This window comes from Gorilla gorilla, chromosome 4 (genome assembly GCF_029281585.2).
Source record: "Gorilla gorilla gorilla isolate KB3781 chromosome 4, NHGRI_mGorGor1-v2.1_pri, whole genome shotgun sequence".
NCBI classification, from domain to species: Eukaryota; Metazoa; Chordata; class Mammalia; order Primates; family Hominidae; genus Gorilla; species Gorilla gorilla.
Window position 1 is genome coordinate 32,449,409 of NC_073228.2, and position 63,860 is coordinate 32,513,268.

At 41.7% G+C, this 63,860-nt stretch overlaps 1 protein-coding gene across 2 annotated transcripts; it reads right to left on the bottom strand.

Annotated features, from left to right (window-relative positions):
• Positions 1–3,385: 3,385 nt before the first annotated feature.
• Positions 3,386–48,718, bottom strand: DHX40 (DEAH-box helicase 40). Of its 2 annotated transcripts, XM_031011603.3 has the most exons (18): positions 48,507–48,718; positions 47,496–47,663; positions 44,250–44,395; positions 41,688–41,807; positions 40,957–41,184; positions 40,670–40,736; positions 39,454–39,585; positions 37,561–37,660; positions 35,380–35,466; positions 35,059–35,241; positions 28,699–28,779; positions 26,871–27,028; positions 12,886–13,000; positions 12,256–12,364; positions 9,121–9,215; positions 6,548–6,617; positions 6,062–6,290; positions 3,386–4,721 (listed from the first exon to the last, which is right to left on the bottom strand). In XM_031011603.3, the coding sequence occupies exons 1-18, from the start codon at positions 48,616–48,618 to the stop codon at positions 4,582–4,584; spliced, it is 2,340 nt and encodes a 779-aa protein (XP_030867463.1). In that variant the 5' UTR covers positions 48,619–48,718; the 3' UTR covers positions 3,386–4,581. The 2 variants fall into 2 exon arrangements, with proteins under 2 accessions (XP_030867463.1, XP_055242702.1); XM_055386727.2 differs by lacking the exon at positions 28,699–28,779 and having other exon boundaries at positions 48,507–48,709.
• Positions 48,719–63,860: the final 15,142 nt, after the last annotated feature.

Genomic DNA, 63,860 nt, shown 5'->3' on the forward strand with positions numbered 1-63,860 from the left:
GGGGGCTGACTGTATTTGCTGACATGTGAAATTTGAATTTCATTCTCCATAGTTTTATTGGAACATAGTGATATTCATTCATGTACTGTCTGTTGTTGCTTTCATACTACAACATCAGAGTAGCTGCAACAGAAATTACATGTCCAGAAAGCCTAAAATATTTACTATCTGGCTTATCAAATTCAAATCAGATAATTTTATTATTCCCTACAGTTTGAACATATGGAAAAAGCATTAAATATCTAAATATGTAAATTAAGATAATGAGGCACCTTTTTGTCAATAATTAGAAGACTGAGGAACTATGAGGTGTAGTAAGACTGGCATTTTCACATATTGCTGGTTGGAATATGAACTGGTTCATCTGTTCTGCTAAATAGGAGTACACATCAGGAATCTCAGAAATCATTTTCACTGCTGTAGGATTCAACAGTAAGAACATATCACAATTTATTAAACCTTTTCCCTACTGATATAGCTATATATATATGTGCTGTTTTCAGATTTCTATTAGCAACAATGGTGTATTTCACATTGTAATGAATGCTGTATTTAACATTTTTAATGTATTTATCATCAGCAATTAACGCTAAATCTATAGGAGTCCAATTTTATGAGGCACAGAATATTGTATATAGTCTGAGAGTTCCTAGTCTAGAGAAACCCCTAAGTCTAAATGTGGACTTACTGGGTCCACCCTAAGTAAACAAAACTAGTATCACCAATAAGCGGCAAATGCCATGTACCTCCAGATGTGATACGCTAGTCAAAGACCACCTATGTCTAGAGGTGGACTTACTAGGTATCAGGTTGTACACAGCTTCAACTTTACTAGATATTGCCAAAATGTTCTCTAAAATAAGAGCTGGCCTGGGCATGGTGGCTCACGTCTGTAATCCCAGGATTTTGGTAGGCCAAGGCAAGAGGATCATTTGAGCCCAGGAGTTCGAGACCCAGCCTAAGCAACATAGTGACACCCCATATATACAAAAAATGAATTTTAAAACAATCAGTCGGGTGTGTTGGCACACACCTGTACTCTCAGCTATTCAGGAGACTAAGGTGGGAGGACTGCTTGAGCCTAGATCAAAGAAGTAGTGAGCCATGATCATGCTGTACTCCAGCCTGGGCAACAGAACTGTATGAAAAATTAATTAATTAAATAAGAGCAATTTATTCTTCACCACCAACACTTTTCAGGAGTATTAATTATTGCTAATCTGATGGAAATGAATGCCGTCTCCCTAATTACAAGTTAGGTTCATTGTCTTTTATTTATTGACCCTTCCTCCTGTTTCCCCTTTTATAAAAGGACCGACCATGTCCTTTGCCCATTTTTCTATTATAACATTTGTCGGCTGGACGCAGTGGCTCATGTCTGTAATCCCAACACTTTGGGAGGCCGAGGTGGGCAGATCACGAGGTCAGGAGTTCAAGAACAGCTTGGTGAAACCCCGTCTCTACTAAAAACACAAAAAAATTAGCCAGGCGTGATGGCACGCACCTGTAATCCCAGCTACTCGGGAGGCTGAGGCAGGAGAACTGCTTGAACCCGGCAGGCCGAGGTTGTGGTGAGCCGAGATCGCGCCATTGCACTCCAGCCTGGGCAACAAGAGCGAAACTCCGTCTCAAAAAAAAATTTGTTTTTGATTCTGTTTTGTTTCATTTAGTAACTTGAAGGTGTATTCCCATTCTTCTAAGAACAAACTCCTCCATAAAACCCACCTTCCCTCCAAGCCTGCTTCCATGTTCTTGCCTTAACTAGATCCAGCATTCCCTTGATACTACTGCTCTCACAGTCCTCTCAATGCAAACTGAGATACAGAAATTCTTTATCATTAACACTGTCACAATTATCCCAAAACTGTAATGATGTCCTTCCCTTCTAACAAATCCATAAAATAATTCCAAATTCCATAGGTTGGTTTTCAAAGCTTTCTGTGATCTGACCTTAACAGTTTGAGCCACCTACTCTCCTATATATATTCTATGCACCAAGTAAACTCAACTGTTTGCCACCATCTCAAACACCCCCTGGGCTTTCTATAAATACTTCTCTGTCTTGATCCATGCTCTTCTTAGCACCCACCCGTTTATCAGACATTCATCCTTCAAGGAAAACTCTTCCTTACAATATAATACCAACAAATATAGAAAAGAATTAGAAAAAAAAATCACCATTTTGCAGCCATAAGAATAAAATGGATTCAGGCAAGAATCATCAATTGATGGTAAATACAAAATGTCATGTTTTATGAGGAACGAGATATTTTATATAAGGTCAAAGTATCTCTCCCTCAAGTTATTTATGAATTATAAGGATAACCAGGTTGATATAATTTAAAAAGCACCCTAATAAGTAATTAACATTAATAACACCAGTAAGGGGAAAATGCCATGTACCTCCAGATGTGATACCATGACACTATTACTTATGCAGTATTCCAGTTAAAAATGCATAACCATGAAGAAACATTGGAGAAACCCAAATTGAGAACATTCTATAAAATAACTAGCTTATATTATTTTAAAATGTTAATGTTGTGAAAGACAAGGACTGAGGACTTTTTCCAGATTAAGAGACTAAATACAATACATGATCCTAGACTAAATCTTGAACTAGAGAAAAATGCCATAAAGGACATTACTGAAACAACAGATATAATTTGAGTGTGAGGTGTAGATTCAGAATATATGCTTAATATTTACTAAACTAGAAGAGCTCTCATTCCAAGAATCCACACACACTCCCACCACATCTGAGGATATGCACTTATACAATACACCTGAGAAGAGAAACTGACAGAACTAAATGATTAATATGTGCTAATAACAGTGTCTAGAGCACTAAAGATAAAAATGAACAAATTAGGCTGGGCGCAGTGACTCACGCCTGTAATCCCAGCGCAGAGGCAGGCGCATCATGAGGTCAGGAGATCAAGACCATCCTGGCTAACACGGTGAAACCCCGTCTCTACTAAAAAATACAAAAAATTAGCCGGGCGTAGTGGTGGACGCCTGTAGTCCCAGCTACTCGGGAGGCTGAGGCAGGAGAATGGCGTGAACCTGGGAGGCGGAGCTTGCAGTGAGCCAAGATCATGCCACCGTACTCCAGCCTGGGCGACAAAGTGAGACTCCGTCTCAAAAAAAAAAAAAAAAATTAACAAATTAAAACACTGGAAAGGTTTGGAGAAACCATCATCACTCACCTTACTTTAGGGACAAATACATGAATTTGGGTCCTTGTGATTTTTGATAAAGATTTCAAGTTTCTCTTATTGAACATAAAACTAGATTCCAAAGGAAATAACTAGAAGAGTTACCGATAAAAAATTTAGATTCTTAATTTTTACACAAAATATCTAAAAACACACATTATACTGTCTTTTGAATTTTAATGACACTAATAGCTTTATTTAACAAACATTGAGTGACTACTATGTGCAAAGCACTATGCTAGGTGCATGAAAGATACAAAGATGAAAAAAGACACAGTCCCTGCCCACGAGGAGCGTATAATCTAGTGAGGGAGACAAATACACAAATAACTAGAATACAAGGCAGTAAACAAGAGTGGGCAAGTGCTGAGTGTGGCCTGAGTGTGATACTAACTAGCCTCAAGGTTCCAATTTGAAACACGATGAAATAGTGTTGTCTGCTTCGAAAATCCCATCCCAAGTTTGGCATAATGGAAGTTAAATGGCCCTACCCAAACAGGTGGAAATAACAGAGTAGGCCAGGTGGAGGCGCTGTTTGAAAGTACTATCACACCTACATACATGGTGCTGATATAAGTACGTAGGTACAGCTAAAAAAGAACTTATATATATATATATATTATATATATCATATATATGATATATATATTATATATATCATCTGTCCTTTGGTTAATGGCTATAGCTACTGTTTTAAACAATATACTTTTATATAAAAAGGAATTTGTATAATCCCAGAAAAATCAATTTAAGGATTAATATTAATTCAAGAAAGAATCCTGCCATATGCAATTTTATTTACTAATTGATTAAGTCTTTTCTCTAAATATCTATAAAGCTCTGTAGCAATTAAACAGTTAGACGTCTAAGTATTGCTGAGTAGAAACCTCTTATGTTCAGCCTTCTGAAAGAAATGGTCACATACCTGATATATAGCACTATTCTAACAGCAACAAGAAGGCCTTAAAGAGATTTTAAGAAAAATAATTTTTAATGCTTCAATGCAAATGGAGTACACGCTGATTAAATACAACTCAATGTTCTTTGAAAACATCTCAATGACAGCGTTTGATACCAGTTAAGGCCAGCAAAATTGTACTGAGGAAAATATTATTACATGTATTGTCTTTCATTGGTTTCATGTATCATTGCTTATGACTATGGCAACCCAATCTTTTCTTTGACAATTGCATTTATGGGAACTGATGAGCTTTGATTAATGAGCTTTGATTTGCTTTTAGTTCATAGGCCAATAACAAGTGCTGACCACTTCCTCTTGGTAGTGCTGTCTGAAATAACTGGCAAAGTAGAAGCACATTTCCTGGCTCCTTTTCCCACTTCCTGAATTGGAGGGTTCACCACCTTAGCCTGTTTCCTTTCGTGTGTCACTGTGGTCCTGGGTCCTCTGCTGCTTTCTCTCAAGGAAACGAGCCCGTGCATCAGATATGGATTTGTCATCATTTCTTCTTTGCATTTTCTTTAAGACGTCTTTCGATATTCCATCTGAAAACATTACAAATTAATCCAATAAAACTTAGCTTTGAGATTCAGTACTAGAAATGTTAAGAGAAAGAGAAGCCCTGATTTTTCAATGTTAACAAAGTAAAAACAATAAAGAGAAAAATTAAATTTTGCCCTTTCAAAAGCAATGTAGTCTATGGTTACAAAATTAAGAGCACCAAGGCCAATGAGTCAGAAAAACTGACCCTAATTCAAGCATGTGGCAGTGTTATTACACTGTAATAGAACACCTAGTGGCTAAGATTTCTTTTTTTTTTTTTTTTTTTTGAGACGGAGTCTCACTCTGTCGCCCAGGCTGGAGTGCAGTGGCGCAATCTCGGCTCACTGCAAGCTCTGCCTCCTGGGTTCACGCCATTCTCCTGCCTCAGCCTCCCGAGTAGCTGGGACTACAGGTGCCCGCCACCACACCCGGCTAGTTTTTTGTATATTTAGTAGAGACAGGTTTCACCATGTTAGCCAGGATGGTCTCGATCTCCTGACCTCGTGATCCGCCCGCCTCGGTCTCCCAAAGTGCTGGGATTACAGGCGTGAGCCACCGCGCCTGGCCTCCCTAGTGGCTAACATTTCTAAAGATTGTTCTATGATTTATTCGGCAAAACTCTTCACCATTCTATTTTGCAGTGATGTCAAATAAAGAAAATACAATATGCTTCATCATTCAGCCTCAAAAAGCTTTACTAAGAAGTTTTCTGTGTATGTGAGCTGAAAAACTTTCTGTCCTATTTCAGTACCACAACTATTTATGCCTCCCAACCAGGGTCATAATTATTTGATAGAAAAAGCCCCTTGGATATACAAAATTAGCCAGGCGTGGTGGTGCATGCCTGTAATCCAGCTATTCGGGAGGCTGAGGCAGGAGAATAGCTTGAACCAGGAGGCAGAGGCTGCAGTGAGCCAAAATCACACCATTACACTACAGCCTGGGCAATAAGAGCGAAACTCCGTCTCAAAGAAGAAAGAAAGAAAAAGCCCCTTGGAAACAAAGGGGATTCTGAGTTAATAACGCATAAATCATCACTTTTTTTTTTTAGAGATAGTGTCTCACTCTGTCACCCCCAGGCTGGAGTGCACTGGTGAAATCACAGTTCACTGCAGCCTCAAACTCCTGGGTTCAAGCGATCCTCCTGCTTCAGCCTCCCAAGTCACTGGGACCACAGGTGCACACCAACATGCCTGGCTAATTTTTATTTTTATTTTGGTAGAGATGGGATCTCACCACATTGCCCAGGTGGGTCACAACATTTTTATAAACAAAAATAGTGAAGTACTACTGGGAAGCAGTATGGCATAGTGGTTAAGAGTAGAACAAATGATTTACTCACCCTTTAGCTGCTTTACATTTTCCTTATTTGTCCATCTCCTTCTTGCATCTTCTCTCACTTCACGTCGGGCCACACTGCTCAAATCATGTGCATTAAATTCATGCAACTTGGGTAACAAGTCTCTTACCCATTCGTAACGGATTGGGCATACAATTCTTGCGTAGACTTTGGTGGTAACCAATACCTCATGAAAAATGATCCATTCAAGTTTGGTTTCCTGTTCATGAAGCTATACAAAACATTTCTTTTAATGATGATAACTCAATAACCTGCCCTATTCCACATTAGACCAACCAAATAGTCCAAATCCTTCTCAATTAATTCCTATCTTCTTCAAACAGGAGGCACGGGCCAACCAATACCCTTATAGATCTATGTAATATAGATATATGTAAATTTAACCCCAAAGTGAAAAGTAGAAGACATTTGTATATTATTTCTACAACTTTACAAATTTCTTCCCTTTATTAAAAATGAAGTACTTACTGCTGAGGAAGGATGAATGTGAACTGGGCTTCCACGACCATCCATTGTGCAAAACGTTCTCCCAACAGATCTATAAACAGAAAAACAAAATGATAAAGACTACAACAGTAAAGCAATGAAGTAAATGGAGCATTACATTCAGCAATGAAGAATTACAGTATGTTCTACTACAAACAGCATTATAAGCAGAGGTTTACATTTATTCAACTGTCACTACAAGCTCTCTACCAATTCATCTTAAATTAATTATACAGGTTAAACAGTCACTACAATTAGGTATAAGTCACTACAATTAGGTATAAGGAATCAGTACAAATATTAACAATAATCTGTGAGCTTTGAGAGCCAGGAACTTTATTAAAAAGTCAAAACTAAAATTCAAATAAATTAGCTAGACTTCTCAAGATCACCAGCGCTAACGCATGGTAAAACCAAGTCCTAAACAGTTCTTCTGACTTAGATATGGTTTCTTTATGTTATACTATGCTGCATCTCTTTTTAAAGGGATGATTTTTTCACTACTCTAAAACTTGACAATTAATCTATCATTTTTCCGATTCATGCCCATATTTTCTTCTACATTACCCTACCTAAATGTCATTCCAAAAAACTTGTCAAAAAAATAAACCTAGTTCATTTGTCATAATTTATTTCCTATAGTACTTTGTATATATTCATAGTATAACCCAGATCAGACTGCACTGTAATTATTCACTTACATATCTGTACCCTCCATTAGACTCAGTTATCATCAAGAATGATGTAAGGACTCATGTTACTCTACCTTTCTATTTTTAGTACCTGCCCAGTGTTTGGCATACAGAGAGGGTAACCAAGATATACCATATTTTTAAAAGTGTGAAACAATCTAAATTGACAGAAAAGTTGAGAGTAAAAAAATTTTTTTTTACCTGAATCATTTGACAGCAAACTGCCAACCTAATACCCCATCATCCTCAAATACTCGACTGTGCACTTCCTACAATCAACAATCAAGAACATTCTCCGACATGACTATAACCATCAAAACCAGGAAATTAACACTGATACATTACTAACAATTAATCCTCAGACCCCACTGACATTTCACCAAATGTCTTAATAATATCCTTTATAGCAAAAGGATGTAATTCAGAATCATACACTGCCTTTATTTTTCATTTCCCTTTGGTCTCCTTCATTCTGGAATACTTCCTCAGTCTTTGACTTTCATGATCTTGGCACCTTTAAAGATGTCAAGGCTAGTTACTGTGTGGTATGTCCCTCAGTTTGAGTTTGTCTGTTTCAGGATGATTAGATTCAGGTTATGCATCTTTAGCACGAATATCACAGACATAATGCTGTGTTTTTCTCATTGTATCCTATCGGGAAGAACATGATTTTTATTTATTTCATTATGTTCACTTTGATTGCTTGATTTAGGTCGCATATGCCAGGATTCTCCACTGTAAAGTTACTTTTTGCTTTTGTAATTAACAAAAATTTTATGGAGAGGTGCTTGTAAACAATTCCATTTCTCAATAAACTTTTACTCATTTATTTATACCACGATAGACACGATTTCACATTTTATTAAGTGCATAATAATCCGCTACTATCATTACTTATTTTGATGCTTAAAGTGTCTCATATTTGATCACTTGGGGCCTCTTCATGCTGGCTCCTATGTTCTTCTGACATGGCCTCAACCTTTGTTAATCACTTCTTTACTTGCTGGCAAAATAAGATGCTCTGGGCTCATCTTGCATTTTCCCAGCCCCATTTCTCCAAAGACCCCTGACTCCTTTAAGTGGCAGATGGATGTCCCAAGTCAAGATCTGGGCACTATGTCTATTCATTGTTATTATCTCAGAGCTAGGGCATATATACATATAAATATTTACATACATACAAATACATTCTATATACACACACTAACATCTATTTTTATTCCAGTGTCCATCCATGCATCCATCTATAATGAAACCCATAACTTCATCATGATACACTGAAATTTCAATCCAACAGCACAGAGATCATTCCTATTTTCTCACTTTCGCTATTTCTAACTCCCTTCACCATTATCACTCATAGAGTTATGTGTTCAATTCCTCTGTATTTAATGAATCTCCATCACCATCACTGTTACCCCTTTCTCTATAAAGATGCCTTCCTCACTACACTCCGACTGATGCCCCAAACCAAATAACCCCTCCCCACCTTGCTCAAGCCCTAGCACTCCATGCCAAGCTACCCTTCCTCAGGGATGTTACGCTCAACCTACTTGGCTTTCACACTATACACAGGGCCACCTCTCTGGAAGAAAACTCTTGTTACTTGCCTTAAGTGAAGATAACCCATGCTGGACAGCCGCCCTACAAACATACCCCTCCTACCCTACTTGAGCTCTAATACCACATTCTGAGCCACTGCAGCTCTCCCTCGTCACTGTAGCTCTCCCTCGTCACTGTAATTCATGTCATAATCATCACAGAGCTTAAATCAAATCTTCAATGTTTAATATTAAATAGTCCAATATTATAGTCAAATACAGTATTATATCTTGATCCATCTCTCAAGTCTTTATTGCTTACCTTCGAGCTACATTTTTGAAATAGCCCGCACAAAGACATCTTCGTAGTACTTCATGTTTAGGGCCTTCAAAGGTCTCTTTTGGGAAATCACTTTGCTATAAAAAGAATATATAGAGAGTGGTAAATCTCATAGTACAATTTGAAACAATCTTTTATTTTGAAAAATCCACATTTCTAAAGACCTCTGTTTCTGGCCAACATAGATTAAGAGAGACCAGATTTACCCTTCCACCTGAAACCAAAAAAATGGAAAAAATACATGAAATAATGATTTCCAAAACACTGTAATATCAGGCAATAAAGGACAGAGACAGGAAATAAATGCAGTATGCCCAACAACTGCCCCAACTTCAGCCTTGATAAAGACTGCAGACCAAGGTACAGGGAAGTAAAGCCCAAATGGAACTCAGAGACCTCCCTGGGTTAGGGAGAGAAAGCTGGGAGTCCAGGAAGACCAAGGTGGCTAGAATTCACAGGACAAGAGTTCAGGAGAGAAGAGAAGTGCATAAAGACACAACTCCAGAGAGATGCAGAAGGTCCTCCTCAAGTGTGGAGCTGAGTAGTGATTAGCACATGAATGTGAGGAAACTACCAGACCAAGAAAAGAACCTCTTAAAAGGATAAGTAAGGGCATGGTGTTTTCACAGGGCTAGTAATGGCGCCTGTTCCTATAAGCCACATGAGAATACTACACTACAGTAATTCATGTGATGTTAGGAAGAGTACTCAGATGGGCCTTGCCTCAGTAGAGGGGAATAACTAGCCCTGCACTGAGCACTGCTCTGATCCCACCTAACAAATCATGCAAGCAAGACCCAACAAGAAAGACCAAAGACCATTTCCAAGTAACTAGAACACAAAAATATCCAGCACCCAACAAGGTGAAATTCACAATGTTTGGCATCTGCTGAAAAATGATCAGGTATGATGTAAAGAAGCAAAAAAACACAATCCATAATGAGGACATCTATCAAAATCAACCTAGAACTGACACAGATTTAATTATATTTTATTATAATTTTCTGTATAGCTGGATTACGTATGTTCAGAAAGTAGAGACCTGAAAAATAAAATGTAAAAATTTAAAGACTGAAATGCAACATCTAGAGATGAAAATACAACACCTGAGATGACAAATATACTAGATGGGATTAATGGCAGATTAGACTAGACACTGCAGGAGAAAAGATTAATGAACTTTAAGATAAGGCAAACAGAAAACATTCATAACGAAACAGAGAAATTGTAACAGTGGTTTCCAGAGGCTGGAGAAAGAAGATAATCGGTAGGTTTTTTTGTTTTTGTTTCGAGTCAGGGTCTTACTCTGTCATCCAGGCTGCAGTGAAGTTGTGTGATCACAGCTCACTGTAGCCTGGATCTCCTAGGCTCAAGCAATCCTCTACCTCACCCTACTGAGTAACTGAGACTACAGGTGTGTGCCACAACGCCTGGCTAATTTTTTTTTTTTTTTTTTTTTTTAGTAGAGACAAGGTCTCACTGTGTTGCCCAGGCTGGTCTCAAACTTGCTGGGCTCAAGTGATCCCCACACCACGGCTTCCCAAAGTGCTAGGATTATAGGCGTGAGCTACCATGCACTGTCAGGAATGGGGAGTTATTGTTGAATGGTTATGGAGTTTTATTATAGTATGGGATGATAAAAAAAAGTTCTGGAGCTGGAGAAGTGGTAAGGGCTGAACAACACTGTAAATGTTTTAAGTGTGCAGTGACCTGTATGCATAAAAACAGTAAACAAAAAAAAAAAAAAAAATTTTTTTTGAGACAGGGTGCTGCTCTGTTGCCCAGGCTAGAGTGTAGTGGCATCATACTTCACTGCAACCTCAAACTCCTGGACCCAAGTAATCCTTCTGCCTCAGCCTCCTGAGTAGCTAGCACTACAGGTGTGTGCCAACACAACAAGCTAATTATTTTAATTTTTTTGTAGAGACAGGGTCTCACTGTTTCTCAGGCTGGTCTTGAACTCCTGGCCTCAAGTGGTCCTCCCACTTCGTCCTCCCAAAGCATTGGGATTACAGGGGTTAATCATCAATGCCCAGTAGAGGTAAATTTTATATTAATTATTTTACCAAAATAAGATATATAAATTGAAAAACTAATAATCATGAGGAGTAAAAGATGCCAGACCAAAAAAAAAAAGAGCATATACTGTTTGATTCTATTTATGTAAAATGCTAGGAAATGCAAACTTATATACAGTAAGTCTTCAATGTCAATGATAAGTTCTTAAAAACTGCAAAGTTAAGCAAAATTTTTAAGATTTTTTTTTTTCTCTCATCAGTGTTAAAACAATGGTGAATAAAACAATATTTTTCTAGGGCCTGCTGTATATCATTTTGCTTAAAGTCACAGTTTCCAAGAACCTACTGATGACATTAAGTGAGGACTTACTGTATCATGACAGAAAGCAGATTAGTGGTTACCTGGGTTGGTGGGGCAGGAGGGCCTGGTAGGTGAGACAATGGATTATGAAAGGGAATGAGGACAGGTGCAGTGGCTCATGCCTGTAATTCCAGCACTTTGGGAGGCCAAGGCAGGTGGATCACTTGAGGTCAGGAGTTTGAGACCAGCCTGGCCAACACGGCAAAACCCCATCTCTACTAAAACTACAAAAATTAGCCGGGTGTGGTGACGCAAGCCTGTAATCCCAGCTACTTGGGAGGCTGAGGCAGAAGAATTGTTTAAACCTGGGAGGTGGAGATTGCAGTGAGCCGAGGTCACGCCACTGCACTTCAGCCTGGGTGACAGAGTGAGACTCCATCTCAAAAAAAAAAGGGAGGGGGGAGGATGAGAAAACTGGGAGATGATGGATATGTACCATTATCTTGATAGTTGTTTTACGCAAATGTCAAAACTCATCAAAGTGTATACATTAAATATGTGTAGGTTATCACACGTCAATTATATATCAGGAAAGCAATTTTTAAATATCTTCATTTCTGTGAAGACAATTCTTTTATCACTACTAGGAATCTTTCATGGGGTCAAGGAGGTCATAGAAACAAACAGAATGGAAGGGTGGTAGAATAGAAAGGGTGCTAATGTACATCAATGAAACTTCAATATGAAAATATATAGGTCCAAAATGCTACTCAAGAAAAAAAACATTATGGCAATCACCTGTTTAAGCTTCCTGATTAGTTCTCGAAGTTGAGCTTCCACACGAAATGCAGAAAATAAGCACCTCCAATGAATCCAGTGTTTTTGGCACCATGAAGCTGGAGCTCCACTGCAAAACAAAAAACTGGTATCTTTAAAATATCTTCTCTAAGTAAAAGACAATCTAAAATTCTCATTTCTATTACAAAAGTGGAAACCCATAAACAACTGTCAGTTCCTTCAGGAGACCTGTCCAGGTACTAAAAAAGAATTTTAGGAAACTTGAAAAAAACATTTAAATTAATGAATGTGCCCCTGACTAAATTAAAAAATAATTTGTAAATGGATTTCTTTACTTATATATGCAATAACAAATATCCAATCATTTTTTAATCTAGGCTACCTATATAGAAGCAAAATTCTACAAGGTCATTTTCAGTAAAGGTTTGAGGAGAAAAGGAGAATCAATGTTATATAATAAATGCCTACTAAGCAACAGTCATCTGACATAGATAATTTCACTGAAATTCAAAATACCTTGAAGTCAATATCATCTTCACTGAACGTTAGTGTCACAAGCCACATCATAAGTACGTATTGGAACTATACATCAAATTGACATTTTTCAGGACAAAAGACTACCTTACATACCTTGATTTGCATTGTTCAAAGATGACAGCTAAAGTTGCAAAGTCATTAAATCCTCCAGCTTTAGCTGCCAATTCTCGATGTCTCTGTTCTGCTTCCTTCTGGTACTCCGGATCAACTAAAAGAATTGGAGAGGCAATTCAGTTATACTTTGCATTAAGTGCCTACAATCACTTTGCTTTCAGAAACTCATTAAAATCTGCCTCATCCTCTGGGGTGAAGTAAGGTAGAACTATATTAACTCTTCTTAACTTCTCTTAGGAAGCTCTATTTCTCCCACAATTCCTTTTTTTCTTTTCATATCACTTTGGAGATTTTACCTGAATAGCAACATTACTTCTCCCAATTGATTTGCCTTTTTAAAATAGTATTTGTAATTTGCTTTTTAAATTAGTTTTGCTATAAGAGTAATCCATGCTTACAGAAAAAAAAAATGTAATGGTATAAAAGAATATCATGTAAAAGTTCAATGTTCCCCAGTCACACTACCCATAAACCAATCCTCAAGGCAAAGTACTGTTCATTATTTAGTGTGTGTCCTTCCAGGTAATTTCTATGTATATATAAGCATATGTACATAGTGTTTCATTTTTCTATAAATGGAATATATAATCTGAAAATTTGTTTATTTAATAACAACTCCATATCAGTACATATAGAATTATTCTTTCTCAAAAATAGCAATATAGGGCCAGGTGTGGTAGCTCACACCTGTAATCCCAGCAATTTCAAAGGCCAAGGCAAGTGGATCAATTGAGCCCAGGAGGTCAAGACAAGCCTAGGCAACAAAGCAAGATCCTGTCTCTACAAAAAATACAAAAATTAGCCAGGCATGGTGATGCATGTCTGTAGTCCCAGCTACTCAGGAGGCTGAGGTGGGAAGATCGCTTGAGCCCAGGAGGTTTTTTTCTTTTTTTTTTTGAGACGGAGTCTCGCTCCATCGTCCAGACTGGAGTGTAGTGGCGCAATCTCAGCTCACTGCAAGCTCCGCCTCCTGGGTTCACACCATTCTCCTGCCTCAGCCTCCCGAGTAACTGGGACTACAGGCGCCCGCCACCGCGCCCAGCTAATTTTTTGTATTTTTAGTAGAGACGGGGTTTCACATGTGAGCCAGGATGGTCTCGATCTCCTGACCTTGTGATCTGCCCGTCTCGGCCTCCCAGAATGCTGGGATTACAGGCATAAGCCACCGCACCCAGCCCAAGCCCAGGAGGCTGAGGCTACAGTGAGCCGTGATCGCATCACTGCACTTTGGCCTGGGCAACAGAGTGAAACCTTGTCTAAAGAAAAAAACAATGATACGGTATTCCCCAAGAGTATGGGGGACATAACACAATTTAACCAGTTCTTATTTATCCAATTCCCAATTATGGGCAATTAGACATGATCTCCATATATGCAGAACTGACCTACTACGAACATTTTCTTTTTTAATGTAATATTGAAGTATAATATGCATACAGAAAATTACACAGGACGTAAGTGTGTAGCTCATATAATATTCACAAACACAACATACCAATGTACCCAGATCAACAAACAGTATCACCAGCATCTCAACAGCCCCCTTTTATGCCCTCCTTCGAGTAACTACCCATTCCCTTCCACAAGAGTAACTATATCCTGACTTCTAATCCTACAGATGGGTTTTGCCCATTTTTAACCTTTGTATAAATGAATCGTATAGTATGTACTTGATGTGTCTGTTTTCTCTTGCTCAACATTACGTTTTTGAGATTTATCTGTTAATTACTTCGATACCACTTCCCCTGATCCCATTCAGGACTCATGTGCTCTCTGATTGCCCAAATTCCCCATACAGCACTTTATCCAGGGCTAATCTTTCAGAGTGCCATTTTTTCAAAACTGCATAGGGATCCTTTCCTTCAATCTAACACATCACATCACAATTCCTATTCCCTATACCTATCACAGCTAGATTTAGCAGAGGCACAATGTTGCCTGAATCCAGGGAGCAGCATTTACTATAGAATACGATGTGAATCTGCAAAGCAGCAGTTCCTGTTACTAGGAGGAAAGTAATTTGATTAAAGAAAACACTGATGCAGGTATAAAGTCTTCTATCCCATGCTTTAAGTAGCTTCCAACTATGTTACCTAGGTAGCAACTGAATGAAGCAGCTAGAGACAAAAAAAAAAAAAATATATGATTTATCTCAGACCATACAAATGACCCTGGTAAGGAAAAGATATAAATGATTATTAATCTCCATTTCTTGAACTGCTCCGGGAGACTAATTTTGTTTTTTGTTTTGTTTTTTGAGACAGTCTCGCTCTGCTGCCCAGGCTGGAGTGCAGTGGTGCAATCTTGGCTCACTGCAACATCCACCTCCCAAGTTCAAGTGACTCTCCTGTCTCAGCCTTCCAAGTAGCTGGGACTACAGGCACACACCACCACACCCAAATAATTTTTACATTTTTTAGAAGAGATGGGGTTTCACGATGTTGGCCAGGTTGGCCTTGAACTCCTGACTTCAGGTGATCCGCCCACCCTGGCCTCCCAGAGTGCTGGGATTACAGGCTTGAGCCAACACGCCAGCCAGGGATACTAATTTTTAACCCAAAATATTTCATTTCAAGCACCTAACTGCCATCCCCCAGAAGATATCATGCCAAAAGTCAAATTGCCCTAGACTCCAGCATCGACCCCATCCTGGCTCTCAATACCAGGAGAAAAGCCTACCTGTGAGTCAGTGCCTCCTGGAATCCCTAGAATCATGGCACCATGCAGTCTGTGTTTGCATGCATTTTTGATAAATTTTAACTTTTTATAATAGATTTGTGTATATTTTATGGTAGTAAATTATAAAACAGACTAGTACTGGAACAGGAATTAAAAGAAATTAAAGACTGTATAAGCAAAAACTCAGTTGTATGTAAGAAAATCCAATTCCCCGAGGAAGAGAAAGAGCTGGAGTCCTTTAAAATTAACTGCCTGTTTTTCTCTCTGTGGCTAGTGAGCCTTATCTCACCCCTTCCCAGGCATTGTGAAGACTCTCGAGCTGTGCAGCTTCAAGGTCACTAGACAGATAATCTCAAGTCGTAAAACATGTTGTTCCTTGAAAAGTAAGAAATAATGTAATGCACGTCTTAATTAAATAACTGTCTTTGTTTCTCACTTCTGTAATATGCTTCCCCCCGCACAGATCTCCCCCTGCCCCACGAAATGCTTAAAAGGTAGCTTGACTCTTTGTTCGGGGCTCAGTCCTTTGGATGTTAATCCAACTGGGTTGGTGCACCTAAATAATTAAATAACTCCTCCTCAACCCCTCGGTGTCTCTGATTCCTTCATTATCCTGCAGCATTTCCTACACATAGTTTATGTTTTCATGACATACTTTTTCTTAATTTTTCTGGTATTTCCAGGCTACGGAGTTCATCTGTGAGTTTTTTCAAAGTGTCACAAATCTCCGAAAACTTTTCCAATATATTTATTGAAAAAATTGGCCGAGTGCATGGCTCACGCCTGTAATCCCAGCATGTTGGGAGGCCGAGGCAGGAGGATCACCTGAGGTTGGGAGTTTGAGACCAGCCTGACCAACATGGAGAAACCCCATCTCTACTAAAAATACAAAATTAGCTGGGCATGGTGGCACATGCCTGTAATCTCAGCTACTCGGGAGGCTGAGGCAGGAGAATTGCTTGAACCTGGGAGGCAGAGGTTGCAGTGAGTTGAGATTGTGCCACTGCACTCCAACCTGGGCAACAAGAGCGAAATTCTGTCTCAAAAAAAAAAAGAAAAAAGAAAAAATCTACAAATAAGTAGACCTGCACAGTTCAAACCTGTGTGTTCAAGGGTCAACTGTATTGGGAATGGTGATGTGAGGAGTTAGGTAAAACTTCTTTTCTAGAGAGACATCTATTAAACTAGTCAAAATTACCAAAGACAATCATTCAAAGTCTCTGGAGATTGATTAAAATGCTTAAGACAAGCCTAATCTATGGAATTCGGTAAGGACAGTAGGAAGAATGCCCCACCCTCCACAGCTGTGTGTGTGGAAGGGCTATGCGAGAGCCTTCAAGGCAGCCTGAAAGCGGCACCCTTTCCCTGACTCCTAAATGCTACTCGGTAGGGAAGATCAAAGCATAACAGCTAATGACAGCCTAGCAGTCCTCTATTCCCCACAGCTGTGTTGCAGAAGAGTTGTTCCAATGGGTTCAGTAGCTCAGTGGTAGTTCCCACTACTCCCAGTTTCCTAGAGCTATTCCAGGTTTGTATGTTTGCAACTAGTGAACATCCAGAGATTGCATCTCAAAAGGCTTTGTGCTGAGGAAGATGCAAAGTGAGCCACAGTATCAGCTCCTAACTCCCCAACCCCAAGCTTCTGCTATTTAGGGAGGACCCAGATAGGAGAGCCACTGAAGAACAGGCCCCCATTACCACCACCACCCTCTCCAACTCCTGCTCCATAGCACAGAGATTGTTCCAGGAAAGGATGGGGAAAGGATTATCAAAGACGGGCAATACCTTGCCCCTGCCGAGGTGCCCAACTTTATTTGGATCAAGACTATGGAGCAATTTATGCTCTTGGGCACTGTCAAAAACAACAGAGCCAGCAGCTAGCAATCAGTGGAGACTAACAGCTTGCTGTGACACCAATAGAGACAGACCAGCCAAAAATTCAATGGAGAAATCAATGAAGGAAACAGAGACCTGCTAAGAGCATAGTCTTCCTGGTGTTCTAGAAGATTGTTCTCATGCCCAAAGCTGTGCCTTCTGAGAAGTAAATAGAGAGGGAACGTCTGAGCCTCTCCTCCTTGGCTGAACACAGTACAAATTCATCAACTCCCTCAACCATGAAAGTAGTCTCCTAACCACAAACACAGATTCAACAGTAAAAGGTGAAAACATCACTGGCTTAAATTAAAAGGCTTAGCTAGGTACAACCTCCGACCAATCACTGACTGACCACTGGAGTTGACAAGGACAAGAAACAAAATGGAAACTGCCATAGAGGGGCTCAACAGTAGATTTGCGCTAGCAGAAGAAAGAATCCACGAATTAAAGTTTTTTTGTTTTTTTTTTTTAATTTAAGACAAGGGGCAAGGCATGGTGGCTCACTCCTGTAATCCCAGCACTTTGGGAGGCCAAGGTGGGCGGATCACCTGAGGTCAGGAGTTTGAGACCAGCCTCCAACATGGCAAAACCTCGTCTCTACTAAAATTACAAAAATTAGCCAGGTATGGTGATGCAAGCCTGTAATCCTAGCTACTTGTGAGGCTGAGGAAGGAGAATTGCTTGAATCCAGGAGGTGGAGGTTGCAGTGAGTCAAAATCATGCCACTGCACTCCAGCCTGGGTGACAGAACAAGACTCCGTCTCAAAAATAAAAAGACATGGGCAAAATATTTTAAAAGACATCACAAAGGAAGACAGAAAAATGGCCAATAAGCACATGAAGAAGTGCTCAACATTATTAGTTATCAGGAAAATGCAAATTAAAACCACAAAGAGGTACATAATAGAATGTGTAAAATAAAATGATTGGCAATACCAAATGTTGAGAGGGGTGTTTAGTGCAAGCTGTACTCTCAAACATTGCTGATGTGATTTTTAAATGGTACAACTGTTCAGGGAAAAGGTTTGGCAGTTTCTTAAAGATTCAAATATACCTACTCGATGGCACAGCAAATTTCTTTCTTAGGCATTTACCTTATCTAAGAAAAATGAAAATAAACACCTTCAAATTTTTGTGCAAGAATGTTCAAAACAACTTTACTCAAAAATAGAACAAGAAGCAATTCAAATGTCCATCAACAGGATAATGCACAACTGTATGTTCATAAAGTGGAATACTAGTCAACAATAAAAAGAATAAAGTATTCATACATACAACAATATGAATAAACCTAACATACATTAGGTTGACTGAAAGAAGCCAGACACAAGAAAGGGGGGTGTATCATTCTATTTATATGAAGTTTTGGGCTGGGCACAATGGCTCACACCTGTAATCCCAGCACTTTGGAAGGCTGAGGCCGACGCTGATGGATCACCTGAGGTTATGGGTTCGAGACCAGCCTGGCCAACATGGCAAAACCCCGTCTCTACTGAAAATACAAAAATTAGCTAGGCATGGTGTCGGGCACCTGTAATCCCAGCTACTCCAGAGGCTGAGGAAGGACAACTGCTTGAACCCAGGAAGTGAAGGTTGCAGTGAGCTGAGATTGTGCCACTGCACTCCACCCTGGATGACAGAGCAAGACTCTGTCTCAAAAGAAAAAAAAAAAATTCTATTTATATGACGTTTCAGAAGAGGCAAACTAATCAGAAAAAAATAAGAAAAGTGTTTAACCAAAGGTAGGTAGAGTGATATCTGACTAAGAAGTGGCACTGAGGGAACTTGCTAGTGATAAAAATGTTCTATATATTGACAGGGCTTGGGTTACATGGGTATAAGCATTTTACAGAATTCACTGAATTATACACCTAAAATTTATGCATTTCACTATATGTAAATTTTACCTAAAATTAACTATAAACAAATATCAAACTGTAGTTATATAGGGTTGTTTTTCACAGTACTATAGCTTACCAATTCTCAAACTACTTTCTGTAGATTCTAGGGAAAATGGACAATTTCAATATGGATTCTGGATTAGATAGTAATATTGTATCAAAGTTAAATTTCCAAACTTTAGGCCGGGCATAGTGGCTTACACCTGTAAACCCAGCATTTTGGGAGACCAAAGCAGGAGGATTGCTTGAGCCTAGGAGTTTGAGACTAACCTGGGCAACATGGGGAGACCTCATCTCTACAAAAAATTTTTAAAAATTAGTCGGGCATGGTAGCATATGCATGTGGTCCCAGCTACTAAGGAGGCTGAGGTGGGAGAATTGCTTGAGCCTGGGAGGTCAAGGCTGCAGTGAGCCATGATCCCACCACTGCACTACTGCCTGGGCAACAGAGTGAGACTCTCTCTCAAACAAAACAAAACAATTTCCTAATTTTGATTAATGTACTATGGTTAAATGAGAGATTGCCCTTGTTCTTGCCTAATACAGATGTAAATATTTTGTGGTAAGGGAGCACGATGCTTCCAATTTATTCTTAAATGATTCAGAAAAAGAAAAAAATCCATTTATATATACATATATAGAGGGAGACAGAGTAATAAAGCAAAGGGGGTAAAATGTTAAAAATTGCTGAAACTGCCTAGAAGGTATAAAGGAATTCCTTTGCTATTCTTATTTGAAATTATGTAAGAATAAATGTCACCCAAAAAAGGCTAACACCACACTGATTTTATCTATTTAAATATTCCAACATGGAAAAAACATTTTTCTTTTTCTAGCCTTAAAAGACTATTAGAGTTGGTCACCTTAATCCAACTTCTTGGTTTTACAAATGAAAAATGAAATCTAGAAAAGCGAGGGCCATGGTCAGATAATTAGGTAGTAGTGGAGCTGGACAGAACCCTGCACTCTTAACTCCTACTTCAATACTCTGTAATAGGTTTTGAAATATTTTAGCTTGTTTCTTTCTTTCTTTCTTTTCTCTTTTTGGGGATGGAGTCTCACTCTGTCACCCAGGCTGGAGTGCAGTGGCACGATCTCAGCTCACTGCAACCTCCGCCTCCTGGATTCAAGCAATTCTCCTGCCTCAGCCTCCCCAGTAGCTGGCAACACAGGTGCACGCCACGCCTGGCTACTTTTTATATTTTTAGTAGAGACAGGGTTTCCACCATGTCGGCCAGGCTGGTCTCAAACTCCTGACCTCAGGTGACCCACCTGCCTCAGCCTCCCAAAGTGCTGGGATTACAAGTGTGAGCTACCACACCTGGCCTATTTTTTAATTTCTTATCAGAGATGGGGTCTTGCTATGTTGCCCAGGCTGGCCCTGATCTCGTGGGCTCAAGCAATCATCCCACCTCAGTCTCCCAAGGAGCTGGGATACCACTGTGCCCACTGGTATTTTTAGCTCTGATACTGCGTCATGAAAACCAGTTAACATTACTTATTTTTATACAGCATTTTATCAGAACAAAAAATTGCAATTAGGGGTATTACTAGAATTAAAATTCTGACACTTCAGACTGCAACTGCTGGGTGCAATGGCTCAGGCCTGTAATCCCAGCATTTTAAGAGGCCAAGGATGGTGGGTCACTTGAGCTCAGGAGTTCAAGACCAGCCTGGGCAACAGAGTGAAACCCCATCTCTATAAAAATACAAAAAATTAGCCAGGCATAGTAGCAAGCATCTGTGGTCCCAGCTGCTGGGGAGGCTGAGGTATGGGAGGATCACTTGAGCCTGGGAGGCAGAGGTTGCAATGAGCCAAGATCACGCCACTGCACTCCAGCCTGGGCAACACAGTGAGACCTTGTCTCAATAAAATTTAAAAATTTTTTAAATTAAAAAAAAAAAGACTGCAAACTATTTGAAACAGTATATTGATTAGAGTATTTTTATAGAAAAATGTAACCTCCATTATAATCATGGCAATAATAAATTAATCTGGACCCAACACTTCCAGCCTACAAAGGTATAAAGCCAGTGAGCTAACCCATTCTATTGTCTGGCTGCAAACAAGGTATACTGTTCACTTAGGAGCTCCTTGAAAGAAAAAATTACTCCACTGCATGAAAACAAATCTAACATATGTCAAAGTAAATTGTGTCCTATACTGACACACCAAGAAAAGAACGAAGCAGAAGTTTAAAGACCTGGAAACTTCAAAAGAATTCTCTAAGGATGCAAGGGCTAAACTACCTTTTCTTTTGATCCTACAAAAAAAAAAATTAGTAAATTACTAATGTACTATAAAAGCACTATCTTCCTTTACTAATGAAAGGAAATTAACGCCGGGCTGGGTGTGCTGGCTCATGCCTGCAATCCCAAGGCTGAGGTAGGCAGATCACCTGAGGTCAGGAGTTCCAGACCAGCCTGACCAACATGGTGAAACCCCATCTCTACTAAAAATACAAAAATTAGCCAGGCATGGTGGCCCATGCCTGTAATCCCAGCTACCTGGGAGGCTGAGGCAGAAGAATCGCTTGAACCTGGGAGGAGGAGGTTGCAGTGAGTCCAGATCACACCATTGCACTCCAGCCTGGGCAACAAGAGTGAAACTCCATCTCAAAAACAACAACAACAAAACTTGTTTATCCTTAGTTTTCTGTCCTAGGGCTAAGGCATGGTAAACCCTCAGTAAATGCTCAATGAATTACTGGCAATCTAAATAAATGAAGAGATATTCCATGTACATGGATAGGAAGACAATACTGTCAAGATGTCATTTCTTCGCAAGTTAATCTATCTTAATTAAAACATAATCCCAATTAAAATCCCAGCAAGGGCCGGGCGCAGTGGCTCACACCTGTAATCCCAGCACTTTGGGAGGCTGAGGCGGGTGGATCACAAGGTCAGGAGATTGAGACCATCCTGGCTAACACAGTGAAACCCTGTCTCTACTAAAAATACAAAAAATTAGCCGGGCGTTGTGGCAGGCGCCTGTAGTCCCAGCTACTCGGGAGGCTGAGGCGAGAGAACGGCACGAATCTGGGAGGCAGAGCTTGTAGTGAGCCGAGATCAGGCCACTGCACTCCAGCCTGGGTGACAGAGCATGACTCCAGCTCAAAAAAAAAAAAAAAAAAACCCAAGCAAGTTCAGCAAGTTATTTTGTGGATTTCAACAGACTGGTTCTAAAGTTTATATGAAAAAGACCCAGAATGGCCTAAACAATTTTGAAGAGGAAGAACAAAACTTCAAGAGTTACTATAAAGCTCCAATAACCAGGACAGTGTGGTATTGGTGGAAGAACAGACAATCAGATAAATGGAACAAGATACAGAGCCCAGAAACAGACCCATATAAGAATAGTCAGCTGATATTTAACAAAGAAGCGAAGGCATTTCAACAGAAAAAGGACAGTGTTTTGAACAAATGGTACCGCAACAACTGTACGTCCAAATACTAAAAAGACAATAGAAGAGAAAATCTAGATGACTTTGGGTACGACAATGACTTTTTTAGATACAACAATAAAGACACAATCTATGAAAGAAATAATTGATAAGGTAGACTTCGTCAAAAATAAAAACTTCTGCTCTGCAAAAGTCAATGTCAAAACAATTAGAAGATAAACCACAGACTGGGAGAAAATATTTACAAAAGATATATCTGTTAAATAACTATTTAAAATATGCAAAGACCTCTTAACAATAAGAAAACAACCTGGCTGGGCGTGCTGGCTCACGCCTGTAATCCCAGCACTTTGGGAGGCCAAGGCGGGCAGATGACCTGAGGTCAGAAGTTCGAGACCAGCCTGGCCAACATGGAGAAACCGCACCTCTACTAAAAATACAGAATTAGCCAGGCATGGTGGCACATGCCTATAATCCCAGCTAAAACCATATAACACAAAGAGTGATCCCTTTAGTTAATAATAATGTGTCAATATCGGCTCACCAATTGCAACTTATATGTCATACAAATCAAAGATGTTAATAGGAGAAATTGCTGTGGGAGGTTGAGGGGATGAATGTCAACCCTCTGTACTTTCTACTCAATTTTTCTGTAAACTTAAAAATGCTCTAGCTCTCCCTCTCCCTCTCCCTCTCCCTCTCCCTCTCCCTCTCCCTCTCCCTCTCCCTCTCCCTCTCCCTCTCCCCTCTTTCCACGGTCTCCCTCTGATGCCGAGCAGAAGCTGGACGGTACTGCTGCCATCTCAGTTCACTGCAACCTCCCTGCCTGATTCTCCTGCCTCAGCCTGCCGAGTGCCTGCGATTGCAGGCGCGCGCTGCCCCGCCTGACTGGTTTTCGTATTTTTTTGGTGGAGATGGGGTTTCGCTGTGTTGGCTGGGCTGGTCTCCAGCTCCTAACCGCGAGTGATCTGCCAGCCTCGGCCTCCCGAGGTGCCGGGATTGCAGACAGAGTCTGGTTAACTCAGTGCTCAATGGTGCCCAGGCTGGAGTGCAGTGGCGTGATGTCGGCCCGCTACAACCACCTCCCAGCCGCCTGCCTTGGCCTCCCAAAGTGCCGAGATTGCAGCCTCTGCCCGGCTGCCGCCCCGTCTGGGAAGTGAGGAGCGTCTCCGCCTGGCCGCCCATCGTCCGGGATGTGAGGAGCCCCTCTGCCTGGCTGCCCAGTCTGGAAAGTGAGGAGCCCCTCTGCCTGGCTGCCCAGTCTGGAAAGTGAGGAGCCTCTCTGCCCGGCCGCCATCCCATCTAGGAAACAAGGAGCGCCTCTTCCCGGCCGCCATCACATCTGGGAAGTGAGGAGCGGCTCTGCCCGGCCACCCATCATCTGAGATGTGGGGAGCACCTCTGCCCTGCCGCCCCGTCCAGGATGTGAGGAGCGTCTCTGCCCGGCCGCCCCGTCTGAGAAGTGAGGAGACCCTCTGCCTGGCAACCGCCCCGCCCGAGAAGTGAGGAGCCCCTCCGCCCGGCAGCTGCCCCACCTGAGAAGTGAGGAGCCCCTCCGCCCGGCAGCCACCCCGTCTGGGAAGTGAGGAGCATCTCCGCCCGGCAGCCACCTCGTCCGGGAGGGAGGTGGGGGGGTCAGCCCCCCGCCCGGCCAGCCGCCCCGTCCGGGAGGGAGGTGGGGGGGCCAGCCCGCCGCCCGGCCAGCCGCCCCGTCCGGGAGGGAGGTGGGGGGGCCAGCCCCCCGCCCGGCAAGCCGCCCCGTCCGGCCAGCCGCCCCGTCCGGGAGGGAGGTGGGGGGGTTAGCCCAACGCCCAGCCTGCCGCCCTGTCCAGGAGGGAGGTGGGGGTTCGGACCCCCGCCTGGCCAGCCACCCGGTCCGAGAGGTGAGGGGCGCTTCTGCCCGGCCGCCCCTACTGGGAAGTGAGGAGCCCCTCTGATCGGCCAGCCGCTCCGTCCGGGAGGGAGGTGGGGGGGTCAGCCCCCCGCCCGGCCAGCCACCCCGTCCGGAAGGGAGGTGGGGGGGTCAACCCCCCACCCCGCCAGCCGCCCCGTCCGGGAGGGAGGTGGGGGGGTTAGCCCCCCACCTGGCCAGCCGCCCCGTCCGGGAGGTGAGGGGCACCTCTGCCCGGCCGCCCCTACTGGGAAGTGAGGAGCCCCCTCGCCCGGCCAGCCGCCCCGTCCGGGAGGGAGGTGGGGGGTTAGCCCCCCACCTGGCCAGCCGCCCCGTCTGGGAGGTGAGGGGCGCCTCTGCCCGGCAGCCCCTACTGGGAAGTGAGGAGCCCCTCTGCCCGGCCAGCCGCTCCGTCCGGGAGGGAGGTGGGGGGGTCAGCCCCCCGCCCGGCCAGCCGCCCCGTCCGGGAGGGAGGTGGGGGGGTCAGCCCCCCGCCCGGCCAGCCGCCCCGTCCAGGAGGGAGGTGGGGGGGTTAGCCCACCGCCCAGCCTGCCGCCCTGTCCAGGAGGGAGGTGGGGGTTCGGCCCCCCGCCTGGCCGGCCACCCGGTCCGAGAGGTGAGGGGCGCCTCTGCCCGGCCGCCCCTACTGGGAAGCGAGGAGCCCCTCTGATCGGCCAGCCGCTCCGTCCGGGAGGGAGGTGGGGGGGTCAACCCCCCGCCCGGCCAGCCGCCCCGTCCGGGAGGGAGGTGGGGGGGTTAGCCCCCCACCTGGCCAGCCGCCCCGTCCGGGAGGTGAGGGGCACCTCTGCCCGGCCGCCCCTACTGGGAAGTGAGGAGCCCCTCTGCCCGGCCAGCCGCTCCGTCCGGGAGGGAGGTGGGGGGGTCAGCCCCCCGCCCGGCCAGCCGCCCTGTCCGGGAGGGAGGTGGGGGGGTCAGCCCCCCGCCCGGCCAGCCGCCCCGTCCGGGAGATGAGGGGCGCCTCTGCCCGGCCGCCCCTACTGGGAAGTGAGGAGCCCCTCAGCCCGGCCAGCCGCCCCGTCCGGGAGGGAGGTGGGGGGGTCAGCCCACCGCCCAGCTTGCCGCCCTGTCCGGGAGGGAGGTGGGGGGTCAGCCCCCCGCCTGGCCAGCCACCCCGTCCGGGAGGGAGGTGGGGGGGTCAGCCCACCGCCCAGCCTGCCGCCCTGTCCGGGAGGGTGGTGGGGGTTCGGCCCCCCGCCTGGCCAGCCGCCCCATCCGGGAGGTGAGGGGCGCCTCTGCCCGGCCGCCCCTACTGGGAAGTGAGGAGCCCCTCTGCCTGCCCAGCCGCCCCGTCCAGGAGGGAGGTGGGGGTGGTCAGCCCCCTGCCCGGCCAGCCGCCCCGTCCGGGAGGTGAGGGGCACCTCTGCCCGGCCGCCCCTACTGGGAAGTGAGGAGCCCCTCTGCCCGGCCACCACCCCGTCTTGGAGGTGTACCCAACAGCTCATTGAGAACGGGTCATGATGACAATGGCGGTTTTGTGGAATGGAAAGGGGGGAAAGGTGGGGAAAAGATTGAGAAATTGGATGGTTGCCGTGTCTGTGTGGAAAGAGGTAGACATGGGAGACTTTTCATTTTGTTCTGTACTAAGAAAAAATTCTTCTGCCTTGGGATCCTGTTGATCTGTGACCCTACCCCCAACCCTGTGCTCTCTGAAACATGTGCTGTATCCACTCAGGGTTGAATGGATTAAGGGCGGTGCAAGATGTGCTTTGTTAAACAGATGCTTGAAGGCAGCATGCTCGTTAAGAGCCATCACCACTCCCTAATCTCAAGTACCCAGGGACACAAACACTGCGGAAGGCCGCAGGGTCCTCTGCCTAGGAAAACCAGAGAGCTTTGTTCACTTGCTTATCTGCCGACCTTCCCTCCACTATTGTCCTGTAACCCTGCCAAATCCCCCTCTGCGAGAAACACCCAAGAATGATCAATAAAAAAAAAAAAATTGTGAAAAAAAAAAAAAAAAAAAAAAAATGCTCTAAAAAACAAAGTCTATTAATTTTTTTTTGGTTTTTTTTTTTTTTTTTTTTTTTAGTAGAGATGGGGTTTTACCATGTTGGTAAGGCTGGTCTTCCAACTTCTGACCTCAAGCAATCCACCCGCCTTGCCCTCCCAAAGTGCTGGGATTACAGGCGTGAGCCACCGTGCCCAGCCAAGTCTATTAGTTTTAAAAAACACAACTTAAAATAAACATCTTACCAGGTCTAATGAAGACGTTTTCCACAGACAACATTGCTGCTATTGGAAGTAGTAGATCTTCACAATCCAGGGAAGCAGCTTTTATTACTGCACATGTCAGATGTGGAGGCAAAGGAAACTCCACCATAGACAAACCCAATCTGGTGACGTGGCCACTCCTTAATACAAAGAAAAAGTTTGTTAAGTCTTTCTACACTAGGAGAGTACAAATGTAACATTCATCATTCAGAATAAATCAGATATAATTTACATTACCTCCAATCACCTCCAGAAGTTCAATTCAATTTAAGAAAATTAGGCCAGGCGTGGTGGCTCATGCCTGTAATCCTAGCACTTTGGGAAGCTGAGGCAGGTGGATCACCTGAGGTCAGGAGTTCAAGACCTGCCTGGCCAACATGGCAAAACCCCGTTTCCACTAAAAACACAAAAATTAGCTGGGTGTGGTGGCATGCGCCTGTAGTCCCTGCTACTTGGGAGGCTGAGGTAGGAGAATCACTCAAACCCGGGAGGCAAAGGTTGCAAAGCTACTAAGGAGGCTGAGGGGGATTACACCTGTAATCCCAGCACTTTGGGAGGCCGAGGCAGGTAGATCACTTCAGGTCAGGAGTTTGAGACCAGCCTGACCAACATGGTGAAACCCTATCTCTACCAAAATATAAAAAAATTACCTGGGCATGGTGGTGCATGCCTATAATCCCAGCTACCTGGGAGGCTGAGGCAGGAGAATTGCTTGAACCTGGGAGGTGGAGATTGCAGTGAGGTGAGATTGCACCATTGTACTCCAGTCTGGGCAACAAGAGTAAAACTCCGTCTCAAAAAAAAAAAAAAAAAAAAAGAAGATGTCTTTGAAGACATGAGAGAATAATAATTTTATTTTTTAAATTTTACCTTTTTTTTTTTTTTGGAGACAGGGTCTTGCTCCGTCTCCCAGGGTGGAGTGCAATGGTGCAATCTCCTCAGCTCACTGCACCCCTCACCTCCGAAGCTCAGATGATCCTCCCACCTCAGCTTCCGGAGTAGCTGGGACTACTGGCGTGTGCCAACACAATCGGCTAATTTTTGTATTTCCAGTAGAGATGGGTTTTACTATGTTTCCCAGGCTTGTCTCGAACAACTGGGCTCAAGCAATCTGCTCGCCTTGGCCTCCCAAAGTGCTGGAATTACAGGTGTGAGCCACCACGCACATCCAAGAGAATAATAATTATTAATATCAAACCTAACCACCCCATCACACAAACATGAAAACAAGGACTCTGGCTCTCTTATCATTTTTATGTATCCAGCATAATGCTTGGCACTGAAATGGTACTCAGAAATTACTTGTTAAATAATACCAATATTTATTAAACAAAAGGGATTATATCGTGTAGTTTCTTTCTCCTTTTTTTTTTTTTTTTCAGATGGAGTTTCGCTCTGTTGCCCAGGCTGGAGTGCAGTGGCATGATCTTGGCTCACTGCAAGCTCTGCCTCCCAGGATCACACCATTCTCCTGCCTCAGCCTCCCGAGTAGCTGGGACTACAGGCGCCCACCACCACGCCCAGCTAATTTTGTTTTTGTATTTTTAGTAGAGACGGGGCTTCACCATGTTAGCCAGGATGGTCTCGATCTCCTGACCTCATGATCCACCGACCTCGGCCTCCCAAAGTGCTGGGATTACAGGCATGAGCCACAGTGCCCGGCTGGTTTTTCAATCAGAATTGTGATGAAAGACTAACAGTCCATTCAATTTAAAGAAATTATTTTCTACTGTTAGAGAAAGGTATTTAGAGCCCTGTTTAAAAAGAGATCAATATCTGTTTTGATTGTGATTTTTTTTTTTTTTTTTACCTGTCAATAGCATCACACTGGTAAAGTTGCTTAAGAGCTTCTAAAATAAGTCTCTCATTAGGTGGATCCAAATAGGGAAACCTGTGTGTTTAAATAAGATATGAAGTGAGAGGCATTCCTTGAACATGGCAGGATTTTATATAGATACGACGAAAATTTCTTTAAAAGGTTTTATTTCTATTTTTCAAGTCATCTTTTTCTAAAAAAAAATTATATGATCATGATCAGCATTTGGCAAAAGAGGAAATAATTTTTTTCTGAATCACACTCCTCTACTTCAAGAAGTGATTCTTTTTGACTCCCTTTAGCTGAAATACTCTCACCAGTCTACTTATCCTAATCCTGCCCCACCCATCCTTCACAGCCTATGTCAAGTCTACTCTTTTCTGCAGTCCATAATTTTTTTCCAAACTTTTATAAAAATAGTAGAGAAATATTAATAGTAGAGAAGTATTAATAGTAGAGAAATATTAATTAGTACTGAAAATTATAAATTGTTCAATAGTACCTCAAAATGCTTTTTTTTGGAGATGGAGTCTCGCTCTGTTGCCCAGGCTGGAGTGCAATGGCACAATCTCTGATCACTGCAACCTCCATTTCCCAGGTTCAGGCAATTCTCCTGCCTCAGCCTCCCGAGTAGCTGGGACTACAGGCACATGCCACCACGCCTAGCTAATTTTTTGTATTTTAGTAGAGACAGGGTTTCACCATGTTGCCCAGGCTGGTCTTGAACTCCTGTGCTTAAGCAATCCGCCCGCCTCGGCCTCCCAAAGTGCTAGGATTACAGGCATGAGCCACCGCACCCAGCCTCAAAATGCTTCTTAAATTTAATTTAATTTTTTTTTTTTTTGAGACGGAGTCTCACTCTGTTGCCCAGGTTGGAGTGCAGTGTGGCAATCTCAGCTCACTACAACCTCCGTCTCCTGGGTTCAAGTGATTCTCCTGCCTCAGCCTGTTGAGTAGCTGGGATTACAGGCACCTGCCACCATGCCCAGATAATTTTTGTATTTTTAGTAGAGGCGGGGTTTCACCATATTGGTCAGGCTTGTCTCAAACTCCTGACCTCAGGTGATCCACCCACTTCAGCCTCCCAAAGTGCTGGGATTACGGGCGTAAGCCACCACACCCGGCCGGACAAAATGCTTTTATATAAATGGGGAAATATATTCAATTAATTTAGCCATATTTGTGTCACATATGTGTACATGTGTATGTACTTATTTTCTGCCAAACTATCTCAGAATAAGTTGCAAATACAATGCCATTGCACACTTACAACTATCTCTGCATGCATCTCCTGAAAATAAGGACATTCTCTTACATTACCATAATGCGCTATTAATAAATATAATAAAATTAACAAGAAAATTAACAATAATATTCAAAAGGGATAGCACCATCAAACATGAATATATATTTTTAAAAAACAGGAAAAATAATTACTTGATATCATCTGCACTGGGTTATTTTTTCCACCTTAAATCTGGATATGAAAAATCATCTACTCCAACTTCTCACCTTGAAAAAAATCCAATAGAAGACAAAAGGTCCAATACTTTATATACAATGTCCATTCCAGGATTGATAACCCTATTTAAAAATAAATAAATAAAACAAGGCCAAGGATGGTAGCTCACACCTATAATTTCAGCACTCTGGGAGGCTGAGGCAGGAGGACTGCTTGAGCTCAGGAGTTTGAGAACAGCCTAGGCAACACAGCAAGACCCCATCTCTTATAAAAAGAAAAAATAATAAGCAAACAATAATCTCTTACACTGTTCTACTGCCAGCTTTCCTACAATTTGTACCAATAGGTCCTGGTAGCTTCTACAGCAAGAATTGGTAAACATTTTCTGTAAAGGGCCAGATAGTAAATAGCTTAGGCTTGCAGGCCATATGGTCTCTGTCACAATTACTCAACCATGCTATTACAGTGAAAGCAGCCACACATAAACAAATGGGTATGGCTGCATTCTAACATTTTATTTACAAAAACAGTCAGTGAGATTAGACCATAGTTTGCCACCCTTGTGCTAGAGCAATACCAAACCAGTCAGCTGCTTCTTCTATATAAAAGGAAAAACTACTTATTCTAAAATATTGCAATTAATTTCCCCCCTTGATTCCTCCAATTACCAATTCTGTCAACCACTCCTTATAAGTTACTTGGTTTCTAAGAGACCTACCATACCTAAGTACCATTCTCTAAAAACACTAGTATGTCAAACTCCTCATAAAACTTGATTATATCCAAAACTGAACTCCAAATGTTGAGTGACCAACACATAACAGGAATGCTGTAATTCCCCATCACCTAGTTTATTAATGTAACCAAAGTCTATGCCAGTGGAATTAAAAAAAAATTTTTTTTTTTTGAGACAGAGTCTTGCTGTGTCGCCCAGGCTGGAGTGCAGTGGTGCGATATGGGCTCACCGCAAGCTCCGCCTCCCGGGTTCACGCCATTCTCCTGCCTCAGCCTCCTGAGTAGCTGGGACTACGGGCGCCTGCCACCACACCCGGCTAATTTTTTGTATTTTCAGTAGAGACGGGGTTTCACTGTGTTAGCCAGGATGATCTCGATCTCCTGACCTCGCAATCCGCCCACTGTGGCCTCCCAAAGTGCTGGGATTACAGGCGTGAGCCACCGCACCCGGCCTAAAAAAATTTTTTTAAACAGAGCCATAGGTATAAGCCAATATTAAGTTTTTGATGATCTGATAATTTCAGATCTCTACCACATGTATTTGCTATTGTACATCCCAAACACAGGATATAAGATATATCCTTTCAAATTTATACCCTGTTGATTTTTGCCCATGGTTCTAATCTGTTAAAGTCATTTTAAAGCTTGGTCATCTACCTATTAGATATTAAGATATTTTCCAGAAAAATATAACCATAACTTCAATATTTTTATTCAGTATCATTAAAAATGTTTATCAAGAAAAAACTAAGTTCGGCACAATACCAGTAAAAACTTCATCTAGTCTACACTAAGCAATTAATTAATACTTTTCTAGACTGGGCTATCTGGCAACTATACTCAGCAGTACTGTCATCTACAGACTACTTTTTTATTCACAAAATATCAAATGCAGTATTGTTAAATACTGTGCTGAAAATAAAAGACATTAGGTTAACTTTCAATAAATTCTTGTGGAGCACTCATGTGGACGGTCCTGTCCTCAAACTGAAAAGGAAATGGCTTATAATGACATATTTGGCCAGGCGCGGTGGCACACGCATGTAATCCCAGCTACTCAGAAGGCTGAGACACGAGAATCGCTTGAACCTGGGAGGCGGAGGTTGCAGTGAGCTGAGATTGCGCCACTGCACTCCAGCCTGGGTGACAGAGTGAGATCCTGTCTCAGAAAACCAAAACCAAACACAACAACAACAAAAAATGACATATTCATTGTGAACTTTTAAAATTCATACTCATTAATCATCATTAAATTTCCTTAAACCATTTTTCAATAAACTGTACTAGAGTTCGCTAGTAATCAATGTCAAGCTTACTGGGTAGTTGTTTCCAGAACCTGCCCTTTTTACCAAATGAAAAAAATTAAGACTTTTGCCTTTCTCACCATTTTCTGATAACCTATTCTGCATAATTTCTCATAGATGACCTACAGTGACTCTGATGCTAAATCTGCAAGTTCTTTTAACACCACGGAAATAATGTCTAAATGCTCAAGACAAAATCACTTATGGTGGTAGGTTTTCCTTCATTATTTCCTTCCACCTTAGTCATCAATTCCTTCTTATTCAGACCTGTTCTTGCATTTCCAGTTTTAAAATTATTCTTCCTGATGGAAAAGGGAAAGCAAAATAATAATTGAGAAGATCCATTTGCTTTCTGTCGTCTATGAATCCTATACCATCTACCCCAAACACTGGGTCTACCTCTCCTTATTCTTTATACAACTTTTTAAAAAGGAATTCTTTGTTTTTTGTTTCAAGCATTTTGAAACAAAATTTTGCGATTTTTAGTACACTATGGTTTTTAAGACTTAAGATGGAAAAATAATTCAATGCAGATGATATTAATTATTGTTCCTATTTTTCTAATATATACTCATTCTTGGTTAGAGGCCGCTCTGCTATCCTTTGTGAATATACTAAGAGTCAATGTCAAACTTACTGAGCAGCTATTTCCAAAAATGGCCCTTTTTCCCCAAATGAAAAAAATCAAGACATTATTTTAATATCTGGGTTCATCTGAAAGTTTTCTATTTGGCTCTTTGGATTTCTTTAAATGGCGCTTTCCTTCTTTTCATTGGTATAATTTATTGCTACAGTCAGAATTTCATTTATTACATGCTTTTCTCTTTCCAGTATCTACATATTCTCATTCAGAAAATCTCTAGTCTAATGATAAGTATCAAAACATTTTGAAATTGGCAAATTGGCTTTCCAAGAGTATACAATGAGTATTTGTGGGTTTTGGGGTTTTTTTGCTTTTTTTGGTTGTTTTTTTTTTGGAGACAGAGTTTCGCTCTTGTTGCCCAGGCTGGAGTGCGATGGCGCAATCTCGGCTCACTGCAACCTCTGCCTCCCGGGTTCAAGTAATTCTCCTGCCTCAGGCTTCCAAGTAGCTGGGATCACAGACGAGCACCACCATCCTGGCTAATTTTGTATTTTTAATAGAGACGGGGTTACACCATGTTGGCCAGGTTGACCTTAGGTGATCCACCCGTCTCGGCCTTCCAAAGTGCTGGGATTACAGGCGTGAGCCACCGCACCCGGCCTACAATACATATTTGGATGCACCTAATAATCACTTACTATGAATTTAAAAACTGCACGGTTACCATCCCCCAAAATTCCTGAACACTTTTACATTCCAAGGTAATTAAGACCAAAATAAAGAAGATAGTACTTTCCTCCATTAATTCCCCTACCATGTATGATAGAAATTTCTATCTATAACAATATTCTATCTTATACCAAGAAATTATATTAATATTTGGCTAATTTAACTGTTCTTCCTTTATTTCACGTGTCTGAACCTTGTTTTCCTAATATAACTTAAGCTTAGTGAAAGCAAAAAACTACAGAGTATTACTCTGTCTTTCATGGTACATAGTATGATGCTGGCCATACAAAAAAAAAAACACTCCACTTTTCAACTGTATACCCTTCTTTTTTTGTTTTGTTTTTTTGAGACAGAATCTCGCTCTGTTGACCAGGCTGGAGTGCAGTGGTGTGATCTTGGCACATTGCAGTCTCTGCCTCCTGGGTTCAAGTGATTCTCGTGCTTTAGCCTCCGGAGTAGCTGGGACTACAATCACGTGCCACCAAGCTCAGCTAATTTTTATATTTTCAGTAGCTACGGGGTTTTGCCAGGATGGCCAGGCGGGTCTCAAACTCCTGGCCTCAAGGGATCCGCCCACTTTGGCCTCCCAAAGTGCTAGGATTACAGACGTGAGCCACCGCGCCCAGCCCCTTTCTTTTGAAACAGGGTCTCACTCTGTTGCCCAGGCTGGACTGCAGTGGTGCAATCATGGCTCACTGCAGCCTCTACCTCCCAGGCTCCAGCAATCTTCCCATCTCAGCCTCCAAATATCTGGGACTCAAGCATGCACCATATCAGACTTTATTTTTTTTTTTAATTGTAGAGACAAGGTCTCACTATGTTGCCCAGGCTCGTCTCGAAATCCTAGGCTCAAGCAACCCTCCCACCTTGGCCATCCAACGTGTTGAGATTACAGGCATAAGCTGTTATGCCCAGCTCATTATATACCTTTCATTACAAATAAACAGTGGTCATTAAGTGATCCAAATAAACATCAGCACAAACCCACTAACCCCGCCATTAAGCCAAGGTTAAACATGAGCAAGAGATCCTACTAAAGCAATGCAAGGAAGTCTTCTGTGTTAGTTTAGTTGAAAAGCAACCAATAGAGCCAAGCGCAGTGGCTCACACCTGTAATCCCAGCACTTTGGGAGGCCGAGGCGGGTGGATCGCCTGAGGTCAGGAGTTCGAGACCAGCCTGACCAACAAGGTGAAACTCCATCTCTACTAAAAACACAAAAATTAGCTGGGCATGGTGGCAGGTACCTGTAGTCCCAGCTACTCGGGAGGCTGAGACAGGAGAATTGCTTGAACCCGGGAGGTGGAGGTTGCAGTGAGCCGTGATCGTGCCACTGCTCTCCAGCCTGGGCAACGGAACAAGACTCCATCTCAAAAAAAAAAAAAAAGAAAAAGAAAAGCAACCAATATAAAAACCAACCTGTAAAAGAGGTTAGCCTCAACTCTCAGGGATGTATCAGTCAAATATTTCAAAATAATTTTTGAGCCAATAACTTGCTTCCAGGCTAACAAGTTTTTCTTTTTTTTTCTAGTTGTCTACATACCTTATGACATCGTGTATGGCAAGGCACTTTAAGGTCAGAACTACAGATGTCAAACTAGTTCTCTTAATTTCAGGGATCACATGGTCAGGCATACACTGGTTCCAAAAATCTTTACTATAGATCCGAAAGCATTTTCCTGAAGAAGTCCTGCCAGCTCGGCCACTTCGCTGTAATGCCTCGCTCCTACAAAAGGAAAAAAACCCAAAAATTCCCCAAAATGTTCTGTGGGTTTCTCAGGTAATTTACTTTGTCTCCCCAAAACAGCTAGAAATTACCTAATCAGTTGTTCTTTGAATAAAAAGATTTGACATAGAGACTTACTTTGAAATTGGAACCACCTCCAGGATGTCCAACCCTAATCTGGGGTTGTGGTTTAACTGCTTCACAAAGCCACCATCTACCACATATCTAAGAAGAATCAAAGCAAGTTAAGTTTCTGGAAAATAAAAGAAGACTTGTTAATTTTTAACCACTTTGGTTTCTCCTTTTCTAGCAAACTAGCAGGTACACAATGCCTTTTATGTTAAGTGTAAAACTTGAAAGTCAAGAAATTGGAACCCTCGTATGTTGTTGGTGGGAATGTAAAATGGTTCAGCCGAGGTGGAAAATTGTTCACAGGTCCTCAAAAAGTTAAACACAAAATTACCATATGATCCAGCAATTCCATTTCTAAGTGTACACCAAAAAGAACTGAGAACAAGTACTCAAACAAATACTTATAGACCAATGTTCATATCAGCACTATGAATCACAGCCATAAGGTAAAAACAACCTGAATGTCCATTAACCATTAATGGAAGAAGGGATGAACAAATTGCTTTGCATATGTGTATGTAGTATATATACACACGCATATATACACACACAATGGAATATATATATATATACACACACACTATGCAATATTATTCAGCCACAAAAAAGAAGTATTGATACATGCTATAACGTGGACGAACCTCAAAAATATTATGCTAAGTGAAAGAAAGCAAACACAGAAGGCCACATATTATATGATTCTATTTGTATGAAATATCCAGAATAGAAAATACATACTGCTTCCTGCTGACACATCTAAAGAATTTTTAAAAAAAGAAAATACGTACAAACAAAAAGTAAGACTGGTAGTTGCCAAGGCCTGGGGTCGAGAGGGGAATGTGGAGTACCTGCTCAATGGGTATGGGGTTTTATTTTGAGGTGTTGAAATATTTTAGAACTAAGCAGAAGCAGTGGTTGCACAATACTGTAAATGTACTAAGTACTACTTAATTTTTCATTTTAAATGATTAATTTTATGTGAATTTTGCCTCAATAAAAAAATACACAAACTTGAAAGTCAGCTTCAGACCATTTAAACAGATTCAGAATCTAATTTCAACTAGCCCTTAACATGCCATTCTAAGCCAATTAAATGGTGAACAAGTCAGGTAAGGAACCAAAGTAGGATAGCAGTAACAAGACAACATTCTGAAACATGCTATTTAATGGCTTTTGCCTGTGCAGGAAACAGAAAATTACAGAGGTTAATTTACCCAGGAGAGCACTCCCTTAATCCCTTAGTGAAACCATTATTTTTAAAGTAACAAAGAAAAGCAGAGGAAATTAGACTTCCTCGCAGACCTGGGTGATCATTTTACCCAGAAGAAACACACAGGATCTTTGAGATTCAGGTTCAGCCTTCCTGAGACAGACAATCAGACTTAGCTAAAGAAATAAAATATATTGGGTAAATGATAAATAACCCAGTCTTAAAGAACTTTGCATTAGTTGTCAGTCCAGACTTAAAATTTCTTAGTGTTTCCTTACTAAATTTACCCAAAAATTTGACAGCACTATTTACTACATCCAGAAAAGATAAGGGACCTGAATCATAGTTAATTTTCACAAAAAGGTAAAAAGTCAGAGACAATACATCCAGATAAACATTGGATATACAAACTAACTCTACCGAGTGAGGCTGCAAGGTAGAAGGAAATATCAAATTATCTAAGGTATATGCTTATAATGGGAGTACAGAAAAATAGGTTTGGCTTCCTATTTAGTGAAACCCATGAAGCATTATACATAATCTTAAATTTGAAAAGAAGCTTCAAGTTGCCAAGTAGTTAAAAAGTGTGAACAGCCAAGTACGGTGACACATGCCTGTGGTCCCAGCTACCCAGGAGACTGAGGCGGGAGGATTGATCTCCATACAAGGCTGTAGTGTGCTATGACTGCACGCCTGTGAATAGTCACTATACTCCAGCCTCAGCAACATAATGAGACCCTGTCTCTAAAAAAAAAAAAAAAGTGTGAATAGGAATATAGTATGTACCTCCTACTCCATTTCCTGCTCAAAGCAATCAATAATTACAAAACAAAATAGGTGATTACATGTTAAGAACATCAAAAAGTAGGCGAGAAGGGAATTAGTGGAGGGCACAGAAAAGCAAACTCAGTAATGTTTAGCTAATGTTTAGTAACGATAGGCTTCCTTGACTTTAAGAGAAAGTTCAAAAGTTTTACCTGATTCCGTCTATTGTCAAAGACGTTGCAGAAATATTGGTGGATATGACACATTTTCTAATTCCAGGTGGCGGTGGCAAAAATATCCTCCTCTGTTGATCTAAAGTATATATAAAAAGAAAATACCAATTTACAACATGCATGTGTCAAACTCAAGTTTTGAAGAACTCAATTTTTCATTACAAGTCATGTTTCTAGGCCAGGCGTGGTGGCTCACGCCTATAATCCCAGCACTTTGGGAGGCTGAGGCAGGAGGATCACAAGGTCAGGATATCGAGACCATCCTGGCTAACATGGTGAGACCCTGTCTCTAAGAAAAATACAAAAAATTAGCAGGGAATGGGGGTGCGCGCCTGTAGTCCCAGCTACTCGGGAGGCTGAGGCAGGAGAATTGCTTGAATCTGGGAGGGAGAGGTTGCAGTGAGCCAAGATCGCGCCACTGCACTCCAGCCTGGGCGACAGAGCAAGACTCCATCTCAAAAAAACAAAAAAAAACAGAGGCAGCAACAGAAAATCCAGAACATTATTTTCAATGTAGCAGTAAGAAAGAATGAAATTATTTACTCTGTATAGAAAAATATATGTCTATGTACATATTTAGTTAATGATTAATAACAAACCAAACATAATGGGTTTTTATCAGTTTCAATGTAAATTATAAAAGCATCGGTGAACCAAATCTTGAGAAAACAATGAGAACCTTAAACAATGATCCTAAGAATTTCCCCGAAGATGACAAAATCTAAAATAGATATCTATGCTTCAATAGAGAGTAAGAAGCTAATATCATCACAAAAAAGATTTCCAAAATAGCACATCTATGTTCTTTACTGACACATATATTCCAAAACTTTGTTAATATAGGGATAAGAATCAACCAATCAACAAAAGCTGTTAATACACATACATGTAAAATATAAAAACATTCAAATGCTAATTCCAACTCCAAATAGGAGGCTAAGGTTAATTTCCCTTTAATTTTACAAGTTAAATTCCATAATAAAAGTTTTATAAAACAAATTCTAAACCTCATTCAACAATATTTACTATAACCAAAATGTCAAATCAAGAGTTTGCATTTGCTCTTGGAATTCACCAAAGAACAGGATCATTCTTGAAAAGCAGACTAAGGCATGGCTACTTTAAAAGGAAAATGATCCACAGCCAGGCATGGTGGCTCACATCTGTAATCCCAGCAATTCTGGAGGCCAAGGCAGGCAGATGACCTGAGGTCAGGAGTTTGAAACCAGCCTGGCCAACATGGCAAAATCCCATCTCTGCTAAAAAAAAAAAAAAAATACAAAACTTAGCCAGGTGTGGTGGTGAACACCTGCAATCCCAGCTACTTGGGAGGCTGAGGAAGGAGAATCGCTTGAACCCAGGAGGTGGCGGTTGCAGTGGGCTGAGATTGCGCCACTGCACTCCAGCCTGGATGACAAGAATGAGACTCCGTCACACACACAAAAAAAGAAAACAATCCACTGTGTTTAGACTTAGATATAGCTGCATATACACAATTTCTAAAAATTCTGTGGCAATGGCAAATTAGGTTTGACTTACAGTAATACCAGCAAGAAACTACTGTCCTCATTTCAAAGAATTCTCACCAATAGTTTTGTTTTGCTGGGAGAAACAATACTCTAAACGATAATAAGGGGGATATCCACGACTCTCAAAAAAGTGAATGTAAAAAGACTTCAGGCAAAAATCACTACTCTCAAGGAATGCTGGTTCTCACTGATTTGTTTCATGATCTGGATGTGGGTTACAAAGGTGAGACTGGTTTGTGAAACTTACCTAAGCACTTAAGATCTGACTGCTTTTCTGTAAACATGATTATTCAATAAAAAGTTTTTTAAAAAAATCAAATTTTCTATTCTAATGAGAAATTACCTGTTGTCATTGATCCATAACACGGCAATATTAACAAGCCATCGAGGGTGGTATCTTGAACATCATAATCGTAATCAACAGACTCTGCCATCTGAAAAAGTAACTCACAACTTTTTTCTATTTCAAACTGGCCTAAAATGGGAAGAAAAAAATAACTTCAGCAACTTAACAGAAAAATTAATTTAAAAATAAAGAAAATGTCAAAATTAAAATTAATTTTGCCTAAAAGTTATTGTAAATCTCTCATTTAATGTAAAGGAGATGAACACATAAGCTGTACCATATTTCAACAATAAAATTCGAAGTAGAAGAAACATCAGTTTCTAAGAAACTTAAATCTCTAAAGGAATAAAAATATTTATCATCGTCAAGCTTTTCACCCTGTATTTGAGAAGACTCACTAAATTGTTAACAAAGGAGAAAAGCTAGTCCAGGTGCTATTGCATTTGTTTAAATTTCAAAATACTTAAGTAATCTCCAAAAGGCAAAGATTGTGACAGTCCCTCACTTCTGACATTAGTACAAGGCAGAGGAAAAAGGTAAACAAGGAAACTACTAATTCCTATTAGGAGGGTGCTGCTACTTGAAAAGTTATGCCACTAGTTTGGGATTTAACTATTTTATTTTTGATCTCCAAAAATGCCACATGCTTGTCTACGACACATAGATTCTACACCTTACGTGTTGTTATCACACAGTACAATGCCACCACCCAAAGAAGAACCTGGTGAAATGTCCTTTGAAATAATGGAATTAACTCAGGTCTGTTTAGTCAGGTTACATTTCTATCTAAGACAGACCAACAAAAACAATATTTCACTATTTAATTTCTTTCTATTAAAAGGTCAGTGTGTTTTACATATATTTACTAATGAGCCTGATGTCTTTGACATTTAACATATATGTGTGCGTATATATACATATACACTATTACGTCTTTGACATATACTACTATGTCTTTGACATAAAATATATATACATACTATTATGTCTTTGACATAAACATATGTCTTTGACATAAATATACATAATCCTCTTTGGCAGCTAGCTTACAATTTTTATCTATCTTTTACCTAAAATTATTCAGATAATCAGAAAAAGCTAGGGCAACACTTGAGAAGGGCACAGAATTCCCAAGAGAGGTAGCACTCTATCTGGTTGCCACATTCCTTACTTACAAATACTTAAGTTTTTTAACTTGATACTGAATGCTCACCAGTCAGAAAAACCAAGATGTCTCCAGCCATTTCATTCAAATGGATATCCATGGTGACTTTCACAATCTAAACCAAGAAATGCAGGCATAATATGCTAGTGGAAATACAGTCATTCCCTTACCACCACTTCCCTTGCCCCACAGAAAAATTAAATTTGGTTCTTAAAAGTTCTAGGACCTGTGAGGACTGTCATTAAAATAGTAGTGAACAAATGAATCATCAAACCACCCAATTAGTAAGGATCATAGATATTTAAAAAAGACATTAAACGAATGCCAAGTAATACCGCTTGAATATACGCAGTATTTTCTCTGTCTCGTGGACCAATCAAATTGCAGAATTTCTCTCTGACTGGATAAAGCCTTCCAGGTATATCAAATATTGGACAATTTCCAAAGAATGCAGAGAGCTTGGCTAATTCCATAGTTGCTGACATTACCACCACTTTTAAATGCTCCTTCCTATTAGGAGACTTCTCCTGAAATAGCTTCTTCAATAAACCAAATAAGATATCCTGAAAGAAAAGTAAATTTCTAGTAAGTCACAAGTACACTTAACAGCCAAACTATTTTAAATACACTGCTATTCTAACCAAGCAATTCCTATTTTAATACATTAAAATATAAGTAGGAGCCAGGTGCGGTGGCTCACACCTGTAATCCCAGCACTTTGGGAGGCCAAGGTCGGAGGCCAGGAGGTCGAGACCTGCCAGGGAAACAAAACGAGACACTGTCTCTACAAAAAATATTCTTAAAAATTAGCCAGATATGCTGATGCATGTCTGCAGTACCAGCAACTCAGGAGGTTGAGGTAGGAGGATCACTTGAGCCCAGGAGTTCAAGGGTGCAGTGAGCTATGATCGTGCCACTGCTCTCCAGCCTGGGTGATGGAGCAAGACTCCATCTCTAAAAAATTAAATTAAATTAAAAAGTAAGAGGAGGCAATTCTCTACACAATAAAAAGCTACCCAAACAAACTACTTGCTAATAAAAAAAAATAATAAATTAAAATACTCACTGTAGTTAGAGTTCTTTCATGGGCTTCATCCAAAATAATGACACTGAATTTGGTAAGATTTGGGTCTCCCAGAATATGTTTCAGTAAACATCCATCAGTCATATATTTGATTGCTGTCTCCTAATGTTCAAACAGCAGTGTCACAGAAATTCACCACTATTTTCCCAACTAAATTTTTCCTCAAGAGGTACAAACATTAAGTGATCAAACCACTCTCACTAAACAAAAGGGTACATAAAAATAGTCTAACTTATGTATACAAAACGATGGTAAGTTACAAAACATGCTGTCTATACAGAAAAAGGGACAAATAACTCACTTGGGTATTCTTGGACAAAGCAACAGAAATCACCAATAAGGAAATACAATAAAGTCAGGAAAGTGGCAAGATGATGCAATGGCATTGGGTAAGCAAGTTGTGGGAAACAACATTGAAATGAGATTTATCTTTCTGACTCAGCCCCTATTTTAGAGGATTCGGGGGAAATGAGAAAATGGTAGGTGCATACTTTCCACCCACTCTCTCCTCTTCTCTATTAAAAAATGTGTTACTTAGGTCAGACACGGTAGCTCACGCCTGTAATCCCAGCACTTTGGGTTGCTGGGGTGGGCGGATCACTTGAGTCCAGGAGTTCGAGACCAGCCTGGACAACACAGCAAAACCACATCTCTAATAAACATATAAAAATTAGCCAGGTGTGGTGGCTCACGCCTGTAGTCCCAGCTACTTGGGAGGCTGAGACGGGAGGACTGCTTGAGCCTGAGAGGCCGAGATTGCAGTGAGCTGAGATCACGCCATTGCACTCCAGCCTGGGTGACTTAGCAAGACACTATCTCCAAATAAGAATGTGTTACTCAACAAGCATTAAAACAGGGTGAGAAAAAGGTCCAAAGGGTAGGAATAACAGCAACGACATCCATAAAACAAGGGAAGGAAGAAAGAAAAAACAGTGACCACTAGGAAGGCAAAAAGATAGTATTTTGGGGAGTCATCTTGTGCCACATTTGATGGCCATTCCCATTAGGGAACATATGTAAACCAGGGATCGTTTTGTAGCTGGACAGGATTAAGAAATCCACAGGGAACGTAAATTATAATATTCACTATTAAAAAGAAAATTTTAAATTTGTTGGTGCCATGAATATAGAAGATGCTTTAACACTTGCTGATTTTGTTAATTGGCTGATTTTGTTAATTCAGCTTTCCACTGACTTCAAGAATACAAACACAAAATAAATCAACCTGAAAACATGCTCAGTGAAATAAGAGTGACACAAAGTACAAAATATTGTGTGATTCCACTTGAATGAGGTACCCAGAGTAGGCAAATTTGTAGAGACAGAAAGTAGAACAGAAGATACAGCAGGGTGCGGTGGTTTACCCTGTAATCCCAGCACTTTGGGAGGCCGAGGCGGGCAGATCACAAGGTTAGGAATTTGAGACCAACCCCATCTCTACTAAAAATACAAAAAATTAGCTGGGCGTGGTGGCAGGAGCCTGTAATCCCAGCTACTTGGGAGGCTGAGGCAAGAGAATCACTAGAACCTGGGAGGCAGAGGTTGCAGGGAGTGGAGGTTGCGCCACTGCACTCCAGCCCGGGCGACGGTGTGAGACTTCGTCTCAGAAAAAAAAAAGAAGTTACCAGAGGCTAGGGGGAAGGAGAAATGGGGGTTTTATCTATAAGAGTTTCTGTTTGGGATGATAAAAAAAGTTCTGAAAGTAGAAATGGTGATGGTTACCCAACATTGTGAACACACTTTTTTTTTTTTTTGAGGTGGAGTTTTGCTCTTGTTGCTCAGGCTGGAGTGCAGTGGCGCGATCTCAGCTCACCGCAACCTCCGCCTCCCGGGTTCAAGCCATTTTCCTGCCTCAGCCTCCTGAGTAGCTGGGATTACAGGCATGCACCACCATGCCCAGCTAATTTTGTATTTTTAAAAGAGACAGGGTTTCTCCATGTTGGTCAGGCTGGTCTCGAACTCCTGACCTCAGGTGATCCACCCGCCTCGGCCTCCCAAAGTGATGGGATTACAGACGTGAGCCACCGAGCCCAGCCCATTGTGAACATACTTAATGGCACTGAATTGTATACCAAAATGGTAAAATGGTCAATTTTAAGTTATATATATTTGACTACAATAAAACATTTTAAAAACCTACATGTCAAGAATCCTTACAGTTAAAAAACATAAATAAGAGAATCCTAAGAAAATAAACTGTCATTTATAAACTAAGGAAGGAGAAAATGGGATGAATATCAGACACTTGAGAGCTAAAGCATTAACAATGAACAACAAAAATAAATTCTAAAATATATATTGAACTTTGAAGTTAAAAATCTTTCAGAACTCTCCACTCTTTCTGTTAAGTTTATAACATTAGCTGGGCATGGTGGCATGCTCCTGTAGTCCCAGCTACCCAAGGGGCTGAGGTAGGAGATCACTTGAGCCCAGAAGGTAGAGGCTACAGAGAGCCATGATTGTGCCACGCACTCCAGGCTGGGCGACAGAGCAAGACCCTGTCCCGTAAAAGAAAAGAAACAAATACCAACAAGACTTTTGTACCTTAGAGCTGCAATCATCAAAACGAACTTGGTATCCTACTTTGGATCCCAAAGTGCATTTCATTTCTTCAGCTACTCTCTGAGCAACTGATATAGCAGCTACTTTTCGTGGTTGAGTTACACCAATCATACCATGTTGTGAAAACCCTATCAAAACCAGAGATAAAGAAACACAACAATGTTAGCAATTGTCTTCCTATTAGAGCTAAATTGTTTTTGGCCAATCAATACAAAACTGCTTGAATGTTTCCAAAAGAATATCTCGCAAATTAAAAACACACTGCTATGTTTGCATCATGGAAATTTAAATATTAATTTAAAATAATACATATTAATAACCACGCAAAAATAAATGAATATATATTACATACATATATATATTTAGACAAGAGTTTTGCTCTTGTTGCCTAGGCTGTAGTGCAATGGCGCAATCTCGGCTCACCGCAACCTCTGCGTCCCGGGTTCAAGCAATTCTCCTGCCTCAGCCTCCCGAGTAGCTGGGATAACAGGCATGTGCCACCATGCCGGGCTAATTTTGTATTTTAGCAGAGACGGGTTTTCTCCCTGTTGGTCAGGCTGGTCTTGTACTCCCAACCTCAGGTGATCCACTTGCCTCTGCCTCCCAAAGTACTGGGATTATAGGCATGAGACACCACGCCCAGCCAAAAAAAAAAAGAAAGAAAAAATTATATATATATCTATATATAATTTTTTTTTTCTTTTTTGAGACGGAGTATTGCTCTGTTGCCCAGGCTGGAATGCAGTGGCACAATCTCGGCTCACTGCAACCTCTACCTCCTGGGTTCAAGCAATTCTCCTGCCTCAGCCGCCTGAGTAACTGGGATTACAGGTGCGCGCCACCACACCCAGCTAATTTTGTATTTTTAGTAGAGATGGGGTTTCACCATGTTGGCCAGGCTGGTCTCAAATTTCTGACCTCAAGTGATCCATCTGCCTCAGCCTCCCAATGTGCTGGGATCACAGGCATGAGCCACTGCACCCAGCCTAAAACTGGACTTAAATATGCCACCTTTCTGCTGGGAGCAGTGGTACACACCTGTAATCCCAGCTACTCAGGAGCCTGGCTACCCAGAAGGTTGAGGTAGGAGGATTGCTTGAACTCAGGAGTTTGAGATCAGCCTGGGCGACATAGTAAGATCTCATCTCAAAAAAATAAATAAATATCTATATCTATATCTATATGCACCTTCCATATACCATTTTAATATATTTGGGAATGGAGCTGCATCTTAAAATCGATGGCGCATTTCCATTCTTACTAATACAGTAGTCCCTCTTTACCTTTGGTTTTGCTTTCCAATTTTTCAGTTACCTACAGTCAATGGAGGTCCAAAAATATTACAGTACTTTGAGAGACAGAGAGAGACCACATTTACAAAAGTTTTACTACAGTATATTGTCATAACTGCTCTATTTTATTGTTGTTGTTAATTTCTTACTATGCCTAATTTATAAACTAAACTTTATCATAGGTATATATGTATGTATAGGAAAACACATAGTATATGCAGGGTTTGGTATTATTGGCAGTTTCAGGCAGTGAGTGGTCTTAGAAGGCATCTCCCAAGGATAAGAAGGGATTACTGCATATAAAATAGTGATATATCTTAATAGATGGCACCTTAGATTGAAGCATTAGAATAATACATTTGTTATTTTTTAAGGCAAATCATATCCAATATAATACTGCTCTTTACAAACCTTATGACAGAAAGTTCTGTCATACTGAAAGACATTTGTCAAAAAACAAAATTACAACAAATTTATTTTATTCTTATTTATTTTTTTTGACACAGAGTCTCACTCTGTCGCCCAGACTGGAGTGCAACAGCACGGTCTCAGCTCACTGCAACCTCTGCCTCCTGGGTTCAAGCGATTCTCCCGCCTCAGCCTCCCAAGTAGCTGGGATTATAGGCGCCCGCCACCACGCCTAATTTTTGTATTTTTAGTATAGACGGGTTTCACCATGTTGGCCAGGCTGGTCTCGAACTGCTGACCTCATGATCCACCTGCCTTGGCCTCCCAAAGTGCTGGGATTACAGGCTTGAGCCACCGCGCCCGGCCTAAAAATTTTTTTTTTTTTTTGGAGACGGAGTCTCACTCTGTCTCCCAGGCTGGAGTACAGTGGCACGATCTCGGCTCACTGCAAGCTCCGCCTCCCAGATTCATGCCATTCTCCTGCCTCAGCCTCCCGAGTAGCTGGGACTACAAGCGCCCACCACCACGCCCGGCGAATCTTTTTTTTTTTCTATTTTTAGTAGAGACAGGGTTTCACTGTGTTAGCCATGATGGTCCCGATCTCCTGACCTCGTGATCCGCCCACCTCGGGCTCCCAAAGTGCTGGGATTACAGGCGTGAGCCACTGTGCCCAGCCAAAACTTTTTAATTGGCTTTTGTGATTCTAACTCTGGAATCACATCAACCCATCGTCTCATGAAATAGAATCAGTGTTCCAATGAGCTGAGCAGAGGAGGCTGATTGTATAGACAAAAAAGGGCTGAGGAAAGCAGAAACAGAAAACAAAAAGCAGATTGCTCATTTCAAAGTTACTTTTCTTGTCAAAGTTATAGCAGAGGAAACTTCTTGATGCTCCTAAAACTGGTCTGTTTGGGGATTTGGCTATTATCTGTTTCTCCTGATTTCTCAGTAGATGAAAAATTTAGTTTCTAGACTTGGTGGCGTGGAACTTCAGTATGAGTAACTCCATTTTGGTTTGGTCTGTTGGGTCTAGTGCGGGGGATCAGTCCAAACCAAAGGCCTCCTATTAACTTTACTTAACGTATTTTAAAGGTAATTTGTTAGTTGGCTTGAGCTGGCAAAGTCAGGGGATAAATATTTACCTGATAATGCTCTAGAGAAAGAACCAAGAAGTACTAATGGCAGCAACAGATATCACATATCTCTTCCCCCTCAAAATTATTTCAGTATCCAATGGTTAATAGTCTACTGCTAGACAACTTGATTCTATAAAATGGAATTAATATCTAGATGTAATTCTATTTGAGATTATTATGGTAATTAAAAATGGGAAAATTTGCCATCCCAACTAATTCTTGAACCTGAAATAGACCATAAAGAAGCAAAGGAGACATAGGCGAAGGGGGTGTGCCAAGAGAAGCGGGACTATAAAGCAAATACTGGCAATCATGGAGTACAGAAGTCCTACTGGCCTTTAAAAACAGGATATTTTAAAAATATTTCCAATATTACAACAGAAAAAAATCACCTGCTTCATATAGATATTTTGGGAGTTGAGTTGTTTTACCACTTCCTGTATTTCCAGTAACAATAAGGAATGAATTGTCCCTCACAGCTTGAATAATCTTTTTTCTTTGTTTCTGAATAGGAAAAGTTGGAGTAGTTCCTCCCTCCTGGGACGTGCATCCTTTCTCTTCTGTAATAACAGAAAAACAAGTCAATTAAAAGACTTGTAAAGATACCTCTGACTCAATTTCTCAGGACTAAAACCAGAAAGGCAATAGAATTTTAGGGCTGGAAGGGATCATCCATGACTTCTCAGTTCAATCGCTCATGTAAGTGAGCGTTAATGAGCGCAATTTGTAAGTGAGGGTTAATGAGCCCAGAACAACTTTTTGGTGAAATCCAGCAACTTGAGTATTTGTTCACGCATAACTCAAAGTACTTTTCAAAGCAAGTATAGCTCAAGGCAACGTATACACATGCATACTTACACAGAAGCACAAAACTCAATTTTATTTAACAATAGACCAAAAACTGGAACACAGCAGAAAATTCTCAGCTGGATTAGAAGCCACCTGTGTTTGCTTCTGATTCATGGTTCAAGTTAGGTCCCTGTTCAGAGCGACTGATATCCCAGAAGGCCAAGTGGTGGGTAACCATGGAAACTGGCTCCTGGAAACTGGCTCCCTTCATACTGTACCCAAAGGCAGGCTGGCGGCCCGACGAAGGGTGGGGGGGATGAATGGGTAGAGAACAAAGGGTTTATGAGCCTGTTTAAGAATACAATGCATTTCGGGCGTTGGGGTTCACTTTTTCGCCCCCCAGTAAGGTTTTCGCCTAACTTGGATCTGGGACCGCCCCCCTCTAAGGCAAAGTGCTCATTGGACGCAAAGTTCGCCTCGGGCTTGGAAAGCCAGGAGAACGCCACGGCTTCCTCACTACTCTTCTCAGCCTGCCAAAGGCGTACTTTCATCCCCCCACCAAAACCCCCACGCCGTAACTCCCGCTGGCTTCCGTACCGTCCCGCGGACCGCACCTCTATCGGCGATGCAAACAGCCGAGAGCCGCTCTTCCTGGAGGTCTCTTGACCGCTCACCCTCCTCCTGCCGCCTTGGCGCCCTGCCCGCGACTGCGGGAAACCGGGACATAGACCTGGCCCCGAGTGGAGGCGAGCACGTCCACCGATCTGAGGAGATGGGAGGGGAAAGACGAGGACGCGCCCTGATGACGTAGAGGTGTTTACTTCCGCGCGTGCGACTTGTAGCAAGGGGAGGGGGAGCTGCTCGATGACGTGTACGGGGCGGCCGGACCTCGAGACGAGGCTCCACCCCCAGGGATTTCCCGCCAACTGCCACGTGCGCTTCGCCTTGGGCGGCTGAGCCATACCTGAGGGCCCGAAGACCCCCTCTTGTTTCGCCTCTCCGGCGCCGAAGGTCGCGACGACACCTCTTTTCAACGCCACAGTGGTCTCTGCAGGCTACTCTGCCTTCACACACCTGACACGATGTAACCCTCTGCCCGGAGCTGGAACCATGATCGCAGAGTGCTGCGTTCGTCAACTCATTCTCACCTTTCCTAATCTGATATGACCTGTCCAAGGCACACAGCTACTGAGTTGTGGAGCCGAACTTTTAGTTATGTTATTATCAAAACTTAGGTCACCAAGGCTGTTCATTTCCCTCATAGGACCCTGCATTTTAATTTATTTGCATGTTTCCTCTTCTGCCCAGCTAGATTGTAAAGCCCCCCACAAGAGTCGGAATATTAAAACACTGCTACATCCAGGGCCCAGCACAGTGATTCAAGGTGGGCTGTCAGTATTTGTTGACTTTGCTGGAATGGAGGAATGAATAATTGACTTCCTTAGGAATTAAGCTCATTTTTGATAGAGGTGCATTCCTTGGAAACCACAGTAGCTGAAAAGTTCAACAGATACACAACATCTGAGGCAGGGCAACTTTTTCAGAAAAGGTACTTTGGGGGCAGGTCTTTCTGTTCTAGAGCCTGCCAATTTTTAAATCAGTGTCAACTGTAACAAAATCATTGCAATGTGAACAAGATTGTTTCTTGGACTCCTCAATTGTTCCTGCTGTTAGAATTAACCAACACTTACTACCAAAGAAGACAACTCAAAACTGTCACTTCACCATCACCTAAAGACCCTCTTGTCTGACCAGGCTTCAAAAGATGTACCATAAGGTTGTTGGACCCCCAGATTTTTCTGTGCTCATTTGAAGTGAAGTCATGGCCATGCATGGTGGCTCATGCCTGTAATGCCAGCACCTTGGGAGGCCGGGACAGATGAATCACTTGAGATCAGGAGTTCGAGACCAGCCTGGCCAATATGGTGAAACCCCGTCTCTATTAAAAATAAAAAAATAAAAAAATTAGCCGGGTGTGGTAGCACGCGCCTATAATCCCAGCTACTCGGGAGGCTGAGGCAGGAGAATCGCTTCAACCTAGGAGGCAGGGGTTGCAGTGAGCCAAGATCATGCCACTGCACTCCAGCCTGGGCAACAGAGCAAGATTCCACCTCAAAAAATAAAGTGAACTCATACCAACTGCTTTTAAATGGAACTGATCAACACTTCTTAAAATGCAAGCTCATCAGATTTTGAATGATACCAAATAAGTTGGAACTTTGTAACAACTTTATATCTCAAAACCTGGGTATGAGAGGAAGCAATCTGGTAAATAGGAGAACATTCCACGTTTCTCTCTTTCATTAGGAGCATCTCCCAGCCTTCTGGATCATGTTAGGAATTCAAAATATTATAGAAACAGAAACCAAAATGGCAAAAATACATTTGTGGTACAGGCAAGGTATTGGTAATCTCAGTATTTCAGTATAGGGCATCTCTATCAGTGATAAAGTCACTTTCTAAAAATCATCATTTCAGACCAATGATGATTACCACTTAGCTCATAGTAGTCAAATCTTTCCGATACAGTTGACCCTTGGACAATACTGGTTTGAACTTCGCAGGTCCACTTGTAGGCAGATTTTTTCTTCTGCACCTGCTAAGCTGGAGATAGCAAGATCAACCCTTTGTCTTCCTCCTCCTTCTCTTCAGCCTACGGAACGGGATGGAAACCTTTATGATGATCCACTTAAACTTAATGAATAGTAAATATATTTTCTCTTATGATTTTCTTAATGTTTTATTTTCTCTAGCTTGCTTTAAGAATACAGTATATAATACATATACAAAATACGTATTAATTAACTGTTTATGTTATTGGTAAGGCTTCCAGGCAATAGTTGGTATTAACAGTTAAGCTCTGGGGAGTCAAGTAATACAGATTTTGGCCCAATGCAGTGGCTCACACCTGTAATCCTAGCATTTTGGGAGGCCAAGGTGGACAGATTGCCTGAGTTCAGGAGTTCAAGACCAGCCTGGGCAACATGGCAAAACCCCATCTCTCCTAAAAATACAAAAAAATTAGCTGGGTGTGGTGGTGCGTGCCTGTAGTCCTAGCTATTTGGGAGGCTGAGGCAGAAGAACCACTTGAACCTGGGAGGCGGAAGTTGGGGTGAGCCAAGATCGCGCCACTGCACTCCAGCCTGGGTGACAGCGAGACTCTGTCTCCAAGAAAAAAAAAGAAAAGAGTTATATGCAGATTTTTACAGTGCAAAAGGCTCGTGCTCCTAACCCCACCTTGTTCAGGTTTCAACTGTAAATTATTTCCTCTATTTTTCACAAAAACTCATACAGTTTGGTTATTACTATCCCTAATTTTTGTGTTAGAAACTTGCCTGTGGTGACAAAACAAAGAACTAAGAGGGCCAAGATTCAAAGTCACACTAATAACCACTAAACTGCATTGGGAGATGGAAGTATTTAGATTTTGGTGCCAAAATAATGTATTTTCTTCCAATGTTTGTAACTCTAATAGAACTGACCCCATTCTTGTATGAGAACCACCTATTGAGAGTGTGGAATATAAAACCTGCAAGCAAAGAATGAAGACAAATAAAAGTGAAAAATTCAAGTGATGTTTAACATTGTTCATTTTATAACCAAGGACATTTAAAGCATGTTACCATGATAACCATGTGCTTGGGGCTATTCTAAATTAGAAGATCAACATTTATTTCCTACCCAGTGAGTTTACAAATTACAATGACAAACAAAACTCAAGTACAGAGTAAAAATAGAAAATAAATGGGTTGAATCTGGGAAGAAAGGTCAGTGTCCCTAACGACATTGAATCTATTTCTTATCTTTGGGTTACATTAAAAACCTGAGGCCAGGCCTGTAATCCCAGGACTTTGGGAGACTGAGGTGGCCAGATCACCTGAGGTTGAGAGTTTGAGACCAGCCTAGCCAACATGGTGAAACCCCATCTCTACTAAAAATACAAAAAATTAGCCTAGGGTGGTAGTAGCCACCTGTAATCCCAGCTACTTAGGAGGCTGATGGAGGAGAATCTCTTGAACCCGGGAGGTGGTGGTTGCAGTGAGCCAAGATCTCACCACTGCACTCCAGCCTGGACAACAGAGTGAGACTCTGTCTCAAAAAAAAAAAAAAACTCCTGAAAGAACTGTTATTTAAAGAAGTGTGAGAAGTCTGAATTGCACCCTGCTGCTATTGCCTCATAAGCGTCTTTCAAAATATTCTACAATCCAAGCAACCTGTTTCAGAGCATCCAAAAGAGACTCAACATTACAGATTTACAAAAATGGAATAGAATTTAAAAATCATCTTCAGGAAAGAAAGAAAAGTATAGGACCACTGTTGTGATGGTTCAAAGGAGTAAATAAAGCAAAAAAAAAAAAGGAAAATTATCAAAGATATTATTACAGTCAGAACCAGAAAGTTTAAAATGCTAGAAAAATGGTGATATGTACAAACCTAATTAATAACAGAACCTAATTGTTCACAGAAGGAGTGAGCAATGGTATCAAGCTACATGGATTTTTTAAACGCTCATTAATTGGACCAAAACAAGACTTGTCTTGGTAAAGGGAAGCAGACAGAAGCCAGATTGTGAGTAAATGAGAATTCGTGAGCAAACTGAAAATGTACCTAATACACTTGGGGATGGCTGGTTAGAATCAACTAGGGTAAATGAAAGGGAGAGAAAAGAATAGCTGGAAAAAGATGCCGCTACTACAGTGTGTATGTGGTGATTAAGAGAAGACTTGGTCAATGAAAGTATTGGAGTACAATTAGATTTGTTTAGGAGAGTTGAAACTGATACTGATGAGGGAGAAATACCAAGTTCACATTTTGAGGAAAGATAAAGGACTGGAGGAGAGAGAACAAACTTTTAGCCCACATAGGTATTATAAACTTGCATTTGTGGTGGATTTGTATCCCAAAATGTGAATCCGATTGTTTCTCTGTATTTTCCTCCCCTTTTTCTATCTCACCGGTAACCCATGGGCCTATCTTCCTGTTCAGCCCTCAACAAAGCAGAAACAAAAATCCAAAGACACTGCTGACATGAGGTCCCAAATCAGAGCCTTCTGTGCATGCTCAAATTACTGGTTACTTCCTGTCTCAGATGGATAAGGCTGGGCCTAGGCAGAGGGCAGAGAGTGGAGAGGATATAATGAGAAAGGAAGGACTGACAGAAGGGATAAACAGCCCTCTAGGGGGCAGGAGAAAGATCATCTTTTGTTAGAAAGTTCTAATGGGGCCAGATGTGGTGGTTCATGCCTGTAATCCCAACACGATGGGAGGCCAAGGCAGAAGGATTACTTGACACCAGGAGTTTGAGACCAGCCTGCGCAACATAGTGAGACCCCATCTCAAGACTCATCTCTACAAAAAATACAAAAATTAGCCAGGCATGGAGGTGCATGCCTGTATTCCCAGCTACTTGGGAGGCTGAGGCAGGGGGATCACTTGAGCCCAGGAGGACAAGACTGCGTGTGAGCCGTGATGGTGCCACTGCACACCAGCCTGGGTGACAGAGTGAGACCCTGTTTCAGAAAAAAAGAAAGAAAAAAGAAAGAAAGAAAATTCTAATGGAAGGAATTCAAGGAGATAAACCATTCTCAAGTGTGGACCATTCCCTTCTCCATTAAAAAATCAGAAACAAACATCTATGACCAGTTTTTCATCTAGTAGTCCTGGATACATGTAGACCTTGAAAGAGAGAGAGGGGAACTTCATTCTAGAGAGAATGTAAACATGAAAGAAAACCTCATGCCCTAAACTAAATGGAACTAGACAAAAAATTTGGGAATTTTTCTGAGTCATGTATTGGTGGACTACATGCCACGGTTACATAGTTCATTAATAAGCTTATAGTATATTAGCAACTTGGGGGTTTAGAGGAAAATAATTAGATGGTATGGCCATATCACAAAACAAGAGAAATATCTCACGTTCAGTCCAAAAGTAAAAAATAGTAGCCAGGTGCCATGGCTCACACCTGTAATCCCAGCACTTTAGGAGGCCGAGGCGGGCAGATCGCCTGAGGCCAGGAGTTCAAGAGGAGCCTGACCGACATGGTAAAACCCCATCTCTACAAAAAAATACAAAAGTTAGCCAGCCGTGGTGGCGCTCGCCGGTGATCCCAGCTTACTCAGGAGGCTGAGGCATGAGAATCACTTGAACCCAGGAGGCAGAGGTTGCAGTGAGCCGAGATCATGCCACTGCACTCCAGCCTGGGCGACAGAGTGAGACTGTCTCAAAAAAAAAAAAATAATAAAAGATATCATCACACTTTCTTCTCTTTAAATGTCTAGATATTAAGATTTGAGTAGTTATCACAGAGCCAGTCACCAAATAGTCATTAAATCATTCATCAACAATATTGTTTGAGAGCTTAATAGAGATTGAGACACCGCTAGTTGTCAAGGAAAATTGCGCTTTATATGTATGCATATAGTCTTTAATAAATGTGTAGAATTCCTGTTAATTTACTAGTAAAATGGGACCTCTTCCAAGTGAAAGCTCAATGTTTACTCTAGCTTCTTATTTATTCATTCATGTGTTCATTCAGTAAATATTATAATGCACAATTCTTTTTTTTTTTTTTTTTTGAGACAAAGTCTCACTCTTGTTACCCAGTCTGGAGTGCAATGGCATGATCTCAGCTCACTGCAATCTCCGCCTCCCAGGTTCAAGCAATTCTCCTGCCTCAACCTCCTGAGTGGCTGGGATTACAGGAGCTTGCCACCACGCCTGGCTAATTTTTTTATTTTGAGTAGAGACGGGGTTTCACCATGTTGGCCATGCTGGTCTCAAACTCCTGACCTCAGGTGATCCGCCTGCCTCGGCCTCCCAAAGTGCTGGGATTACAGGCGTGAGCCACTGCGTCCAGCTAGAATGCACAATTCTTATATGCACCTTTTTTAATAGCCACGCAGAGGCATAAAATATGTGTAGGACATGGTTATTACCTTCAGTGAGATTACAAGTAATCAAGGAAATAAAATATTTAGAGGAGGAAAAACTAGCTAGAGTGATCAGTGAAGGCTTCTAGGAGTTAGTGACATTTGAACTGAGCTTTGAAAGTTGGGAAGATTCCAGTAAATGCTAGGGAAAGATTCTAGATAGAGTGCATTTGACAAAGGCACAATAGAGTGATCAAGATATTATTAATTATGGATTATTGAGAAGGATGCAGTATTAGTGTTCTGACTATAGTCTCTGTAAATCTTTCAGTGACCTGAAGGTGGCAAGCTGGGTTTACTTGAGAAATTTCAGTATCAACATTATTTAAAAGAAAAATGAAACAGTACTATTTCTCTGAAAAAAATCTTTCATTGACATTTAACTCATAAAATCAAAAAGTGAAACAGATTGAAACATAAATAAACACTTACTGCATGTCTTTAGTAGGACTTACCTTAAGGCACATAGATTTTGTATTGCAAATTCTTTCCATTTTATTTATATTTATTTATTTATTTATTTATTTACTTTTGAGATGGAGTCTCACTCTGTCACCCAGGCTGGAATGCAGTGGTGAGATCTCGGCTAATTGCAACCTCCACCTCTCAGGTTCAAGCAATTCTTCTGCCTCAGCCTCCCCAATAGCTGGGACTACAGGCGTACACCAACATGCCCAGCTAATTTTTGTATTTTTTGTGGAGACAGGGTTTTGTCATGTTGGCCAGGTTGGTCTGGAACTCTTGACCTCAAGTGATCTACCTGCCTCAGCCTCCCAAAGTGCTGGGATTACAGGTGTGAGCCACCACACCTGGCCTTATTTTAATATCTTAATATTTATTGTCCTTATTGATTTCTCAGTTATGATACAATTTTTTCATAGGAAAAAAAGGAGCTTACATATTTAAGTATTGTAAGAATTAAAGAAAGAGGAAAGAAACATTAAAAGTGGCTCAACAGTCAAAGACAGGTTTATTTTAGAGAATAAACCTGAGAGGGGCTTTTGGCCGATTTCAGTCAGGGGCCCTCTCTTACAGACTAAGATTATTTAAGAGTTCAGGGCAAGAGAATTTATCATAGGCTTGGAATATTTCTATGTCGGGGAGAAGTTTATTGCGGGGTTGGAATGTCTCTGGTTGGAGGGAAGGTTATCTTGGGGCTGACATCTCTCCAGTCGGGGAGGGGTTTATCTTATGGTTGGAAGGTTTCCGGTCAGAGATGTCATTTGCGGTTTATGGTCATGCTGACCTTAGCCATTAGGCTGATGCCTTTTGGATTAGGCAGTTTTTGATCAAGGGGAACTTTAGAATAGCAGTGCTTGTCCAAGATGGCAATGTTCCTGCTCTGTCAAGTATTACCATTAAAATCTGAGGAAAGACCAGCAGCGGTGGTTGGCACCTATAATCCCAGCACCACTTTGGGAGGCTGAGGCAGGTAGATCATCTGAGGTCAGGAGTTCCAAACCAGCCTGACCAATATGGTGAAACCCCGTCTTTACTAAAAAAATGCAAAAATTAGCCGTGCATGTGTCGCACGCCTGTAATCCCAGCTATTCAGGAGGCTGAAGCATGAGAATCGCTTGAACCCCAGAGGCAGAGGTTGCAAAGCCCCAAGATCTCAGCACTGCACTCCAGCCGGGCGAAAGTGCGAGACTCCATCTCAAAAAAAAAAATCTGTGAAAAGCATTGTGAGAAGGCTTTTGAGGGGGCGGTCAGGTTATTGGGGCATAATTTCCAAATGTTATAGTTTTAGTGTATAGTTTTGTTACCCACACAATGGGTGGGTTTGATCACTTAGCCAGTGACAGTCCAATACCACAACCAAGGAAGATTTAACAAGGGGATTTTATTACTTACAATAAGTAAGGAGGATATCGGGGATAATTCCCCAAAGCAGTGTCTCCCTAAACAAAGGTGATAAAAAGGCTTTTTTAGGCAGGTTAGCTGAGTTATCCTATGTAGAGGTGGAGTAGAGGCAGCTCAGGCCCAGTCTGCGATCACGCCTCTACATACAAATGGAGAATAGCTCCTTCCTGGGTGGATTTTTAGTATGCTAATGAGGAGAAATCTCCAAAGTTCATCTCCAACTCAGGCATCTCTGGATCTAACTGGTTTTTGTTTTGCTGTGGCTGGGTTTCTTCCTTGAACATTTTTTTTTTTTTTTTTTTGGAGATGGAGTCTCCCTCTGTCGCCCAGGCTGGAGTGCAGTGGGGCGATCTCAGCTCCCGGGTTCAAGCGATTCTCCTGCCTCAGCCACTTCAGTGGCTGGGATTACAGGCGTGCGCCACCATGCCCAGCTAATTTTTGTATTTTTAGTAGAGATGGGGTTTCACCATGTTGGCCAGGATGGGCTCGATCTCTTGACTTTGTGATCTGCCTGCCTTGGCCTCCCAAAGTGCTGGGATTACAGGCCTGAGCCGCCGCGCCCGGTCCCTTGAACTTTTCTGAAACAATAAAAACTCCAGCAGTTACAACTGGGTGCTTCTTCTTTTTCTTTATCTTTTTTTTTCGAGACGGAGTCTCGCTCTGTCGCCCAGGCTGGAGTGCAGTGGCCCGATCTCTGCTCACTGCAAGCTCCGCCTCCCGGGTTCACACCATTCTCCTGCCTCAGCCTCCCGAGTAGCTGGGACTACAGGCGCCGGCCGCCACGCCCGGCTAATTTTTTGTATTTTTAGTAGAGACGGGGTTTCACCGTGTTAGCCAGGATGGTCTCGATCTCCTAATCTTGTGATTGGCCTCCCAAAGTGCTGGGATTACAGGCGTGAGCCACCGCGCCCGGCCTAGAGAAAATCTTAAAAGCAACAGAATTAAAAAGATTTCCTGGCCGGGCACGATGGCTCACGCCTGTAATCCCAGCACTTTGGGAGGCCGAGGCGGGCGGATCACGAGGTCAGGAGATCGAGACCATCCTGGCTAACACGGTGAAACCCCGTCTCTACTAAAAATACAAAAAAATTAGCCAGGCTTAGTGGTGGGCGCCTGTAGTCCCAGCTACTCGGGAGGCTGAGGCAGGAGAATGGCGTGAACCCGGGAGGCGGAGCTTACAGTGAGCTGAGATCGCGCCACTGCACTCCAGCCTGGGCGGCAGAGCGAGACTGTCTCAAAAAAAAAAAAAAAACAAACAAAAAAACCCTCAAATGTATACTTAAAATGAAAGAAAGTAAACTGGTGGTCAGCCCTGCTGCACCAGGCCCACTCTGCCTGCGAAAGAAAGAAAGAGAGAGAGAGAGAGAGAGAGAGACAGAAAGAGAGAGAAAGGAGAGAGAGAGAGAGACAGAAAGAGAGAGAGAGAGAGAGAAAGAAAGAAAGAAAGGAAAGAGAGAGAAAGAAAAGAAAGAAAAAGAAAGAAAGAAAGGAGAGAGAGACAGAGAATGAAAAGAAAGAAAGAAAAAAAGAAAGAAAGAAAAGAAAAGAAAAGAAATTAAACCCGGGAGAAAGGACCCGCTGTAAGTACTAATTGTGAACAGAGAAGTTAGTAAAAATACTGGTAAATCTATATTAATATTAACTGTTAAAAAGCAATAATAGACCAGGCACAATGGCTCATGCCTGTAATCTCAACCCTTTGGGAGCCCAAGGCAGGAGGATTGCTTGAGGCCAGGAGTTAAGAGACCAGTCTGGGCAACATAGCAAGATTCAGCTCTACAAAAAAAATTTTTTTTTAATTAGTGCCATGTGGTGGTACATACCTGTGGTCCCAGCTACTCAGGAGGCTGAGGTGAGAGGACTGCTCAAGCCCAGGAAGTCAAGGCTGCAGTGAGCTGTGATTATGCCACTGCAGTCCAGTGTGGGTGACAGAGAGAGACCCTGTGTCAAAATAAAACAAAATAAAAGCAATAATAATAAATACTCAGGCCAGGCACGGTGGTTCACGTCTGTAATCCCTGCACTTTGGGAGGCTGAGGCAGGCAGATCACTTGAGGTCAGGAGTTCGAGACCAGCCTGGCCAACAAGGTGAAACCCTGTCCTACCAAAAATACAAAAATTAGCCGGGCATGGTGGCGTGCACCTGTAATCCCAGCTACTCGGGAGGCTGAGGCAGGAGAATTGCTTGAGCCTGGGAGGCAGAGGTTGCAGTGAGCTGAGATCGCACCACTGCACTCCAGCCTGAGCAAAAAGAGCGAGACTCCGTCTCAAAAATAAATAAATAAATAATAAAACAAAAATAAAAATAAATAAATTAATACTCTAAGTTGAGAGGGTTTTTGAAAAGGTGAAACCAAATTACTATAATAACAGGAAGAATGGGAGGAATAAAGTTTCTCAGACTGTATACTGTTCAAAAGAGGCTGACAGTATCTTAGACCAAGTTGAGCCATGCATGTTATAAATTTAAGAGTAAACATTGATTCAGTAAAAGGAAGTGATATTGTTCTTATAAATAAAAAAAGCAAAAGTAAGTTCTTGTTAATTTTACCACTGTGAAGAAAATATACTTGGTAACTGTGAACTTCCCACTAAAGGTAAAGTATACAAGGAAAAATGGATAAAACAAACTTAAAAAAATTTTAAGCTTCTATGTAATTACAATGAGGAAAAGATTGATTTCAAAATTGTGTAAGCCTGTAAGAAAACAGCATGCTTTGTTTACTGATACTTTTTTCTATATCACATAAAGCTTTACGTTATAAACCTGAAACCCCACTTTTTTATCAGAGAAACTCCTTTTTAATTGATAATAAGTAAAGGTTAATTTTTTAACATAACTTTCAAGTCAGTAAGGGTGAAAAATAAATCAGTAACTCTATAGAAGGTATGAAAGTATAAAAAAAGGAAATACATGGTAGATAAAAAACATTAAATAAAAGACAATAGAAATAAATTACTTTTGCAACTTTTCTGATATAATAGAGAACTTATTTCTACTATGTAAATAACTTAGTCAGAGATATGTGAAGGAGTGAAGAATGTGCCATCCCAAAATATTCCGGATTGGTATAGTAATTATTTGAAGTTGAAAACAGTTGAGAAATTGTAATTTCATGCAGCAAGAGATACAGATGCCTCTGGGAGGGGCACCCTCTGCATACCAGGGCAAGCAAACCCTCATCACCAGAGACTTAGAATTGGAGGCTGCGGGCCAGGCAGGGTGGCTCACGACTGTAATCCCAGCACTTTGGGAGGTACAGGCGGGCAGATTGCCTGAGGTCAGGAGTTCAAGACCAGCCTGGCCAACATGATGAAACCCCGTCTCTACTAAAAATACAAAAATTAACAGGGCGTGGTCGTGGGCGCCTGTAGTCCCGGCTACTTGGAAGGCTAAGGCAGGAGAATCGCTTGAACCTTGGAGGAGGATGTTACAGTGAGTGAGATCGCACCACTGCACTCCAGCCTGGGTTGCAGAGCGAGACTCCATTTCAAAAAAAAAAAAAAAAAAAGAATTGGAGGCTGCAATGGATTGAATAAATGCACTTGACAAAGTAACCCTTGTCTTTCACCTGTTTTACATCCTCCATACATGTCCTAGTGACTCTCCTAGAAAATTTACTGCCCCGGCCCGATACTCTTTGTCCTGTCATTTCTTTTCAAATGTATCATTTTTTGTCTAAAACTACAAAAGCATCTTGCTTTGGCTACTTATTCAGACTTCATGCTCTTGTGAATACCCCCATGTACATGTAGAACTAATACAATTTGTTTGCTTTTCCCTTGTTAATCTGCCTGGTGTCAATTTGGTTTCTAGATCTAGCTAAAGAGGCCACTAAGAGCAAAAGGGGGTTGATCTCTGGCTCCCCTAAACATGCACTCTGGTATAGAGACAAATTTGATCCTGAGACCCCCACATAGATCTGAGGCCCTTCCTCTCCTTGCCACCCTAGGTCACAAATCCCTCTGTACAGCTAGACATTATTTTGAACAGAAGCAGAGGGAAGCAGGAAGAAATGTGAAAGATTCTGGATTTAACCAAAAGAAAATGTGTTATTCAAAAGTGACCATTTATTTATTTATTTATTTATTTATTTATTTATATTTTTTGAGACAGGGTCTCAGTCACTCAGGCTGGAGTGCAGTGGCACAATCATAGCTCACTACAGCCTCGAACTCCTGGACTCAAGCAATCCTCCTGCTTCAGCCTCCTGAGTAGCTGGGACTACAGGTATGCACTGCCACACCCAGCTAATTTTTAAATTTTTTTCTAGAAACGGGGGCTTGCTATGTTTCCCAGGCTGGTCTTGAACTCCTGGCCTCAAGCCATTTTCCTTCCTTGGTCTCCCAAAGCACTGGGATTAAGTAGAGAAGTAAGCCACGATGCAGGGCCAAAATAAACTACTTAAACTAAAAAAGATTGTTGCCTGGAATGACAAGTTTAATGTTTGGTTGGTTTTTTTCCTCTTATTATAGAGCAAGGTGGAAGCTTGCAAGGAAAAATTAGGTCCATGATAGAAATTAAAAAGGAGTATTTTCTTTGCATATATTGGAATTATAATGTGGGTAAATGTTTGACCCCACTATAAACATTTTTGTAGGATTATTTTTCCACACTGTGTTTTTTCTCCTGGTGTTAATATTTTTCTGCGATTTGCATGCGTTACCCCTTTCTAAATTAATTGTAGTCCCCATTGTATTGACCAAGGCGCCACCAAAGGCTTTGTCCAGTCTGGAAATGGCAGGTGTAAAGCATAAAGCAAGGGGCAGAAAGGGTAAGAATAGACCCAGTTCTTTGCAATCACAAGAAAGTGCCCACCCAGCCATTCTGCCCTTTTTAATTTGTTCCTTTCCTCGGATCTAAATGCACTGACAATTAGGACTATAGAAAACCATATGCATCGTGACCACCATTACTCACCGCCCTGACCATTCCCCTGGGTAACACAGAACATTTAATAGGCCTGTCCCAGCATCTGATAACAAAGGAAAAACATATGGCAGATCACGATAATGATTTTGTGTCTTTCTGTAATGATGAAAGAAAAACCTGATCCTGCATAATAATCGCTTTGTTATTCATAGAAGTTAAACGGCATTTCCTCATGAATTTTAATGTGCCATCCATTTTCTCACTACTTATCCCCACAATTCTTTGTGAGCCTTTGCAGAACATTATTCTCTTATCTCTTTCTTTCTTACAGTGATGTAATTATTCTGTCTAAACCATAAGACTTCAGGATGTTGTCTTTTTACTGCATTGGTCACACAGTGCTGGTCTAGGTTGCCATAAATAATCTGAAAAGATCAAGCTGTGCACTTAGGATTTCTGGACTTTTGTTTCCTGTATGTATGTTACTTAATTTTAAAGAGTTTACTTTTTAAAAATTATCTGGAAATCCTGTAATCATAAATTTGTGCCTTTTAAAATAAATTATAATTAATTAGTGGCACTCAGAATCTTTTGTTTACTATTCTAAAAGTTCAGGAACCATTTGCAACATTTTTTCTTCCTTATTCTTCTTTAGTGGGCATAATTCATATTGAAATTCAGTCCCATATTATGTGCAGACAGAGTAATCTCAAAATTACATACGACTAGACTAGATTTTTAGCTATTTAAGGACATAAACTGAGTCTTACTTATCTTTGTATTCTATGAAGTATCTATCTAGCTCAAGGACTTCTAAATAGAAGGCCCTCATACCGGGCATGTAAAGGCGTGAGCCAGCACTTTGGGAGGCCGATGCGGGCGAATCACGAGGTCAGGAGATCGAGACCATCCTGGCTAGCACGGTGAAACCCTATCTCTACTAAAAAATACAAAAAATTAGCCAGGCGTGGTGGCGGGCGCCTGTAGTCCCAGCTGCTCAGGAGGCTGAGGCTGGACAATGGCGTGAACCCAGGAGGCGGAGCTTGCAGAGAGCAGAGATCGCGCCACTGCACTCCAGCCTGGGCGACAGAGTGAGACTCCGTCTCAAAAAAAAACAAACAAAAATGGAAGGCCCTCATAAATATTTGCTTATAAAGTAAAAAGTATCTTTTGCAGAAAACAAATCAGTGGTTGCCAGGGGCTGAGGGTAGAAGGGGAAAATTGCTTTCAAAGAGGTACAAGGGAACTTTTTACAGTGAGAGAAATATTCTACATATTGATTGTGATGCTGATTACGGTGTGCATTTGTCAAAAATTATACACTGAAAATTGGTGAATTTAATTACATGTAAGTTATATTTAATTATATGTAATTATAATTAATTTATACCTTAATAAAGCTGATTAAGGAAAAGATCTTGTGATGACATCATCATTTCCTTATGGGAAATAACTAACAACAAATGCTATTAACAAATAACTACCACATTCTTTACATGAACAAATAACCTGGTTTCAGATCAAGCCTTTAAAAATGCTTAATTTCTTGATTGAATGACCAACAATTTATTAAATATTACCATGTATCTGGTCCTGTACTAGATTATTTATTTATTTATTTTATTATTTATTTTTTGAGACAGGGTCTCACTCTCTCACCCAGGCTGGAGTGCAGGCTGGATCTCAGCTCACTGCATCCTCAACCTTCCAGGCTCAAGCATCCTCCTGCCTCAGCCTCCTGAGTAGCTGGGACTACAGGCACACACCACCAGGCCCAGCTAACTTTTGTATTTTTTGTAGAGACTGGGTTTCACCATGTTGCCCGGGCTGGTCTCAAACTCTGGTTCAAGTGATCTGCCCACCTCGGCCTCCCAAAGTGCTGGGATTATAGGCATGAGCCACCACACCCGGTTCTCTTTTCTTGTACTAATAAATGCTGTCAAATGATTATTATTTCTGATTTTTACAGGAATAACAATTTTACACTTAGGCTCTGAGGTAGGTAAACTTGTCTGAGTCCAGATATTTTATTTTTTTAAAAATCAGCTGGGCACGGTGGCTCACGTCTGTAATCTCAGCATTTTGGGAGGCCGAGGAGGGCAGATCACCTGAGGTTGGGAGCTCAAGACCAACTTGACCAACATGGAAAAACTCCATCTCTACTAAAAATACAAAATTAGCTGGGCATGGTGTTGCATGCCTGTAATCCCAGCTATTCGGGAGGCTGAGGCAAGAGAATTGCTTGAACCCTGGAGGTGGAGGTTGTGGTGAGCTGAAATCATGCCATTGCACTCTAGCCT

What these genes read in the sequence shown, in the direction of transcription:
- DHX40 (XM_031011603.3), bottom strand. Translation starts at nt 48,618, where the DNA reads ATGTCCCGGTTTCCCGCAGTCGCGGGCAGGGCGCCAAGGCGGCAGGAG. An exon ending in TTGACAATAGACGGAATCAG is followed by an intron (nt 35,467 to 37,560) that starts GTAAAACTTTTG and finishes GATTCTTCTTAG; the next exon opens with ATATGTGGTAGATGGTGGCT. An exon ending in AAACGTCTTCATTAGACCTG is followed by an intron (nt 13,001 to 26,870) that starts GTAAGATGTTTA and finishes CAATTCTTTTAG; the next exon opens with TTGATCCGGAGTACCAGAAG.